We start from the raw sequence: 72,089 nt of genomic DNA on the forward strand, positions 1-72,089 counted from the left end.
TGCCAGTTGCTCTATCATCAGAGTTAAGAGAGTGGAAAGCGTACTTGGAAAGCACACGGTGCGCCCTGAGACTATCATGGGATGCTTTGTTTCAGCTGATATTGATGTCTACCCGAACACCAGACAGCTATTGAGAGTTGCTGCAACACTGCCAGTCACGAGTGTTGAGGCAGAGAGAACATTTTCCTCTTTAAGGCAGGTCAAGTCACACCTGCGATCTACTATAGGTCAAGAAAGACTAACTGGACTCACACTGATGAAAATGCAAACATGTGATGTTGATCTTAAAAGTGTTGTTCAGATGTACATTCAGAAACACAGACGGCGTCTGTTCCAAGGGTGCATCCTATATCAGTAGATTCAAAGACTGTCCATGGGTTATGTAGACAAGTCACATTCACTGAATACTGTTCATTCATGCTTTGTTTGAAAACCCTAGGATCGTATATGGTCTAAGCTCAACAAGTAACCTTAAAGTTTGGATTTGAACACATAATTCTAAGGTCATTTCTAACTTTAAATCCAGTTATAACCAAACGTGTTTTGTATACAACTTTGAAAATAAAACTGAAGTATTTAAAATTAATCAGTTCCTTTCTGAGTAGATAAATGTTCTCCATGTAACGATATCACGCATGGTCCACATGTTACCCGCTGACTGCTTGAACGCTTCTGTACAAACGTTCCCCAATCCAAAGTTACCATTTCAGTACATATTAAACGAGATTTAAAACACATAAGTTTAGTGCACCATCCTCAGAACCGATGGTGTTGTATATATTTCCGCTGCCTCCGATAATGTGTAATGGCATAGGTATAGTCTATAATATATGTCCTGGGTTCCGAGGATTGGGGTGCACACCACCACCCCACCCCCCAACGAAAATCCTGTATCCGTCCCTGTTGGTGATATAATATTATGCCAGTATTGTTGTGTGTAGGCAGACAATCATATTATATACAAATTATCTTTTTGAGAAACACGTGTGTCATAACGATCCGCGGTCATTTTATGCAACAAAAAACATTTATTATTTTCCCACTCAGTCTGTAATCGTAATTCGTTTTAGTGCACACTTTTACATTAGTCAAGATGGCGACCCTAGTGAAATGCATCTTTGGACCGAGGCTGTACCGTATTCACCAGGCGAGCGTAGCAGAGGTAATACTGTGTGATTTGAGAAGCAGGTTTATGTTTTCGTATTGGTGTTTTGTTTCTTTTAAAAAAGTAGCCTGTTTCTTTTGCCGTAAGTTCGAAAACAAGACGTTTCCTTGTCGCGATTCCTTTGCCTCAGTTTTCGCGCATTGCTAGTTTTGCTTTAGGTTATTTATAACTGGTTTATTTTGACAACGCGTTTTTTGACTGCTTCAGTTGTTTTTCCACGACCGCAAGATCTTGTATCGTTATATTTATGTCAACTTCGTATTACTGTTAAATGACGCAATCTCGTACGAATGTATAAATGATAAGAGAGACATGCAGAGTCTTAGGTTTTTTTAATTCATTTAGCACTGGAAACTTACGTAATATTGTGATATGATTTTTATGACACGGTTAAAGCAGTTACTGATTTGATTTAAGACAAATATTTATTCGTTTGCTTTCATGATACCTTTGATGGACATGGACATGATTGAACAGGTCAAAAGGGCCAAAGGACAAAAGGGCCAAAATTCAAATTTCTAATCCTATTTTAGAAAATAGTAAGATTAAAGAAATTCATTACATGTTGTTGCAGTAGTTCTAATCCTATTTTAGAAAATAGTAAGATTAAAAGAAATTAATTACATGTTGTTGCAGTAGTTCTAATCCTAAACATCCTAAATACATCAGAGTGCCCCAGTGTTGTTTATTAAAAAAATCTCAGAGTGGTTAGGTGTTTACTTTATACCATTCAACTGTTTGTGTAAATTGTGTAATGATTACAGGTAGTCAGTAATCTAAACCAGATTAACATTAGCGGTTAAGTGTTTATGTTGTGAGTATAGTCAACCATACATCTGTTTCTGTAATGATTACAACAGGTTTAAACAGAGTCATGGGTGTCAGACACTATTCAGTAATCTAAACAAGATTAATGTTTTAATTTGTCGTGAGGTTTAAACAGAGTCATGGGTGTCTCATGATTGACAATGCTATATAAGACCAACATTTCAACTACCAATTCATACTGACAACCATGCCTGTAAAGTGTGTTGCCTGTGACAACACTGTCAGGAAAAAACAACATGCCCTTGAGTGTGACCGTTGCCAGCGATGGACCCATCTCAGCTGTAACACAGACATGACCCGAGAGGAATACCTCCGTCTTTGTGCAAGTGGGGAGGACTTTCACTTTCTCTGCCATGTCTGCTCTGATCCTAAGTCTCAGTCAAGTAATTTTAGACACTGATGCCTAAATATCGGTATATCCCTCGCTCTCACTCGGGAAATACCAACATTCACTGATTCAGGCACTCGTGTCGTAAACATAGTATGACATGGGCACTCATATAATATCCTCTATATAGTTTTTTAATACAATAAGTTTGCATCATTAAACAGAAATAGATTTTATTTAGTATATTTTTCAAAGTTGTAAGAATGTATTACACAAGACATGTCAGTCATTTTCTTGCTGCTTTGGTCAATGAATTCTATTTATTAGGATTATGTTGGGGGGTTTCAGGATTATTAACAGATTCTCACAAAACTGGGTGCTTCTCTTAGAGTCATGTGAGTCACAAAGACTGTCCACACAAGAAGTTGTGATGCTGTATTCTAAAGGTGCTCCCTCTGTTTTGTAGCCTGCACCATTCATATGTACCAGCATACACCAGATGACATTTTGTTGTCCGCGACCCAACAAACTGGGCATCAGATCAGCTAGAAAAGACCATAGTGATAATGAGGTTGACTCATCCCTTGAATTCTCACATTTATTGGATGCTGACTAAAACTTTTTAATATTTCAAATTGTCTGTGTGCGTAATTGTGTTTGTGTATGTGCAATCATGCGACTTGTGGAGATCTGGGTAAGAATTGGTCTTTAGCAACTCATCCTTGTCGTAAGACGCAACTAACAGGATTGGTTGGTCATCGTATCTCAAGTGGATAGATAGACAGAGATGATGTTGATCACTGGATTGTCTGGACCAGACTCCATTATTTACAGATTGCCGCCATATAGCTGGAATATTGCTGAGTGCAGCATTAAACATCAAACAAAACAAACAATGATATTTTAGCTGACTATGTTAAACTGTCCAATGTTGTCATTAGATACAGAGCATAAAATGCATGGGATTCACAAAACAGTAATGGTGCAAAGTTGAGAAATACATAAGTTGAAGGAGGATTCATCATGTAATGGTGCACAGTGGATTTATGAAAAGTAAGCCTTGTATATTACGGTTTACTAAGGCAGAGGAACATCTTGATGTTAGGTGCCAATATGGAATTAACATATTTTGTTCAAAGGACATGAAGGATAAGCCAATATTACATTGATTGATTGTCCATTGTTGTGACGTCCAGTGGATATTTTTAAAGACTTGTTGTGCTGTCTCAACTGACCACAGTGAGACACGACACAAATATACAACACCTGAAACAAACTGACATCAGTTGAGAGACAAACACTGGCTAAGATGTCCTAGTACGCTGTATATGTTATATAAAATAGATTGTTACAAAGACATGGGACACTGAACATGATTCTTTGACTTGAGTCAGATGTATGGGAGGATATTGTTCCTCTATGTAGATGAAGCCCATTTCTGGTGTCCCGTGCCATGATATTGTTGTAATATTGCTCAAAGCGGCGTAAAACCAAACACACTCACTTGATGTAGATGTTGACAGATAGATTCCTGGAACAAGGCAACCGCCTGATACTGTATATAGTTTGTATAACAGGGCTCGATTTAAGAGATATTAACCAACATGCACAAAGTGCAACCTAAGGTGAAAACCTAGTAGCACCAGATAAATTCCAGGTGCACTGCTTTTATTGCAATATGTAGTGAAAGAAATATGCTAGTGAATTATTTAGATGTTTTGTTCAGAAGTTTGCCAACTCAAATATTATTCTGCGCCCGGTGCAAGTTAGAATAATAACTAGGTTGCACTTTGTAATATTGGGTTGCACCAGTGCAAGTAACAAAGCACTCAATCGAGTCCTGTATAAATTTGTCACATTCCTCAGTTGCATGTGGACTAAGCAAGTGGACATACTGCTAAATTATTGCATGAATGTTTTTACCTTTCAGCCTGGGCGGCTTTATCGGCCTGGCTTCATCGAGGCTGGCGGGGACAAGTTTATTAAAGTGGTGGGTACCATTATGCCTGGATCATGAGTACATCATCTATGTAATACTATTCTTGTATATTTGTTGGCGGTGTGTGGTCCTGTGCGTAGAGCTCAGGTCACGAATCAGTTGAAGTTAAGCAACGTCAAGCTCGGACAGTCCTTGGATGGGTGGCCGTGTTTGGCAGCTTGACTCCTGAAAGTTTCTAGGACTTCAGTCCTGCCCCACAACGAAGCGCATGTGATGCATGTGGTCTCACCTTAGGCAAGTGAGTTTGTTCAAAATTGCCTCTGTCCACCCAGCAGTAAAATTGGGTACCTGGTATGATACGATGGTAGTCTGAATTTGAACCTTGAGCGCCTGACAGGCGACCGGTTGTATTCTCCACATGGAGTGTTCTGTACTCGTTGACCAGGGGTAATATGTCAGCGCTTTGAGCATGCAATGTGCAATATAAATGGACTATTATTATTATTATTATATTTATGGCTACATGTAGATGAAAAAATCATTATGTTGTCATTCAGTATAAATAACGTTTTATGATGGTTTGTTTATAACATACAGGTCACAAATCTGACTGACTTAGGCAGCATTGGCTGCCCTTGCAGAGAGAAATACTTGACTCTTGAGAGTTTCTATGGCTTCTTACCCCACACTGAGTCATGTGGGTTCTTGCAGAGTGAAAGAGTGTTCAACTACTTGACTCTTGAGAGTTTCTAGGGCTTCATGTGGTTGCTACTTTAGTGACTTTGATCAGAACTGAACTCTGAGAAAAGATCCCTCAATTTTCATGCTCAGGTTTAATACTGATTGTCTAAAATCAGTGTGCTTTCAACCAATCATTGAATTATATACATGATTTAATTCTTGATAATCCATTATAATTTTTCTTCAAAATTCATTAAAATTATGTACTTTTGAGTTACTATTTTGCATATTAGACATGACAAAGGAAAAGTGAAAAAGTTTACATAGGCAATTTGCATGATATCATTTTCTAACAATGATTGATTTTTTCCGTCGCCAAGTGGATAGAGCATCTGCCAGAAGAGTGGTTGGTCATGGGTTCACCAGTGTTATCATTAAGATAGTCAGGAAGTGGTTGACACATGTGTATGTCCTCAACATTAGAATGTCATACGTTTCGGATGTCATTACTCTTGCTATAAGTGGCAGGTTGTGATAAGCAGATATTGTTTACAAATACTTTGATGATGGCTTGTGTCTCATATAAAGATTGCTGTAATAGTTAGTGACATGTTTTACAATTGGTTTTGTGCTAATAAACTTTATCTTTGAGATAACAATGAATGTGCTTAGAAATCTGAAAACCTATGATACTAGGATACTAGTATTGTTGGTAATGAATTCAAAACCCGTGAAGATCCGGGTTAGAATTGATCTTCAGTAACCCGTGTTTGACATAAGAGCTGACTAACATGATCGGGTGGTAAGGCTTGCTGACTTTGTCGGGTTAGTTTTTTTTGCATGCTGACTTGGTTGACACATGTCATCATTTTCCAATTGCGTAGATTGATGCTCATGCTGTTGATCACTGGATTGTCTGGTCCAGACTCTATTATTTACAGACCGCTGCCATATAGCTGGAATACTGCTGAGTGTGGATTAACACTAAACTCACTCACTCACTTGAGGAGAACAAGCAAATGATTTAATTAGTAGGCTACCCAACCACCCCTTAAACAATGTTGTACTTACAGTTTAGTTAATCCACTTGTGTAGCAGGACCTCCACTGTTTCAGATCCACTTCTGCTGGTCCCTCTCCTACTGGACGTCCCCCGTGCTGCTGACTGTACTCTACAGAAGAGGTTGGTCACGTTGGCGTCAGATTATGTTGCTTGTGTAGAGTTGCTTCCCTTAGCACCATCCAGGAAGCATTGTATTGACAGAGCTGACTTGGTTGACACATGTTATCGTATCCCAGTTGCATAGATTGATGCTCATGATGTGGATTTCTGGATTGTCTGGTCCAGACTCGATTATTTACAGACCGCCGCCATATTGCTGTAATATTGCTGAATGTGGCGTAAAACTAAACTCAATCAATCAAAGTATCGACAGAAGTCTCCAGGCAATTGCAGCTGTTTGCTGGAAAATTACATACGGAAACTTAACCCCTATTCAAATCCAAGATGCTTGGAAACCCATAAGATAATTTGCAATCATGTGACTAGGTATGATATTTCAGAGGACGAGCATAAATGTCAAATTATATAAACTGGGAAATCTTTGTAAAAAAATGTAGGAACAAATTCAGACTTCAAATCCTTTTTCAAAGACCCTGTTCTTTCTTATGCATGCATGTCTCCGACTTCTGAAATGTTCAAGTACTAGTATATGAGTATGGTCTAAATGTTGGATGATTTTCCAGCCCCAAAATACATCTAAGGACAAATGTGTTACCCAGAGTGGTATTTTCTACGACATTTGTTACTGTTTTTATCTGCGTTTGCTAAGAAAATCAGCATAGGTTAAACACATGCTCATGTCAAAATGCTCTTAAAATGCTTCTCTAGAACACTAAACATGCTAAAATGTGATTTTTCAACACATGAACATATCTGATAACTATTATAACAAGTTTGAAGGGATTTGCTTCTTCCTCATATACAATGCAGATCCTGTCAGCCTTTGAAAACTGGACTGATGCATTTGGACATGTTTCGTGGCCATCTTCTGGTAGCTGTTGTTTGACATGTTCATTTTCTCACTGATTTTTGTCCATGTTCTTCAGGGTACTTCAGCACGGAGGGGTTGACGACCATCGCCAAGTTCCTCATCTCTATCGGGATCATCTACGCTGTGTCCTTCTTCACCAGAGGTACACGTTGTTGTCATTCATTCATCACCCGGCAGTATTGGTGCCACAATATACTCAGGTGCTGCAATCCATTGGCGTAATGTACCCATGAAGATCTGGGTTAGAATTGGTCTTCAGCAACCAATGCTTGTCGTAAGAGGCAGCTGGATTGGGTGCTCTGGCTTGCTGAATCGGTTGACACATGTCATTTTATCCCAGTTGTTGCTCAGCTGTTGATCACTGGATTGTCTGAGGCAGACTTGATTACTTGCAAACTGCTGCCAGATGAATATTGCTGCGTGCAGCTTTAAACAACAACCAAACAAACACTGGTATAATAGATTGATTATAGTAGTCTGAAAGATTCGGGTTATGCTTAACCTCTTTGTGTATTTGTGAGTCTTTGGTAGTTGGAGTAATTTGGAAATATTTTAGAAAGTACGATTGCATTTGATTCATGATTGATATCAGAAATTGGTGTTAGGTTGAGTAGCGTTGAGTATGGTTTTACACTGCTTTTAGCAATATTCCAGCCATATCACGGAGGGGGACTCCAGAAATGGGCTTCACACATTGTACCCATGTGGGGAATTGAACCCGGGTGTTTGGCATGAAGGGCGGACACCTTAACCAGTCGACTACCCCACCGTCCCTGGTGTTAGGGTACAGATGTAAAGCTCATCAGATTTTCTTTTCTTTCACATTGCAGTACATCTGTGAGAATGAAAATAATGAGATCTTTAAACAACACACAAACTTCTTGTCATAAATCAAAGGTTTAATTTGTTATTTGTTAAATATCATCATCACAGTCAGCATCAAGTACGAATGGTTCAATGGTAGCTGTGGAAAGAGCATGTGCTGATCCCAATAAAGTTTTACATTGACTTGTGGATGCAAGATGACTACATGTTGGTGGTAACTGTAGCAACTAAATAGCAGCAAAGCTTGAGTTTGATCTTTATGAAATGATTTTGAAAGATTGTTGGTTTTGAAACTATTTCAGTGATGTGTTTAAAAGTTTCTGCAATTTTGTCATTCTTTGTCCAGGTATTGGCCGTTTTTCTAACCCAGACTATGTGACCTTCATTTCAACGTTGATGACATGTGAGAGATCTCTCACAGAGGCCAACAGGGTGAGTTCTCTGAATTCAGCCTTATGGAGGTAATAAAGAATACTACTTTTTGGATCCTTTTTTCGATCTTCCCAATTATGGCTTTCTATGCTCTTGCAACTGAGGAACAAAAGTGTTTGTAGATTTCCTGCCATTATGTTCCCTGTGAACCTGGTGTGGCAAGTCAATCTCAGGACATAAACATAAATGATTTGACAGGTTGTTAGCCTTTGACAGGAAACTTTTGTATTGAGAATCACCATGCCACTATTACAAGGGTTAACCATGTTTTAATTTCTACATGGAAATACATTTAACAAACCTTAACATCAGTCAACATCCATTGGCGGATCGTCCATGGTGGACGAGCTGGCTAAGACGCCAGGCTACTGATCCAGCGAGGTTGGGGTGCCGTGATCGATTTAATAATAAAATAATAATAATAATAATAAGAAGAAGGATCATGTCTGATAACAGAACCCACCACCCTCGTTCCTCTCTTAACCGTTTATACATCCCAAACAATTTCTGGAGGTCGGGGTTTGATTAATGTGGAGGCTCTTCATGATAGAATTTTATTGTGTACTTTTGCACATATTTATTTATCGGATGATCCTCAGGTGATGCATGTCAAGACTCATGATGAAAGCAAGGAATTCCACAGCTATTTTAAGCTTGCTAAGGTTGTTGGACAGAATCTGAATTTGAGGTTGATTTTCCTGATGGCGTTGTACTGCTGGACGGTACAGCGATGGGAGTAAACCAGGTGAAGTTATTCACCAGGTCTGCCCAGAGTCGGTCTTTTGTGGAGAAGCTTTCTGAGAAGCCTTTGCATCGTATGTACATGCAGTGTATGGAACAGAATAGCAATCTCACCGACTCCTTCGCCTGGATGAAGTCGGCTGGTCTTAAATGTGAAACTGCGGGCTCCTTTTTTCTGCAGTCACTTCCCACTCGTAATCGCCAAAATGTGATTCTTAAAGAAAATATCAATATTCAATGTCGACTATGTAATGAATTTACAGAGACTGGCCAACGTCTTGTCAGTCGATGCCCTTCTTTGGCATAAACAGCATATCTTAAACGACATGACGGCATGGCTCGTTGCTTTTACTACCGTCTCCGCCATGTCTGTGGCTTTGACTCCGAGGTCCATCCATGGTACGACCCTGAACATGTCCAGGGCGTCATGGAAAATGATGCTTTCAAACTTCTGTGGAATAGGCCCATATACAGCCTGAGAAGAATTTCTGCCAACAAACCTGATCTTGTCCTTTTTGATAAAACCAATGAATTTATTTATATCATTGAATTTTCGAAACACCCCAGCCCCTTTTGAAAATTCCTGGATCCGCCTATGACATCATCTAATCACTGCTGCCTGATTTCTCAATGTAGGTTCAATATTCTCTGCAGAAGCTATTGAACAAAGTCTTTATCAATAAAGGCATAAGACAGTAACATTTTTCGTATGTACTTCATGATCACATGATTTACAGTGTTGTTTAAATATGGCTGCTATTTGTGTTTCTCAGCGAGCTTTGTGACGTTATGACTATGAGTTCTGGGCGTGACCGGTGGATTTCCGCTGGGCTGATGTCAATCAAGGGTAAGTATCTCTAATAAATGAATGACAATCTGTCAATATGTCCTTAGTAATTCAGCATCACCCAGTTTGCTTTGAATTCAAAGGCACTGAGTCAAAAATGTTGAGAAAGTGTACAGTTATGGCTCTTGCTTGACCTTATGGACAATGTGCAGAGGTAACAATCATCCCATCCCTACGGTGGGAACATGAGGGCATTCTAAACTGCTACATATTCAGGCGCTTTTGTACATTAGTAAGGCCAAATTACATATAAAGTTTTGAAAATTCACCATCGCAAAATCAGAATTTAAAATGCACATAATAGATGGCTTTTCACAACAAAGCATTTTTGAATTTTAAATAATGCCAATAGACTATATCCAAGTGATTAAGATGTGACACTTAAAAGGAAGTTAAAATCACATAAATCTTTAATATAGTTTATCTGTCAGGCATCAGACTTCACTGACAAGAGACTTGAAGCTGGTATAATGTGGAATATGTCCCAGCCATCTGAGCTTGTAGTTCGAGATGACGTTATAGACTGGGTGGTTACACCAGGTGAAATGATGGCATTCCATCATATGTTATCATAACCCAGTGGCAGGGGTTTTCATTCATTACTCGGATTTGAACTCCATTATTTACTTGCCGATGTCAGAGGCAGAAATGTTGCTGACAGCAATATTAAACAACAAACACAATGTAAGCGAGCTAAAGCAACATCTGTTTTCTTGTTGTTTATTCACAGAGATGTAAAGAAGGCCAAGGTTCAGATTCCACGGTCATCCCGCGGCCAGCCTGCTAGCGCCATCTCCACACTGCCATGCAACGTCATCAGGTAGGTACATCCATAGTCAACAGGTTTTGTGTTCAGTTAGGATGGGCACTGTTGTGTAGAACCCAGTGTATTTGGTGATGAAACATACATCCATGCTGGTTATTTTGTCATTTGATTAATTGACACAATATTGACTTAGAGTCTGTCAATTACGTGCACCTTACGTAGTGGTCATCACTACGACACAAGTGATTATTCCTCAATCATCACATTGACACAAGTAACCAGTAATCAATTATACTGTATCACCCTCGGAAGAGATTTAACAGCAGTTAACCGATTAGAATTTTCTTGACTTTATTCTTCTCATCAACATCAAGTATGCTAACAACGGGTGAAAGACTGCAAAATAACATGAACTTATTACATCGACAGCATGTATGTGTTTGACGTGGACAATATAAAGCCATTTTACAGACGCTTCAGTAAATATACTTTGAATGAGTGAAATGCTTACTGAATAACCTAACAAACATTTATGGCTAGGGGGTTGGTGTTGATTTCTATGGAGAAGCATGTACAATGCGAATGGGACCCCCCCCGCCCTTCTTTTTCAGAAGAAGTCCTACTTGGGGTACATATAAGCCTTAAAATGTCCATTTTAAAATACCTACAACAGTTGTAATAATATTTCAGTGAAATAGTTTACCAAACAAAACCTCGTTTTGTTTAGTGAGACCACTCCTATAGGGCCCCTCACAGGGCCCCCTACAGCCCAGAGCAGGTAACTCTGGCTGCTTACCTAGTACCTCACTTTTCATGCTGTCGTTGACTAGAACGGTCTTGCATGGTACAGAGAAGACATGTCTTCGCCTGATACTACGATAGAGAAAATGAGTGAGAAAGAGTCAAATCCTGTATGTATGGTTCCTTCTTTTTCACATGGGCGTTAGCTGGAATCTTCGTACGACTTTTTTCATTCATGATTTGTTGTAACTTTGCCAGCGTGTTCGCTGTCTCCAGCCATGTGGCAGGCAAGATGGCAGACCGTGGGGTCCTTTTGTTATCCCTTCTGCTGGCTTTGAAAGCCTTGTAGTCTGGATGTAAGGGTTTGATATATCATTATGTAGATTATGCTTGCCTAAATTCCTCTTTTTCAGTGGATTTTTGGTAAGTTTTGCTTGAGTGATTTTGTAGCGTGTTCGTTTCGTATCGCTCACAAATGTTGCTCTTTGTTAGTTATGTACACAATAAGGCTTCGCTATTGTGGTTTTATGCTAGCATTTAGTAGCTTTTCTGTAGCAGTTAAATATCTCCCGTGCGTTGTATTTTTTCTGTATTATTGTGTCAAACAGTCCTTGCTATTCGTCATAACACGTTTCTGTTATTTGCATTGTGTGTGTTATCTGTAGCGCTACCTTAGCGCATTTGGGTGCAGGAGTCTCCCTCTAAGGATAAGGATAAAAAAGGCTAAGAAAAAGAAGGGTTCTTCTATACGGGTGAAGGGTGCGGGAACTTCGGTCCCTTCACCAGCAATTCCTTCAACATCACAGGCACCTTCACCTCCACATGTCCCTGTTTCAAATCCATTAACATTTGAACTAATCTCCGATCTTTTACAGCAGCAAATGGCATCGGTTCACTCGCTCATATCTGACGAGATGTCCGGTCTCCGTCAGGAGATTGGCGTCCGGCCAGGTACTGGGGGGAGTTCCATTTCTGTGGCGGGTAGTGTCCCCAACCTTAGCTCAGGCTCTAGTGTGGGGATTTCTGTCGGGAGTGTGTCTGCACCAAAATCGTCGTCTCGGCTGGCACCCAACCCTCCACAAAGGTGGCTACCGCCAGTCCGAACTTCAGTTCTGGGTCTGTCCCTGTAGCTAACCCCCTCGCATTTGGTCCCACCGCTTGTGCCGGCTTTGCCGGGCCATTCAGTGTTGGCGCTGTTATGTTTGCCATTGAGGAATCCTTGTCAGGCTCTTCCTTGTCTCGCCACCATGACTCAGTGTCGAGTCTTGGGTCGGGCATACCGGGCACCTTGGCTCTGCTCGAGCCTCTATCACTCTCCTTAGACCCCTCGGACGAACCTCGGAGCTTTCTCTAGATACCGAGACTTTGCTCCAGGAGGATCGGTTCGAGGAGGCTATGGAGGAGGATGAGGGTCGGGGAGGGTTGGGTACACCTTCTGTATCGCTCGGTGCATTCCTGACAAGTGCGGGAGCGTGTTGCCTCCGTCCTGCCTCAGGTAGTTGTCAGTACTGGCGCACCCGACCCTAACGAAGTTTCGCCTCCCTGGGGAGGCATTCCCTCCTACTAAGGTGGCGGGCACACGGCTACGCATTTTGCCTTCAGCCTTAACTGAAGTTATTAACCCACTCCTCTGTGGTACCAGGTCCAGGTTCGACTTGCCCGAGCTGGACCGTCGGTACCTCATGGGTGAGGCTGGCCTATATAACCCTAATTCCTCATTTACGCTGGTGGACAATGGCAGGGAATTTATCCAGGGGGATACCCTTGGCAACCCGTTGCCAGATCTCTTGATTTAGACATACGCCTCCCTCACAGGGTGGAGGGACGTGCTGGGCGCAACTGCACATCAATGTGCTAGAATTGAGAGCAGTCAGGTTAGTGTTCGAACGACTTCGGGAGCAGGTTCGAGGCCGTGTGGTTCGTCAAGAGATGGACAACCAGACGGCGATGACCTATATCCTGAAGTGGGGTGGCATTCCCCGTCTCTCCTGCAGGAGACGTGGCAGTTTCTGCTCTGGTGCGACTAGTTCGACATACGGGTGATGCCTGTTTATCTCCCCGGGGCAGACAACGTTCGAGCAGACACGCTCTCTCGACGTATCCCGGCCCCGCAGGAGTGGATGCACAATCGGGAGATTCAGGATTATTGCCTCGGATGATTTCCAGCTCAATTGGACAGGGCAGGGTTCTGTGGGCGTTCATGCCACTACCCCTGATTCCCAAAGTCCTCTCACAGCTTGCCACCCAACCAGCTCGACTTCTTGTGCTCCTTGCACCTCTTTGGTCGGCTCAAAGCTGGTTTCCGGTACTACTCAGGTTTCTGGCTCAGCCTCCTGTACTATTACCCTTTCTACCGGACTTACTATCCCAGAACAAAGCGCCGCACCCAAATCTCAGGATTTAGTTGGTGGCCTGGCCACTGTCAGGAATCGCCTCCAAGCAAGCAGAATTTCTGCACCAGTTGCAGACACAATTCTGGCTTCGCGGAATTCCTGCACTAGTTGCAGACACAATTCTGGCTTCGCGGAGGGATTCGACAATATGAGGATAGATGGGCCAGTTATACGTGCTTGTGTGTCAGCAGAGAGATTCTCGATCCCTTTTTTTCAACTGTAGTTGAAGTACTAGAGTTAGAGGGCGGCTTAGCCGCGTCTACTATCCAGGGCTTCTCCACGGCAATCTCTGTCTATCATGTACCTGCCGACGGTGCTCTCTTGGGGCAGCACCCTCTTGTGCTGTGCTTTTTAGCAGGCGTGGACAGAATCCGTCCGACTGTCCGGCGGATTAGTCACCCGTAGGACTTTTCAATTGTTCTTGATTGGATGTCCGGTCCTCTCTTTCACGATCTGTCGTCTCTTTCACTCCAGCTGTGAAGTTAGAAGGCTGCCTTTCTTGTGGAGATAACGTCTGGCCGGCGGGTAGGCGATATCCATGTGATGTCAGCGGATGCGGATCCTGCTCTGACTTTCGGTATTCGGTTGCCAGACTCTTACCATCCTAAGATCGCAGGCGCCTTTCGCATAACGGCGCCTATTGAACTGCCAGCTTTCACTCAGCCTCCATCCTCCGGTACCTCTCTTCAACATGCTCACGTCTTAGATGTCCGTAAGACTCTCAAGGCTTATATCAAACAAACGGCTGCTATCAGGAAAGATAAGCAACTGTTCTGCTGTTATGGCGGTGGTAAGGCTGGTCATCCGGCGAACAAGTAGACCATATCTAGGTGGCTTGTCTCTGCCATTTGTATGAGTTACTCTCACAAAGGGTTAACTATCCCTGATGGGTTAAAGGCTCATTCAGTTAGGGCAGTGGAGACATCTAAGGCATATGCCGCGGCACTGCCCATTGAGGAGATCTGCTCAGCAGCCATTTGGAGCCGACCGAGTACGTTCATCTGCCATTATCAACTGGACAAACACTCACGGGAACGTGCTCGGTTTGGGCAGACAGTTCTCACCAGTGAGCAGTGTCGTGACTCTCTAGCTGAATGAGCTTTCAAAGTCATGATTGTTTTTCTTCCCTGCACCACGCTTTTCTGGTTTGGGATTATGAATGGTATGTTTAGGACTTGTGTATACATTCCTTCCCATTTTGATGGTTGGGGGGTGGGACTTACGTCAGTCATTAAAATTTCTGCCAATAGTGTATAAGCTAGGCTCTTTTTATCCCCGCCTTGCCACATCCCCGCCTGATGGACATCAGTGGTCAGGTGACTCGATAAGTGTTTTTTCTCTCTCTCTCTCTCTCTCTCTCTCTATCTCTCTCTCTCTCTCTATATATATATATATATATATATATCTCGGCTTCGGGCTGTGCCTTTGATTGAACTAGGGGATATGTTAGCCAGACAGAATACCACTCCCGACTCACCATCGTTGGGAGTCTGTCTGATGCTTATATGTACCCCACAGAGGACTTCTTCTGAAAAAGAATTGTACAAACCTGTAGAGGTTATGAAATCTTTGAAGAAAAGTCCTCCTTGGGGTACGGCCTCCCACCTCCCTTTATTCTGTCTGACACGTTCAGCATGAAAAGTGAGGTACGAGGTAAGCAGCCAGAGTTACCTGCTCTTGGCTGATGGGGGCCATGTGAGGGGCCCTATAGGGGTGGTCTCACTTAACAAAACAAGTTTTTGTTTGGTAAAATATTTTATTGAAATATTGTTACAACTGTCGTAGGTATTTTAAAATGGGAATTTTCAGGCTTATATGTACCCCAGGGAGGACTTTTCTTCAAAGAATTCATAACCTCTACAGGTTTGTACAAATTTATGTACAAAATAAGTGATCCCCCCTTGCATGTCATGTACAAAATCAATGACCCCCATCCCCTTCCCATAATTTCTTAGCATAATTTTTAAAAATTGAGGACCCCCTTTATTATGTGTGTAATGGGTGACCCCCCCTTTAAATCATCATCACCCCCTAGCCATAAATTATGAACGGTCCCTAAGCATCAGTGATAACATTGCTACTATACTTATTCTATTGCCTCACTTTTGTGGCTCCGTCTGCTAAATGTGACTCCAGTTTGTAAACAATAATGGTTTCTAAATATGGCCTTCTACATGTTCAGGTTTTGGGAACTTAATTATGCTGCAGTGAAAGTGCCAGTGTCACTCAACTACGAAGCATTTCCACTGTTTTCTAAGTGGATGCTCTGTTTCTGGTTTCAGTTACATTGCCATTCACACCTTCGGGCGCAGGATGGTCTACCCTGGCACAACCTCCATCATGAAGACGTTGATCAGTAAGTTCTGAAGGGTCATCCTCCGGTATCAGGGCAGTTTATCTGGATTCCATGGGGTTAAATACCCTGGACAGTTTGTCCAGCATCCAGTTGGGACACAGAGGCACATCTTGAACCATGTAACACAGTATTACCACTTTATACTCACAAGCTCGGGCACAGGTGTCCGAGTCATCTCAGGTGATGCAATTTGCTTCACAGAGTTGTATCCCTTGGTAATGCGAGAAATAATAATAATAATAAGGGTACTTATATTGTGCAATACTCCATACCACAAAGGGGCATGCTCAAAGCGTGCACAAATGTTTAAAAACAAACACATCAAAAATTCATATGAATCAGTATTGTAGAACATAGTCGTAAATATGAGCTTGGAGAGAGTTACTGTTTGTATCGACTGAAAAGGGTGTGATCCCTGATCATGTGTTCAAATCCCGGATGGCATTTATCATGTTTCCTGAGTTTGCAACACTGGGTTACACCTAAATGGAAGACTTCCAGGATGTGCTGGCAGTGTGAGTGTTTGTTCATTGCGTCTAACAGGCAGCATGACTGTATGATCCCCAGGGAGTTGAAGAAGTATGGGAAAATACAATAGAGTCCTATTACCGGGGACAGTAACGTACATAGCACCGTGAGCAGGCAATGTACCTGGATATGAGAGCCATATAACCCGGACTTTTACCATTATTACTTAATTATGTACAGGTCGCTGTCATGTAGCTTGAACATTGCTGAATGCAACCTGCACCTTTGAAAATTCCTGGATCCGCCTATGCATGTTGCAGGGATGGATACAGCTTTTTGATAAATTGGGGATGCACAGTTCATTTTCACGCATTTTCACAAGAGGTTCAATGGTCATTTAATAAACTTTCAGGAGAAAAGGTGGGATGCGCACCTTGCACCCCCCTCTGGATCCGCCTATGTGTTGGAACACTGAACATTACTGATATTTGTTGTAGGTGACACTCTAATACAGAACAGAGCCAAGCTGGTAGAAGAGGTAGGGATTCTATAACTGCGTCGCCATCTGTATATGACTTGTTTTACTCAGGTGGCCACAAACTACTGGAGTTGCGTCCCTTAGAAATCATTGATTGTAGTTTGAATCCCAGAATTGTGTCTCTAAAATGGTCCAAGTAATGTGTCTTAGACCTGCATCAGTTCATACCAAGACACTGTGATACAACTGAAATACTTTTCAGATGCAACCCAAGTTGCACACTCTTAAGTGAGTGAGTGAGTCTAGTTTTAAGCCGCTTTTAGCAATATTCCAGCAATATCACGGCGGGGGACACCTGAAATGGGCTTCACAAATTGTACCCTTGTGGGGAATCCAACCCGGGTCTTCGGCGTGACGAGCGAACGCTTTAACCACTAGACTACCCCGCCATCCCCACTTTCTTAAAGAATGAGTGAGTGGGTGAGTTGGGTTTTACACCGCTTTTTGCAATATTCCAACAATATCATGATGGGGGACACGAGAAATGGGCTTCACACATTGTATTCATGTGGTGACTCAAACCCGGGTGTTTGCCATGACGGGTGAACGCTTTAACCACTACCCCACCCCACTGCCCTGCATGATTAAGTGAGCTCTTTTCTTCATCTGTTACTACATGGAGAAAGTCAGTGAGTGAGTTTAGATTTATGCCGCACTCAGCAATATTCCAGCTATATGGCAATGGTGGGGACAGTAAGATAATGTCTGGTTGAATGTGTTATGGTAAGGCAGGAGGTTAATATAATTACTTTAATTATGGCTTCATGATGTGTATTTGACCTGACACCGAAATTACAACTTTGCTCTGGTGGAAATCTAGGGATCCATAGGTTCAAATACTTCAGGGTTAAACACTAAGCATGCCTTGAAAAACTTGTACATCTGTACTTACAGAAAAAGGGTGTGCGAGCGAAGGTGATAACAGAGGATGGCAATGACATTGACACCATGTTCTTGGACCGACGCAGCGTCAAGTCAGGAAACGGCAACACACTGGTAGGTTGAGGGCTGACACTTAACAGCCATTCTGCATGGACAATTCTAAATTTTTCCTTATCCTGACTCATGCTTAATTGCATGTCTCTTTCTTCTTGCGATTGATAGTGGAACACTTGAATCCCCTTTTGAAGCTCCCTTATAAAAAACGGACGTAAAATCACTCACCCAGTGTTATCTCCCTTGTGACTCTTTAGGCGGGAAAACCACATCACGTGTCTGAACATGTCCCTCACTCTCTCCTTCTTCGCCCTTGAGGACGGTTGTGAGAGCGCCTGGGTCCCCTATACGGCGTTATATCCTTTAAACTTTTAGGCCTTGCTACTAAATTAGCTGTTTACAGTTTTAAGATTGATATACCAACAATATGGTTTGAAATTTGATCAAAATTATCTGTATTGTTCACGTTGTTGACATGTGTTTTCATGCAATTAAGCATGAGTCAGGATAAGTATAAAATATCAATTTTAATCAACAATTACATTATTAGTTAGCCCCCGCAAAGCGTTTTGCGGGGGGTATTAAAATGGACTCCGTCCGTGCGTGCGTCCGTCCGTCCGTGCACATTTGTCTTTTCCGGAGCATAACTCTAGAACCGTTCAATGTTTCTTCACCAAACTTGGCACATAGATAGATCTGGTGGTGAACTGGTGCCTTTTGGTAGTTTTGGAATTCTGAATAAAATATTTTTGGCGTTTCCATGGCAACAAGTTTGACCTAGCCTGAAATTGGTGGTAGGACTCTTTTCCGGAGCAGTACTCTAAAACCGTTGAATGTTTCTTCACCAAACTTGGCACATAAATAGATCTGGTGGTGAACTGGTGCCTTTTGGTAGTTTTTAAATTCTGAATAAAATATTTTTGGCGTTTCCATGGCAACAAGTTTGACTTAGCCTGAAATTGGTGGTAGGACTCTTTTCCGGAGCAGTACTCTAAAACCGTTGAATGTTTCTTCACCAAACTTGGCACAAAGATAGATCTGGTGGTGAACTGGTGCCTTTTGGTAGTTTTTAAATTCTGAATAAAATATTTTTGGCGTTTCCATGGCAACAAGTTTGACTTAGCCTGAAATTGGTGGTAGGACTCTTTTCCGGAGCTGAACTCTAAAACCGTTGAATGTTTCTTCTCCAGACTTGGCACATAGATAGATCTGGTGGTGTACTGGTGCCTTTTGGTAGTTTTGAAATTCTGAATAAAATATTTTTGGCATTTCCATGGCAACAAGTTTGACTTAGCCTGAAATTGGTAGTAGTAGAGGGAATGATTGTCCGGGACCAGGTTCAACAAAAACCTCTGCAAAGCCTTATTCCCCAAATAAGGCTTTGGTCGGACCCTTAGCTCTTGCTACCATTACCCCTACTATAAAAAAGTTTGGGACGCTAGCGGGATACGAACTACCACGGCTGAAGTGTGTATAACGTGCCGCTATGACATAGAAAGATAGAAAGGTTCTAAAAAGTAGTAAAATGTCCTGGCAGCCACAATTCCCCAAGGGTGAAATCGAAAGATGATGTTGCGCTTCCTCCCCTTGGGAATTGTGCCGGCTGCCTTTCTCTCACCATGAGAGTGCCCGCCAGCTAAGTGCTTTTCAGCCGACCCAACTGATATGATCTTGATTCCTTACCAAACACCTCACATCACACAAAGTTGCAAGGAATCTCCTGAGGCAACGGCGGGATAACGAACCCACATGTATAGCTCGCGCAAACTATACATAATGGGCGCACCACTCAACCCGATTGAGCTACCGGGGACATAGCTGAATCATCTCGGGTTTAACGGGTCTATCCTGAACTAGCACTTTCCTGATCACGTGACACTATGCGGTAACACTGTGCCGCACGGTAACGATCAATAATTCTTCTCTTACAAACCCTCTGCCCGCCCATCCCTCAAGTAGTACAAGTTAGGCTCGCCTGCTTTAATGTCCACTTTATCTATGTTGTAAGTTTTGACTGACCATATAGGATCGGTGGCTCGCTTACGGCTATCACCCTCGTGTTCCCCCGGCTGGTATAGATACCTCACTAGGGCCCTGTCTGGTATCTGTTTCTCCTTCCCACGCAAAGGAGCGGCCGACTGTGCAACTATTGATTTTAGTTTGATAGCGTCTGCCGGTTTCTTGCCGGTGAGACGGGTGACCTCATGGTTTATTGCCGACACCACCTTAGGTAACCTCGTGACCCATTCAGTCGATCGTTTTTCCGGGTTGGCCATTTCTCTCGCATACTGATGACCGAATAAACGCTCGGCCAAAGTCCTATTAAATCTCTCTACTATGGCTTGGCTGCGATGGGCTCCGGCCGTGCCACGCCTGACCTTTGTATCGTGTTTGGCTAGCAGTTGTGACACGGCACCCATGAACTCCCGTCCGGGGTCAACTTGCAGCTCTGTTGGCCACGCCAGCGGACTGCGTTTGTATATGCGTTCCAATCCTCTGGCTACCTGGGAAGAATCTTTCGTGGTCAAGGGCTCGGCTTCCTTGTAGCGACTGGCCACATCCACGACTGTTAAGGCATACTTGTACCTTTTATCGTGGGGTAGGAACAGTAGGTCTGCCTGGTGAACGCTATTAGGTATGTTAATACCGAACTTCCTTCTAGGCACGTAGCGTGGTGGTGGCAAATAGATCTGCCACAAGGCTTGTTTTTCAAGCCACGCTTTGGCTCGTCCGGCGGTACTTTCAGCGCCATTTTAGCCAGCTTATCTACAGCGCCTAGCTCCTTTCCAGTACCCACGCCGGGCTATAGTAAATAGCCTCAAACTTTTCTGGTTCCGTGACATGTCTTGGTTCAATTTTCTCATGCCCATACGCTGCACGTGTTTATCCCATCAATAGCTATCCAACGCTTAGTGTCCATAGGCGACAGAGACGTCTTGTTTATAGTCAGCCCGCATATATCCTATGGCCATCACTTCTAAGTGTGTTCATTTTATGCCTAAAGGTACGGGTCTTGAACAGGGCTTCCTTTGAATCTGGCGTGTTTGATGTGTTGTTTCACCACGCATTTCTTAACACCCTTAGCCTTCCGGATCTCACTATTGTCGGCTTTCAGTATGGAGTACATCTTAGGCCTCAACCCTATGTACTCGGCTATGGGCGTGCCAGCACACTCGTCCTTCATCTTACCTAGGACCTTTTATTTACCGTACTGTGTATGGCATGGTCCTTTGGGGTAGTCGCTGGTGTCGCATAAATCGAGGTGTTTTTTTCATGTCCTCGCATTACACGCCCCTCGGTTTGAATCTCCATCAGCAGGGAATCCGTGTCAGTGTACAGCACTTCACACCTGTCGTCGTGACTGTTTCTTAAGCTCGTTGTAGTAAAAGTCGTACATCAGGTGTTTGGATAAATCGAGGATGCTCATCCCCACGTAAACAGGCCGGTTGAATTTTATGTGGCTTTTCTTCATGTGTAGGGCAACTAGGTCATCGGTGAATATCTTGCTACAGTTGAATGCCGGACTGGCTATCAGTCTCCTGAGCTTGTCTTCCTCATTCGACCGAACCAGCTTCACGGTCACGCGTTTCCTCAGGTTCTCCATAGTCTTACCGAACACCGAGTTGTTCATGAGCTTGTAGAGATTTTTCTCAAAGTCACTGGTGGCAAGCTTTCGGAGGTTTGTGTTCATTCTGATGTAGGGCTCCATCCATGGGCTCTGGTGAACACGAAAGCACCCTGTGTATTTTGGTCAGCCTCATACCCAACGCATACAGGTACAGCTGTAGGTTGCGATAGTGAACGATGTACTTGGTCTTATTCATTAAGTTAGGCACGAAGTTTTCAACGTCTGTCACCCGCCCACCTAACAAGTTATGTTGGTACTCAGACATCCAGTCTGGGTTAACCCTCATACGCTCGGGGCCAGGGGGTAGCTGTTGTGTGATGTGTGTAATGCCTTGGGGTATTCTAAGTCAACCTCGAGGATATAACCTTTGTTCGAATCCGCGCGATGCTCATAACATCGACCTCATGTGACTTCATTGAATCCCCCTGTGGGTAGATACTGGCTCATGGCCCATCCGTACAGGTTGTTGGCATCGAGGTAGAGAATGTGATTGGTTGGCTTGCTAGGGTCGTAGCCCTTCACGTATTGATTATTTGCTTTACGTATCGCTTGGTTGCCATGGAGATCCCACCGCAAGCCTTTCTCAATGAATAGGTGCATGGCCGTAATCAGTAAGCAATTCCAACTTAACTCCGGTCTTTTTAAGCAAGGCATCCCACGACAGACCTGGGCTGGTGTAATACCATGCTGGGTCGAAGTTTATACTGCTTGAAACATGTCCGCCTAAAGCGCCTCAAACACGCCGGCTAACAGCAGTACATCTGTCCTCAAGTACAGGTCGTATTGATAATCCCCCAGGTTCTTACAACCCAGTTTATTCCATACGTTAATGCGCGTCGACAGTAATCGTCTTGGGATATTTCGAAGTCTGTCAGATTGCTGTAAAATTCTCTGATGGGGGTAGTCTGGTCTCGCGAACTTGGCCCAACTATCCATGTACTCATAGGGGTACACCCCTTCCTCATAAGCAGGGGTCTAGTCTCGTGTCTGTGTATCGGTCAGTGATAGGGAAGGTATCATTGGCCTTGACCAGACTGTCTAATGAAGACAATAGAAATTGTACTGAATCTATGAACCTAAGGCAGTTTAAGCTGAAGGAGATGTATCTCTCCATGTTGTTGGGGATGCATCGCTATATTACCATCGATTTTCAAGCGATGGCCTGCATGATCAAATGAGAGTCGCACTCTCAAGTTGTGAAAGACAACGGGATGTTTATTATCTTAGGGTTGATTCTAAGCTTGAGGTTACACGCTGTGAGCGGCTCTCTATACTTACCGGTTACGTTGGCAGTGATCTCACAATCACCATTCAGTGGTGAGTCACACACGTGACAGTTATTGCTACAGCGTGAGCTAGCCTGTCGGCTCGGGTCATCGCGCATGGGAGACTCTTTATACAGTGCATTCCTAATAATTTTTCTTCCTCCTGCAAACACTTTAGAAACCTTTCAGCCAGGACCCCTATACACTACGGAGCTTTCGCTTCCCACTTACGTCGAAGCGACAATGTATCCAAACCCACAGGCTTCATGCTCTTGTGTTTTCTGTGTAGTTGGGGTCCCACCTGTAACAGGTTTGACCAAGGCTTCAAAGTCGGCGATATATGATATAAGGCACGGACATTTGGTTCTTGTGGTTTGTCGAATTTTAGGATATTGTCACCTTCCTTTGGCATGTAATAGAGCCATGGTGGCTCTGCCCCACACCTTGGCAATCCTCCCGGTGGATTCTAATAAATCAGCTCGGCTGAAAACCGTGTAGGCATCGCGACACAAAAAGTGTTTTCCCAACGTGTTTCGACTGGTCGTGCAACAACCCGGCTGAGATGTTTTATCCACGTGTAGTGATACTTTTCACCTCGTTGGATCATGAATATATTGATAACTTGACCCCAACACTGGGCTGACCCTGTGTACTATTGTTGTGTTACCTTCGGTGTCCAAAGACATATATAGCTAGATTATTCTGTTTTTCTACTTTAGTGATCTGGGATATGGGGGTTGGTTCATCTATACCATCCCAGTTGAGCCCATTGTCTTGGGGATAGCTAGAAAGCCTGTCTGAATGAGTGTCAGCTGGAAACAAGGCTGACCTGATAGCTCCCCTCAGGCAATCGCCTCCTCTATTCTTTAACGCTTACCATGGCCTGTTTTTCCTATAGTAGGGGGCAAGTCTAGGTATGACCCGCCTCTGAACGTGCATCGTGTGTAGTTAGCTATGTCTAGATAGACATTATCTATTTTATCTACAGCCCACCCGGACCCCAAGTGTGTGTGTAGCTCTAGGTATTCCCGTGATTCGCTGAAAACTGGTATCGATCGACGCGCCTATGGTCTCTATGGTCACGACCTCTTGCCTACCTCTGAAGTAAGGTTGAACGTACTCAGTGACCCTCCCCAACTTGCTTATCGAGCCGACATTTTAACTGTGATTTGAAATTTGATACTTCCCAGACTGGTTAGTTCCTGATTTTATTTTATCAGCTATCAGTGGTTTAATATCTGTAATGTCTATGTTCCTATCAACATGCATGCGCCAGCCTCTTAAATAATTACCTACAGCACGCTCAGTGGGTATGAACTGTAGGTCAATAGCTCTATTCTGCCGTAACAGTTCTACAAGCTGTGGTTTCGTCATACGGGAATACCCACCTAACCCCAAATCACGAACTTCAGCTTTCAATTGTTTTACAGTGGGAGGTTTTGCTACGGGGGCATGTGATAACAATGCGTTTAACCCGGCTCTCCCCAGGTTTGAATAACCCGTGAGTCCAAGCTGTTTTGCTTGAGCTTTTAATTGTTTTACCGTGGGAGGGGCTTCTAAACCTAGTAATCTCAACAATGCTGGTTTTCGCATGCGAGAATACCCGATAACACCTCTCTGTCTTGCGATATTCTTAAGCTCGCGTATAGTAGCCATAATTGTGTACACACCTAAGAGAATTAATGTCTAATTGAACCACCGTAAGGTAAAAAATCAAGATACACCTTATCGATTATTCCCTCTACCCACCCGGAACATGCGCAGCATAGTAGCGTGTTTTGTATTACTTGCAACGAGTCATCAACAAGTATATCTATATCCCCATGCACATCTACTCGCCCCCCATCAAAGTAATTCCAAGTGTGCCCAGCCCATGGCACATCAAACCCTACTTTTACCATGATTGTAAACGAGCACCCCTTATATACTTCACTAATAATCATGGGTTTGAGGACACTTATATCTATACTTTTCCCCACATCCATCTGCCAGCTACTCAGGCAACCTTCCCTGGGCTCAATTTTCACAAACATAGCTATACGTATGTGTGTATAATCTCTAATTGGGTCACTGGCAAAGGGAGGTAACTCCTCCCGCCTTACACTGTTATCTTGAGAAGCCGCCTCACGCTCTTTTATGTAGGCCTTTTATTCTCGTAGAGATGAGGTGGTGTCTGACTACGTCAGCTCTGTGAGCTTTACATAAACAGTAGTGCCCTTTGACCCCTATGCCACACACAGAACACGTGTAGTTCGGGCTTCCCATGTGGAAACAACAGTACCCCTGAGTCCTGCATCTCTTATCACAGGCTTCTTTCTTCCCCATAAGTATGTATTCAAGATCGGTATGGAGCAGGTCTCATGTTTAGCATACTTATATGAGTATTTAGTCTAATTGTTTCGCAGAACCAACGCAGTCGCTGCAATACCCAGCTATGAATACCAGTTCACGGTCCATTTGCCCTTTGGATGGTGTGTAGTACTGAGCGGTGTGGGTTTATTCAGTGGTTCCAATTGTTTACCAGTTAATAAGTAGTATTCTTTTCGCTGCATCGTCGACATCGTGGAATGTTTGAACGGCATGGTTTTCACGCCTGAGTTGTTCGTTAATGTAATCGATCCTCTGGAGGCGTTTTTAGCGCGCTCAGTCTGTGCTGTTTGTAATTTCTCAATAGCGAGATCGCCGCGTTTTCTTCTTCCTGTATTTCAGCTGCGCGTGTGACTCGTGAGTTTCGAAGAGGAAATTACTCCCCGAAAATGCCAGGGCATTCACTAACTCCACCAACCATCATGGCAATCGTGAGCCATCCTATATTTACTTCATAATATTTTCAGGTAGTATCCCCTTTGTTTTACTAGGATGTCTTTTGTAGCCATCGCCATACCAAGGTTCATTATGAGCATACCCATATCCTGCAGGTTGAAATCTAGCTTGATAGTCGGTTGTTTAAGCACCATTTTAGTCAACCGAAAGCCGCATCTTACTGGCTAGACTGGCGACCACTGTGGCGTGGTATGCGTCGCTGACTTAACGCTTTCCCCTCAGACATTATGTATATGATATAAAAATATTAAATTATAACATGATATGTGGGTTGACCTCTAATTGTGGGTCCCTGTGATCCCCCTGTGTCGTATATAACCACGGTGAGCCACGGCAGCAGTTGGGCGATACAACTAACAAGAGTCGCTCCGGGTGAGTCACCCTGATAATTTTATGTTGGTTACACCACCGTTTTTTACCGGCAGCTACTCTCTTAGGATTCTTCTGCCTGGTTACTGTGGGAGGGTTCACTTCCAGTTGGGGTGGGGTCTCCTCTGAAGGGGTCTCCGCCAGTTGTGGGGTCTCCTGTGCAGCATCCATCTATACTATTATTATTATTTTTCCTCTCAAATTGACGATGCTTTGTCGTAATAATCGCCACCGGGCTAACAACATACCGTGATTTGTGGTACAGCTCGCAGCTAATAGAGCTCAAGGCGTGTTCGATAAAAGGGTCTTTCTCGAGGTCTTCCCACAGGTAAAGTCGGCGCTCCGGGGGGATAGGAAGGAAGTACGACGCAATACCAGTGTATATCTGGGTCATAGCCGATCCTATTGTTTTTGTCATTTCTGAACCTAGTGTAGCCTCGTATCTAGCGTACAGTTTATCGATTTCTTCAGCTGACATTTTGTGAATTTTATCAGGAGTGTAGTCCCCAAAGTAATGTTTGGCTTTGCCGCCAACAGCCAACGCCACCAGTTTCTCTCGCTTGTCATCGTCTACCTGTGGTGATTGGGGTACCAACAATTGTTCGAGCAGTTCATCACACTCCATCTTATAATGTAACAAGTAAGTTTTAGTTTTAACAATATAATATACGGCATAACGGAAACACAGAGAGAAATGAAGGTTAAGTTGCACACGATAATTTAACACTTCAAATATCATAGCTATAACTAAATGCTAAGCATTATACTAAGCATTGCTAAGCATTGCTAAGCATTTGCTAAGCTTTGCTAAGCATTGCTAAGCTCAAAACACCCTATAGGCTACTGGTTGGTCGGTCTTGAGCACGAAGCTTAGCGTGTTTAGTTTCAGCGAAAGCTGTTTCTTCACACGTCCCTATCATGTTTGCTCATCACATCGCTCTCTCAAACACTCTTCAACTAATCCCTGTCCTTGCAGTGAAATAAGGCCACCCATTGCGCTCTGCTTCCTGAGGTCTTTCAACACCGAAGTTGAACTTCTGCGCCAGTACCCAGACGCTGTGATTTGGCGTGGTCGGCCAGAGAAGGCCAGGTACGATAGCATGTCTCTCTTTTTGTTATCTCAATGATAGCGCTGCAGTCATCCAGTATGAACAACGCCGACTCCCTTTAAATTTCATATGGTAAGCTTTCAACCAGTCCTGCAGGCGTGGTCCCGGTCGACTCTGTGTAACGTCCGGTCCGCCATCACCCAAGGTCTTTCCGTGTACGCTTTATTCATGCTCAGAGTAGGGCACATGATAACGATGTTATCAAACACATCCTTGTAGTAACCCTCCAACATATCCAACACGAAAAACGGTCTTCCCACAGCCAGTCTGCCCACACACTATGGCGCAGTGTGGGTCGTGGGGCAAATCAGTAGATGGCTTGCACGTAATCTCCCATTGTCTATATTAAGTTGCGCCATTCATAATCACGCATACAGATATAATTTCAACTTGCCAGCGGGTTGAGCCTTCTTGGTAATCTGGATAGTAATCCCTTCGCTGCCATTGTCTATGCGCGGCGTCCGCTACCATGCAGTTTATCGTCATCCGTGGATCGCATGTCCAACCACAGCTGCAGCACTTGGTGGCCAGGTATTCACCGATTTGCACGGAGGATAGGTCCAGGTCCTTGGTTATGTATGGGTGTTGTTTGATGACCGTAGCTTTTTATCTCATCCCACTGCTGGTATGCCCTCATACCATGACTGAACAGCTGGTTGGGCACGCCCCGATGGTCACTTCCACCTTTCAATCTCGGGTTGAAAACTTCGCCGTCCCTCCGGAACGGCTTGTAATCCTCCACTGGGACGACCAGGATACCTTTCATCGATCGTGCCGCACGCTCAGGTTGATATTCCACACAGTGTCGCTTTATCTCGCACGACTGATCTATGCCTCAGTATGCGGTCGCGACAGGATGGCCATCTTCCCCGAAAGTACTGGCTTCGAACCTGCCTGGCCAGCTCTGGGCTAGTGACCATGTCGAACTCCAGAGAGATGTTGTCTATGGCGTAACTGGCCTCATCACCGCTCGGGCGACGCAGACTACTTTGCTGTAGTCGCTAAACGTTAGCTCGTGATTCAAGCCTATCACCCAGCTGCCTGGTAAACGGGCGCTGCGGTCCCGCGGAGCAACTCGAAGTCGAAAGGCACGCAGAACCTGTTCCCGTGACGCTTGAGAGCGATGGCCTTTTCACCGTCCGATAGCTTGTCTAGCTGGTCTTGTGTGAACTCCATACCCTGGCGCGCAACCGGTCGATTTGTTGATACCCTGGTACACGCCATTGACACGCTCTCCCTCGCTTCCAGAGATCCCCGTAGCAGTGAAACACGCCGCTGTCGCCGATGCTCAGCACCTCATTACCGCTGATCTTGATGGTGGTTTTCTTGATAATGGCTCCACCTACGCTCCGCACTAGCTCACGCTTGTCGCTGGTGGAGGTCAACGGAGGTTGAACGCCAGTCGAACCGCGTGCTCGGTACAATGAGGTCATTCTCGCCAAGGTTTGGGAATCTAACCAGCAGCGCTTTGGTTCTGGTCTATCTTGCTGGGATTGTTGGTGATGGTCACCGACTGGCACACGCTCTGGCACCTAGAGGCTCTCTTGATCTTCTGAAAGGATCTAGTTTTCTACCGCATATTGTTATATAAATGAAATATATAAGTTTTAATACTAAATAATGGCTGAAGGCTGTTATGAGGAAATACCTATGGAGGATATGTGGGATAATAGTGCCGTGGATGATGAAACCTCATTCTCACAAAGTAACTTAACTCCTACAGCAGGCCGTCACAACGGTTTTACGATGGTTTAAAAGAGGATAGAAATTACATTGAGAGCCGCTTGGGGTGAGACTATTCCAAGTTTTTGTTGATGACAATGGCACGCATGCACTGAGGGGTCAGCCCGAGATCGATCTCATGAATAAGCGCGACTAGAGAACCGCTTTGCCTTATCAACACTCGGCAGTCGCCATGGGAGTGACTTTATCCGGCGATGAACTAGGGTTTCATAGATTACGTGGCGATCGCACCCAAAGCCCTTCCCCTTCAAGATCTGGCAAGACATCAGGGGCCTACATCGGATCAAGATATGACTGATAACATTGAAAAGCTGTTGGCCATACATACCATAACAAACCCTTACCCGGTTCGAATTTACCGCCGGAACTACGAGGGCTGGACAAGGCCATGCAAAACCATTCTGCATGACATCTCGTGAACAACACGCCAAACTGGATAGCGATAGACGCACCACACGCCCATGAAAAGGCCAAACTCAGTGAAACTGAGGACGAAGTCCCTGAAAGCCACCATCGAGGAACCAATACGTAATTTGGAAGATGAAAGAAAGACCGGCTGGAAACAGCATCCTCCTTCCGAGACCAGCTTCGATCCCAGGTCAGCCGGTAGCGGGAAACCATTGATCGAGTCCTCTACCAGGACACCACGCTTAGCTGACAGGATTCGATCCTGTTCCGGAGCAAGGGATCACCATCGCCAGCATTCTGACCGCATTGGGGTTCATCATATCAACCCTGGTAGTGTCATTGAGTGGGGATACCCCCACACCCCCCAAGTATGCACACCACCAAGTGGTGGGGTGTCAAAGCCTGGATAAAACTCGGGAGGCCCTGGCTAAACTGGCTGGTAAGGTCGCCGAAGCCCCGCCAGGCATCCTGGGTAGCATAGTCTCGCGGCTGCTGAGCTCTGGCTAAAACTGCCACATGGCTCAGTCAAAACCTGTGGGCAGCCATCGCCGGTGTGGTGGGTCTGGTGTACGAGCGGCTAAGGAATTTTAACCAAATAAGTCCTAAAGCTACCCCACCAACCACCAGGGCTGTTTTAATGATCGATGTGCTGCTGATTGATTAGGGTCACCCCCACAGGGGTGTATGTTGAACCCTAGGCTCGGGGTGGTGCCACTATACCCGCTTTCACCGGTCGTCGGGTGGTGGGACGGGGACGCTGACATCGAGGTTGACGCCAACTTTTGACCCACCGTGGCTATGACTATTTCGCTGTTGTAGCCCACCACTTTTTTACTCTCAGTTGCATATCGCTAGGAGCCATGTACAACCCCATCGCCGAACACGAGTCGACTTTTCGACTCCAGCATATTCCAACACGCCTTGGTAGCGCTTTTATGGCACTCGAGATCAACTGGAGCATTGATAGCATCCTCAACGCTGACAATAAACTGCTTCTGAGCCGCCGTAGCAGTCCCCTTTGCCTAGATATTGAACGCTTATGCCTGGCGCACTCCAACAGCTTTCACACGCATCGCTCAATCGAAGCCGCTTAACCTGATTACCCCGCACGAGTAAACCCTTCGATGTGTCCAGCATGAACTTTTTCCAGTCATCCGCTGCCCCCGCTCAAACCTCCAGACTCTGTAATCCTTACTGTTGTCGAAAGCCATGTAACGGTCATCCCACTCGCTGGTTGTGAGGTGATGATACCACTCGTAATCCCATTCTTTCAACTCTCGCTGGCTTCCACTAGGGCATATTGTGAACGATGGGGATACCCAACCCGTGGTTTGGTCCCGCAAACGCCAATCCGCCTTCGTTTAGTTCGATTGCTGCAAACACGCTCAGAGGCCCGCCTATCGTATTGGTTGTTTACTGCATTCCACGCTTTTCCTGTGGGAGCGGGGCTGATCTCTTTGAGGATACGCCTGACCTGGTAGTACACGGAAACGCGTGAACACAGACTGACTCAGCGTCCACGCCGAAAGTGTCGGTCAATGTCACACCACACCCTGTTGTAGCATCACACGCTAAGTTGAGTTGATTCTGCCAGAACTGCATCGGTTTGTTGAACTGCCGCTGAACTACCTTAGCGCTAGTCACCAAAACTTATACTTATCAAACACATCTATGAACTGGCCAAATACAACCCGCAGCGACCACAATCTTCATGTGGGGAAATCTACGCCCAGTTTAGGGTAAAACACTCCAGGGGAGTACATTTTAAAACTATTATATAATGAGTTTATATACTCTAACATGTACATAACACTTCCAGGAATAACAAGCGGTGAGGCCGTTCAGCTGACGACGCCGATCGATAATACGCCGGGCAACTCGAAGTAGCACTGTGCGATATAACCTACCTACCGCGATGGACTAACATCAACGCTTAGCAACAATAAACTGTTCGTAGGTGGTGCTCGCAACCAGATAAGTGCCGCTACTACAGCGCAGGTTCTCTAAATGCAGGTCTTCAAAACCCCTAGGAGCCTAACTCAAGATGAACGACTCAAACGGCACAGTGGTGTTAACCAACAACGGAAGAAACTCCCTTGAGACTTGGCCCATTCATTGGCGAGGACACTCGGTACGCAGCCTGATGAGATAAAACCAACGACTACCACCACAGGCACTAAGTTACCCGACCTAGTACCGTGATCGAGCTGTGCATTCATCTCAGCCAGGTTAGCAATAACTGACAACATTCAAGGGGTCACCCTTCCACTATACAGAGAGCCGCATCGTGAAAACGGAGAAATACAACGACGTAGAACTGAATCGCTTTCACCTCGCAGTATAAGAGGTTAACCAAGGGCAACATCCCTGAGCTGATAATATCGGTGTTAGATATAAATCATAATCCCGTGAATATAGGATACCTTAGCATAACGCTGCACATAAAATGACCAGCGACAAGGCCCCGGAATGAAGTTGAAAAATGCATCAATGTGGGATCTCCGACCTCGGGACACACGCTGATTCGACGACTCCGAGTAGATGGTAAATTGTATGCCTTGCAACTGAAAAACAGCATTTACAAACGAAGTTGAAGTCCTCCGTGGTACTAGCAACCTAAGTGATATAGTAGATACCACAAGAGCGCAGTCAACACTAAGTACACCCTTGTCAACACCGGTGATAATTGATAATATACCCATCGCTCGGAGGCAAACTGTTCGACTTAACCGATGTTGAGAGCAACGCGGACGGCTATCACCAAAAATAAGCCATATACACTCCGCCTTCACCGATGATGATAAGTGGGTGTTGTTATACCCGATAAAGCCGACTGGTTTCTCAATATTAAGCTCGGCTCCCCCACGGTTCACGGATAATAAAGACAACCACCTAAACAAAGTCGCGGAACAACGGAACCCTGCTCGCGGGCTTTACGCCCGACTCCAGAGATGTAGCGAAGTCATCAGCCCACTCGCCAGTATGGCAGCCCATTATGCTATCGGTAAACCCGGATGCAAAACGTGGTATTGCAGTTGGTGTCTGAATTGGGCGTGGTCAAGATCCTGAGAGTCTCACCGCTTAACTCAACACTGGTCATCCAAGTCTACCTAGGGGAACCATTAGGAATGATGTCGAAATCGTAAAAGGGGTCAAACTCCGTGGGGAAACAACAACAGTATCACGCTTGGTAACGCTTACGCGCGCTAGGGTGTCGACTCCAAAACCAGTCTGCAGGGTTTCACCGTGATCGTGGAAGACACGATATCACTAACCAAGATATTCCTAACCGACAACATACACTTCATGGGGGTGCACTTCACCCCTGAACTATTATCAGAAAACCAGTTGGAAATTATATCGTAATAGTATTATAACAATGTCTTGGCTTCGGCCCAACACTACACTTAACGATCTAGGGGACACGGAGGGATTCGACCAGCCTGGTGAGGAAGACACCTTATACATCCTGCACTTGAAAGACAACGTGTATAGGCGGGTGTCGTTATCAGATTTTAAAGAGCCTGAATGGATAGTCAACTTAACCCTCACCTCACCTTATATCACATTAAAGGAACAAAGTTATATCTCTGAAATTAAAACAGCGTATCTTACCCGCTGTTTCGCTCCGGCCCTAATACAAGGATGATACTAAGGTCGGTTTTACCCAATATGTTACAGGCATTCCAAGGGCGAAGTTAAGGTATGACTGCTACGGGCACATAGGGATTCCATCTATGGTACCAGGCTCCACACTTATCATAGACGCCTATATCGACAGAGTTAATAGTAATAAGGAATTACAACAACTTTTACCTGGAGTCAGAGTACTCTGGTATCCCCGAACCCATAGAAAACGCTACGTGATCATCATACAACTGGACCCCTCAATGGATTCTATAACCCAATCAATAAACCCCGAGGAGGGGCTGTTGTGGATGCAGAGTTACCTATTAAATTCTCACCTATTTTCCTACATGAGGATTTATACCTTATAAGCCCTCAAGCACGCTGATCGACTGTTAACTGAAGCCCAATTAAAAAATATCTCATAAGATATATTATAGGCACACAGGATGGGGCTGTACCCAGTCGAGAGGAAGTAGCTTAAGACCCTGGAAACCGTGACGGTTCCGCTTTGAGGCAGTTATGTGATGTAAAACGCTAACTAGAACAAGACATGCGACAAGCCGGAAAGCACTATATAAGAAGTACCATAGAGCTTTCAATGCCGTGGGACGGGCTGATACTACCCTTATGGTAGCCAGCATGGGCCTAGGGGTGGCAGGTGTTGGGTTGTTAGCTACCATCGTGGTACGCACCTATAGTGATGGGGCTCGAAATAACAGCTGGGGTGACAGGGTGTTGGGGTGGTGCTTAAGCTTGTATCCCGCAGACTGCATCGTGAAAGCATTGAAGCATAATGAGATCGGGTTCTAGCTGAAGCAAAGCTTAACACCATAAGTTTATCTTATTTCCACCGCACTCACTGACAGTAAGATCTCAGAGGAGGAGTTTCGCTTAGTCCTCTCTGAACTCGCAAAATATCATAGAATGAAACAAGAGATTCGATCCAAGTCTCGTAAGTCTGCTATCAGTGAGGATGAGAAAAAAAAATACATAGAACAAGGGGTGAAAAAAGCCCAGCAAGCCTTTATTACAAACACCAAAGAGATCATAGGCGATTCACATTAAACTGTTTCATCGAGGTAAACATGGCATAGTGTCATAGCGGCACGTTAGACGCAGCCCAGTATTGGATGATACAATCCCAGGATAGACCCGTTAAACCAACACACTTCAGTGGCTCAGTCGGTTAAGTGGTGCGGCTAAGAGGTGCGTTCGCATCCCGCTAGCATCCCAAACTTTTTTATAGTAGGGGTAATGGTAGCAAGAGCTAAGGGTCCGACCAAAGCCTTATTTGGGGAATAAGGCTTTGCAGAGGCTTTTGTTGGACCTGGTCCCGTACAATCATTCCCTCTACTACTTTGGTGATAGTGCTGCTTTCTGGAGCAGAACTTTCAAAACCTTTCAATACTCTCCTTCCACCTTTCTATATACACACCTAAATATTTGACAAAATCATAACTCGTAGACATAATCATGAAGCGTATTTTGCCATTGCGGGGGATATTGATGACTTTGTCTTCTTGTTTTAATTACTACAGTCTCCAACTTGCTCTTAAATGTACTATCTGGAAAAGTTGAGAGAGAGAGAGTTGTGATGTTGCATCAATGTTATTTCAGCTTCATAGCATCTCTGGAAATGTTGGTGAACAACAACAGCAAATTCACTTAAGAGTGAAAGTGAATATGACAAGTGAATATCCATGTTAGACTTGTTTTTCAGCACCCGTACTTGCTGTAACAGGCTTGGGTGGTCAGGCTCGCTGCCTTGGTTGACCCATGTCATTGTATCCCATATTGCAGATGGATGATCATGCTGTTGTCTAGTCCAGACTCGATTATTTACAGATTGCTGTAATATAGCTGTAATATTGCTGAGTGCAGCATTAGATAAACAAGACCCAGATTAATTCTGTGATGTAAACAAACACTGCTCTGAAGCCTTACAAATGTGAGGCCAGTCTGACCACTGTCGTCATGGTAACACAGGGTAGGGAGTCGGTGTAATACATTTGTACAACAATATTGCAACGTCATGGTTAATAATAGGGACGGGTGGTGAAGTGAACAATGTTCTGAAACAAAAAGATACAAAATATGTTTGATTTCACTGTGCTTATTTGGTGGGGGGATTCTAACTTTTAAGGCAGGCTGCATGTTTTTCAAGACCACTGACAGATTCTAGATACGTTATCAGATGATGTTATTGTGGCGAGGTAGAGGCGTTCACAAGCACTTGCCCCTGAAACCAAGGTGCTCACTACCCTAATATTTTTCTCGAGGTTTACACTTGGTTCCAAAACTACTTCCTCGCAAATCTCTATCTCTCGCACGAGAGCGTCTCGATATAAGCTTAGATCGGATCGTAAGATCGGAACAGGCCACGATCAGCCTAAGATCGGTTAGTGGAACGGGTGTAACTTTTAGCTAAGACGATTGTAAAATTGGTGTATTTTGCTAAGATTGATCTTAGATAAGATCGGTTGGTGGAACGGTCCCCAAAGTTGATTCCTTCATTAGCTCAATTTTCTTCTGAAAACAAGATTGTTCAAGTTTCATACCTTTTGAGCTGTTGTTCAGGGGGAGCCTTTGGCATATGCTACAAGTTTAAACCTTAATGAGGAAAGCCTGTGGTTGTAAGGGTTGACGACGACAACCCACTGACAGGTTGCTCATACACACTGACATGTTCCCCAGGTAATCTGCTGCGAGGGCAATGCTGGCTTCTACGAGATTGGCTGCTGTGGGACCCCCATGGACCTCAACTACTCCATTCTGGGCTGGAACCACCCTGGATTTGGTGGAAGCTCTGTAAGTGCTGACATAGTCTCAACGGTGTTTGAAAAATCATTTGTTTGCTCCTTGTCAGCTCCGTACCCATGCTTTCACCATTATTTTAGTTCTACCTTGCCGGAAATGAATTGAATGTGTTGTAGCTGTTGGGGGAGTGTTTCAAACAAACACCCCGAGGCCCCAGTATATTAAATAGTCTGTCTATGACAAAGTAGTGGCAATCATTATCTTGTGTTATTCACTGCTCAGAGTAATGTCAATCACCAGCCTGTGTCACTGGCGTTATAAAATATTTTCCTCATTGTATTGAAACATACGGTTTTATATTTACAGTCACAATAGGCAGTAGAATTGGTCAAATAGGAGAAGGCAGCAATATGATCAATGTTAGTGTATTGTTGTATGGTACAACCTTGAGACTTGTATGGTACGACCTTGAGACTTGTATGGTACATCCTTGAGACTTGTATGATACAACCTTGAGATTTTTATGGTACAACCTTGAGACTTGTATGGTACAACCTTGAGACTTGTATGGTACAACCTTGAGACTTGCATGATACAACCTTGAGACTTGTATGGTACAACCTTGAGACTTTTTGGTACAACCTTGAGACTTGTATGGTACAACCTTGAGACTTGTATGGTACGACCTTGAGACTTTGTATGATCTGTTTGTGTCTTGTGTTCACAGGGAGTTCCATTCCCTGACCAGGAGCAGAACGCCATTGATGCCGTAATGCAGTATGCCATTCACAAGTTGGGATTTCAGCCACAGAACATCGTCATATTTGCCTGGTCCATCGGCGGGTACTCTGCTAGTTGGGCCGCCATGAACTATCCCGACATTAAATACATGGTAGGTTTCTCCTGAAAGGTGTTGTCATGATACATTGCTATGGATACACCATTTGTTGACATAGTGATGATAGTGGACTGCTGTTCTGAAATGGACAGTATTTTTATGCAACCATGACAACCCACTGTACATTCTCGGGCACAAAAGGGCCCCAGTACTTGAGAAAGAGTTGACAAGTGGTTCTCAGAATGCAGTGCCTAGTTTTGGGGTAAATGGTGTGCTGACCAGGGTTTTACTTAAGTTTGTGAAACAGGAGTGATTAGTTTTAGTTTCATATTTTTAGTTTCATATCACTGGGCTGTGCTTATAACAGAGCTGTCAACCCCTGGAGTGAGACTGAAAAAAATAAGCCGGGGTCCAGCCGGGGTCATGTCGCCCCCCGCCACCGAAAATGAAGTTTAGTGATTTTCAGGAGCATTTGGAGCCTTCTGGTTGCATTATTTTGACACTAAAAGATGCATGCTAATTAATAATAATAAGCCGAATCATTCGTATAAACATCGTTTCAGTACTTCGTTCATTCAGGCGTTCTTTCAATATTCAACTTTACGCAAAAACAAACGAAAATGCGTATTAATTTTGAAATTATTTTTGGCTACCAGATATGCCTGAGATTATTATTTGGAGGCGTGAGAGCATGACATTTGTCAATAAAGCGTGAGACTCACGCCAAATGCGTGAGGGTTGACAGGTATGTTATAACTATTGATTGGCTCGATTCAAACTTATCTATATTTATGACATGTGTTTTCCAAAGTTCACTTGATTCAGAGACAGTAAATATTTCATTACTATTTCAGGTGTTAGATGCTACATTTGATGACATCGTCCCTCTTGCCGTTTCTAAGATGCCAGAAGTATTAAGTAAGAAACCTTGAGCTGTGCACAATGTAGCCATTCGTTAATAGTTAAATTTGTGTGTGAAAAAAGGGATCTCATTACCTTAATGCAGACTTGATGCAAGCTAAAGAAGTGTTTCAATTTGCACAACACGTGTCTATATTAACCTCTATATTAGCCACCTGTTGTTGAAGACCTCAACTGTGTCCTCAAGCTTTCAACTTCAGCATCATATCATCTGAACTGCCATATAGCTGGAATATCGCTGAGGACGGTGTAAAACTAAACTCACTCACTCACTCGCATCAACGGAGTCGTTAAGGTGCAATGACGACATGGCATGACACAAGGTTTCAATTGAAGGAAATGAAACCTTATTGCACCTGGTGCAACATTAAGTAATCCGGGTTAGATTTGGTCTTCAGTAACCCATGCTTATTGTAAGAGGCGACCAACGGGATCGGGTGGTCAGGCTGGTTGACTTGGTTGACACATATCATTGCATCCAAATTGCGTAGATTTATGCTCATGCTGTTGATCACTGGATTGTCTGGTCTAGACTCGATTATGTACAGACTGCCGCCATATAGCTGGAATATTGCTGAGTGCGGCTTCAAACTAAACTCACTCACTCACTCATCATCAGACTGCTCTCTTAGCTGAAGTCTGCATTCTTTGAACAGCAAAATATTGCAGCTGCATTTTGCAGCTTCAATTCGCACTAGTGCATGTTCTAAGTGCTAAATCCAGCACTGTGACATGACAGTTCTGTAGAGAGCGTGAAACCATCATTTCATGTGTGTTTCACATGTTTTCACATGATAAGTTTAAAGCATATGGGTAATAAATCTGAATAATGTTATTTTCAGAGAGCATTGTAACATTTGCTCTACGGAACTACATGAACCTGAACATAGCGGAGCAGGTTGTCAAGTAAGTAGACTGGTCCCACCGAAGTCATTTCTACTGTCAGTATTGTGATTGTGTAAGAGCCAACTTAACAGATCTGCCAGTCAGTCTCAGGATCTTAGTGGAGTGCATATCATCACATTCATTTTATGGATCGATGATCATGGTGACCATCACAGGATTGTGTGGTCCATATTTGATATTTACAACCTGTTCTCATAGCTGAAGTATTGCCAAGTGCAGCATTAAACAAAAAACATATATTGCTGCTGTTTGTGGGAAGATAGGTAATGCAACTGTCCACTTTGTCTGTCCTCATCTTTTCTGTATTTATCATGACTGGCTGATCACCTCTCTCTTCAAGCAGTTATTTTTATTGTTAGTATATTATTATTATAATCTATTCATATAGCGCCGAGTTCCAGCTAGGCTGCTCACAGTCACAGGTGCTTTGTTATTCCCTTGAAGGATGTCAATCTCAACGGCACTTCATATTATCAATCTCAACTCCCTGGGGAGCATACAACTCTTGCAGCCACTAGTTAAAACCTATAAAACCAGAAAGTTAATGATAGCCGTATCAATGCTATCAATGATCTATGTGTCTTACAGTGGGGCATCAATGCTTATACATTAATTAAGTTGATGAAATGACATTGGGTAATTGTGATACGTCGATAGTTCAATAATTCGACCCCTAGTCTCCAGAGCACTAAAGGTACATAAACCGACATGATGACAGGCCACTATCAATTCTTGTATTTATGGTAGTTCAGTAAAATCAGAATGCATCTACACAATCAAAGTTGTGACGCAAGTTTCAGTGAAACATCATTGGCTCTCCAGCTATTCAGCCGTGAAGGTCCGGGTTAGAATGAATCTTCAGTAACCCATGGTTGTCGTGAGAGGCGCAAACGGGATCGGGTGGTCAGGCTCGCTGGCTTGGTTGACACATGTCATCGTTTCCCAGTTGCGCAGGTTGATGCTCATGCTGTTGATCACTGGATTGTCTGGTCCAGACTCAATTATTTACAGATCGCTGCCATATAGCTGGAATATTGTTGAGTGTGGCGTAAAACTAAACTCACTCACTCACTCAAGCTACTCATGTTTTAGTCCAGTCTGTCATTCTTGTAGTGTTTGGTTCACACAGATTTTAGCCCAACACAAGATGATTTCTCTGTCTCATTTTTTGATAATCATTACACTCACAGTGTCAGATGAACCCATTCACATTTCATGTGAATATTGGTTGTTTCTGGAGAAACCCTGAGATGTTTTGTTTATGTTTGCAGGTACCATGGACAAGTCCTGTTGATACGAAGATCTAAGGATGAAATAATCACCACAGAGTAATGCAATATTCGGAATTCGAATCAGTTTTGTTTGTGTATAGAATCTGTTTTGTTTGCACATCGGTTAAGTTTTGTTTGCACATATTTACAGTTGTAAACCCCAGAATTATTGTTACATTTATGTGTAATAATCTACAGTTTCATTTGTATTTCTGTAATAATAGGTATTTATTATATGCAGAGAATTATATTATCACATTAAATCCTCTCAGAAACTAGCAGGAAATTCTGAATATATGTGGCTATTGAGACCTACCAGTGGTTCTGTTACAAAATTACCCAGAAAATGAGAACTAAAATGGAATTATAGGAAGAATATATATTAATTTGACATTAACATGTCGCTACTACTGTATGTACAGTTACCTTCTTAGTTGTGTTAGGATCTTCGCTGATAATTGGTTTGAATCCCATAATCCACCTATAAAGTATCCATGGTCTGTCAGAACCCATTGGTTTAACCACTTTGGTGAATGTCTGCTACTTGTGTCATGTTGCACGTCTTCTTGTGTTTTTCTGGCAAGTACTTTTGCGTGTGAAAATACTGTTCAAAGCAGTGTCAAACCCAACACAATTGAAGGTTCAAAACTGCATTGAAAGATTACATATGGCAGTTTGTCACAAGCAGTTTGTTGTTTTCTTACAGGGTAAATCCTGGTCTTCCTCCACAAGTTCGAAGTAACCGTGGGAACATGCTTCTTGCTAAACTATTGCAGTATAGGTAAGTCAGTAATTAACAGTTGAGACATTTTTTCATATATAAGTACAGGTATACATTGATACAAAGGGGCATAACTCTTTATTTGTAAATCTAGATTTGTCAGTCCTGATGACATCAACCAGAAGGCTAGAGTCCATGTTCATTTCTGTGTGGTACATATTATTTCCTTTTGCAAATTGAAATATTCACCAGGATGGATTCTTTACGTACATGACAGCAGTCTCTGTTAAGTATTTTATGGGAGACCAGGTTAGAATATGGTGGTTAAATGGACCAGGTTGAGAGTAGGTGAGGTGAGGTGAAATTGGGTTTATCGTCGCGGCTTGAGAATATTTCGCCATATGACGACGATGCATGCATGTGTATGTGTACGCGGGCTGCTTGTACTAGCCCACACTTAAGCTGGTTTTATAGTGCTAGCCCACTGAGATACCATGCCGCGAGTGAAGCATGAATACCCCACTCAGACACATTATACTGAGTCCGAGCCGACCAGTCCTTGTTGTACCCATTAATGCCGAAAGCCAGGCAGGGACCAACAAGTACCATATTTTAACGCTCTTTTGGTATGACGCGGTCGGGATTGAACTCGCAACCTTCCGCTCGCCTCCGGCAGACGCTTCTAACCACTACACCACAGAGGCGCTTTTGAGAGTAGGAGACCTCAGTGGCACTGAATACTGAATCCTTGGTTGCTGATTATTTAAAGGCCACTCTGGTAGGCTGGGATATTGCTGACTGTAGCTGTAGAACAAACCAAATGTCTTCCAGCTGTTGGGTATTGTTGATCATTGTCCTGGTCAGTTGTGAGAGATGATCTGTGAAAGTAGCAGAGATTGCTGACCTCGAACCTGAAAATATTTCCAACCGCATAACTGACACATTATTGATTATACAACAACACAGTACTGTCATGACTCTCAACAGCACATGGAGAGACTAACAGTCTTACAGTCTTTAAGCTCCATTTGCTCACTCAAAGTGCTAACTTGCTCCTTGAAACTATTTTCCAGATATCCCAAAATACTTGATCCTAGTACAGCTGCTGTGCTTGACATGTGGCTGTCAAAAGAGAGAGCTGAGCAGGGTAAGTCAACACTGTCACACATCGAACTGCACTCAGATAGGGCTGCGTAATATAACCGGTTTACCTGTATTTACCGGTTCAAACATGAAAACGATATGTATTGCAATACACTGATCGAAAACCGGTATTTTGACATGCATTCGGAAAACGTCGTAACACTCGGAAATCTTTCCTTGTTTCATTTGTGCCAAATATTATTCACATTTTTATTTTATCATAATTAAAATTTGTTATTAAAGCTTAATCAAGCATAGTGAATTTGTTGTGTTTTTGCTCTATAAATCAAGCAGTAACTCGATTATAAGTAGTTTTTTGTTTAAAAATACTTCATGCAATATATTGCAATGCATATCGCAATACATGCTTTCGCATCGCAATATATCGCAATATGAATATTCTCTGCAATACCCACCCCTACACTCAGAACACACATGGATCCACACAAGATCGCAATTAGTATTGTTTTTCAGCAACCCATGCTTGTCGTAAGAGGCGACTCATGGGATCGGGTTATCAGTCTCACTGACTTGGTTGACACACGTCATTATATCCCAATTGCATAGATTGATGCTCATGCCTTGATCACTGGATTGTCTGGTCCAGATTTGATTATTTACAGACTGCTGCCATATAGCTGGAATATTGCTGAGTGCAATATAACGTTAAGCAACAAACAAATAATGTTAAACAACAAAACACATGGAACCACACATGGAATCAAACATGGAATCAAACATGGAACCACACATGGAACCACACATGGAACCATACATGGAACCACACATGGAATCACACATGGAACCATACATGGAATCAAACATGGAATCAAACATGGAATCACACATGGAATCAAACATGGAACCACACATGGAATCAAACATGGAATCAAACATGGAATCACACATGGAATCACACATGGAATCACACATGGAACCACACGACACATGGAACCACACATGGAACCACACATGGAATCAAACATGGAATCACACATGGAATCAAACATGGAACCACACATGGAACACATGGAACCACACATGGAACCACACATGGAACCACACATGGAATCACACATGGAATCAAACATGGAATCAAACATGGAACCACACATGGAATCAAACATGGAATCAAACATGGAACCACACATGGAATCAAACATGGAATCAAACATGGAACCACACATGGAATCAAACATGGAACCACACATGGAACCACACATGGAATCAAACATGGAATCAAACATGGAATCAAACATGGAACCACACATGGAATCAAACATGGAACCACACATGCACCCACACATGCACCCACACATGGAACCACACATGGAACCACACATGGAATCACATGGAAACATGGAAACCAAACATGGAACCACACATGGAATCATACATGGAATCAAACATGGAATCACACATGGAATCAAACATGGAATCAAACATGGAACCACACATGGAACCACATGGAATGGAACATGGAATCAAACATGGAATCAAACATGGAATCACACATGGAATCACACATGGAACCACACATGGAATCAAACATGGAACCACACATGGAATCAAACATGGAATCAACATGCAACACACACATGGAACCACACATGGAATCAAACATGGAACCACACATGGAACCACACATGGAACCACACATGGAATCAAACATGGAATCAAACATGGAACCAAACATGGAACCACACATGGAATCAAACATGGAACCACACATGGAATCAAACATGGAATCAAACATGGAACCACACATGGAATCAAACATGGAACCAAACATGGAACCACACATGGAATCAAACATGGAATCAAACATGGAATCACACATGGAATCAAACATGGAATCACACATGGAATCAAACATGGAACCACACATGGAATCACACATGGAACCACACATGGAATCAAACATGGAACCACACATGGAATCAAACATGGAATCACACATGCACCCACACATGCATCCACCACACATGGAATCACACATGGAACCACACATGGAACACACATGGAATCAAACATGGAATCAAACATGGAACCACACATGGAACCAAAACATGGAATCAAACATGGAATCAAACATGGAACCACACATGGAATCAAACATGGAATCAAACATGGAACCAAACATGGAATCACACACATGGGAATCAAACATGGAATCAAACATGGAATCAAACATGGAACCACACACATGGAACCACACATGGAATCAAACATGGAACCAAACATGGAATCACACATGGAATCAAACATGGAATCAAACATGGAACCACACATGGAATCAAACATGGAATCAAACATGGAACCACACATGGAATCAAACATGGAATCAAACATGGAATCACACATGGAATCAAACATGGAACCACACATGGAATCAAACATGGAATCAAACATGGAATCACACATGGAATCACACATGGAACCACACATGGAACCACATGGAACCACACATGGAATCAAACATGGAACCAAACATGGACCTCCACACATGCACCCACACATGGAACCACACATGGAACCACACATGGAATCGAACATGGAATCAAACATGGAACCACACATGGAACCACACATGGAACCACACATGGGAATCAAACATGGAACCACACATGGAATCAAACATGGAACACAAACATGGAACCAAACATGGAATCACACATGGAATCAAACATGGAACCACACATGGAATCAAACATGGAATCACACATGGAACCACACATGGAATCAAACATGGAATCAAACATGGAACCACACATGGAATCAAACATGGAATCAAACATGGAACCACACATGGAATCAAACATGGAACCACACATGGAATCACACATGGAATCACACATGGAACCACACATGGAACCACACATGGAACCACACATGGAATCAAACATGGAACCACACATGGAACCCACACATGGAACCACACATGGAATCAACACATGGAATGGAAACATGGAATCAAACATGGAACCACACATGGAACCACACATGGGAACATGGAATCAAACATGGAACCACACATGGAATCAAACATGGAATCAAACATGGAACCAAACATGGAACAACACATGGAACCACCACACATGGAATCAAACATGGAACACACATGGAATCAAACATGGAATCACATGGAATCCACATGGAACCACATGGAATCAAACATGGAACCACACATGGAATCAAACATGGAATCACACATGGAACCACACATGGAATCACACATGGAATCAAACATGGAACCACACATGGAATCAAACATGGAATCAAACATGGAACCAAACATGGAATCAAACATGGAACCACACATGGAATCAAACATGGAACCACACATGGAACCACACATGGAACCACACATGCACCCACACATCCACCCACAACCAAGCGCCAACACTAACTTGTGTCCAGCATGTATATGACTTGTGTCGAGCATGTATATGACTGTGTATGTTTTGCTTCAGCTGTGATGTGGTCGGAGTACAATGTTGATGCTGACTGGTGTGTAGCCACAATACGGTCTTACACAGAGGAGAACTCACATTCATTTCCTTGTCATTTAGGTGAGTATGTTTTCCTTACCATTTCGACTGCCTCCGTGGTGTAGTGGTTAGAGCGTCCGCCCGGAGAGCCGGAAGGTCGCGGGTTCGATCCCCGACCGCGTCATACCAAAAGACGTTAAAATATGGTACTTGTTGGTCCCTGCCTGGCGTTCGCATTAATGGGTACAACAAGGACTGGTCGGCGAGAGTCAGTATAATGTGTCTGAGTGGGGTATTCATGCTTCACTGCGGCATGGTATCTCAGTGGGCTAGTACTATAAAACCAGCTTAAGTGTGGGCTAGTACAAGCAGCCGCACATACACATACACACGCATTCACGTCGTCATATGAGCGAAATATTCCCAAGCACGACGTTAAACCCAATTTCACCTCACCTCCTTACCATTCATAACTGCCAGTAACTGATACGGTTAAACACATTCAGGGAAAACTTAAGGACAGTTCCACACACAACAGCCGTTTCTTGTGCAACAAAGTATTCCAACTCTTTTTAAGGATATTTTCTTGACCAAAGTGACCAAGAAACAGGCAGGATTCAGTATCTAATTTGCATGGCTCTTACTTGAATATTGAACACTGAGGAGTAAACATAGGTTAAACAAAGTCAAGGTTGGATAAGGGCACAGTGTAACCCATCAGATGATTTGAGAAATGAACAATACCCAAATCAGATATGTTCATATTAATGAGATCTTGACATTGTTTAATTCAACAACGGTATGGTTTTTACTTACTTTAAAATGCTGAAGTATAGGGTATACTGTGTCAAATCTACTGATTGTAGAGGTTTATAGGTGTTGTAATATTTAAACATGAGCAAGTCCCAGACTGATGAATCTTCAGTAACCCATGCTTGTCGTAAGAAGCGACTAACGGGATCGGGTGGTCAGGCTAGCTGACTTGGTTGACACATGTCATCGGTTCTCAATTGCGTAGATTGATGCTGATACTGATGGTCACTGGATTGTCTGGTCCAGACTCGTTTATTTACAGACCGCCGCCATATAGCTGGAATATTGCTGAGTGCGGCGTAAACCTAAACTCACTCACTCACTCTTTTTGTCCTTTTGAGGATTATAATGATTTATTTTTTATCATTTCAGGAGAAGATTTTGATCAAGTGAAGAAAAATCAATTAGTTATATTCTTGGTAAGTTATTGTTACGTATGTTATGTTTGGGATTGCACTTTCTCAGTAAAGTACAGATTCTAGTACTTTTGTTGGGTTGAGTCCCATCCGGGATTCGAACCCACACCCTCAGAGTCAGGCACCTAATTGCCAGCACACAAAGTTGGCCATCTAACCCACTTAGCCACTGTGGCTTCCACAAAGATGGAAGTCGGGCAACTGGTAGTCTAGACCACGGACTATTTGTACCCCTCTGATAAGTGTGAATTGGTACGGCTCCCACGACCAAAAGCTATGAATGCACAACATTTGATTATGTTTTTTGTTTTGTAAGAAACACTGTTCAGAATCTGTGTTAAATGGTCTTGTTACTCACTCCCTCTTGCTGGAAACAGACTGTTTATTGATTACAGTGGAAGACATAAACGTTTTTATGGGATAGTAAATGTGATGATATCTGCTTTATAGACAATGTTTATAAATTAGCAGTTTGAAGGTTTATATTATTATTATTATAGGATATTTATATAGCGCACATATCCAAGCACTAGCGCTTGTTCAAGGCGATGGTATTTTTTCCCTCAATCATTGGATGTCTATCTCAACGGCACATCGCATTATCAATCTCAACTCCCTGGGGAGTATACAACTCTTGCAGCCACTAGGCGCACCGAGTTATTGTGGCTTTCTCATCATATACAGGGGCTCGCCTTATACGTGGGTTCATTTTATAGACAGCATATGATAGCTGACATCACATGGATACAACCCTACAGATTGGTCGTATGTATTTATGGGGGATGGAAGAAAGATGTGCATCTGAATCGTGGAAGTGTTTGTGATGCTCTTTGGTAACCATTCAACAGACAATTGATCAACTCGAATGACCTGAAGGTCTGTACAGCTGAATAGGCGATGTACAGTAACATTAACTAGAGGCAAAATATGAATTATTTGCGGTGTTTGTCGAGTGACATTTGAATGTAATGATGAAGTGGTAGATATGACAATCAATGAATATGGTATCTAAAATTTCAAGCTTTCTCTAAGCTCAACTTTGTTTATGCTCTCGTTATAATTGCCTCCCCAACTCTACACTCATCTATTCTTTTGTCTACTCAAACTTACGAACATCATGATTATACGCTTACATTGAAATGCACAAAGTAGTGCACAGGCTTTTTTGTGAAATCAGTTACCATTTAGAAGGTGGTTAATGTATAAAATATGACACTCATTCTTATTACATACCAATTTTATGAAACACGTGCACTTCCTGTCCTTTTTTACCTCACTTTCACTTGGTCAGACACAACAGGAGGTTTGCTTGCTTTATAAAACTTATATCTACCGAGAACCTGTGTAGTATTCTCTCTGTATCCTGTCCTACGTATTATCGATGAACCTCTCTGCTGATTATTTATGATTATGTGGAATGTTTCAGGCTTCCAAGTACATGGAGGATTTTGACTCAACCCACTGTACACCGTTGGCACATAATTTCTTCCACAAACCATGGTCCCCTCACGACTGATGACAGGCTCAGACTAGGAGAAAATCAATTGTTGTCATGTGACAATATGTATTTCCTATGTTTTACATAAGACAGTGTGTGCACAAGGGGAGATAACTGTGTTTTTTGTCATCTTTCCTTATCTGTTTTTATAGTGTATATATTGCTGTCATATTTCTCATAATTCATACCTTTTTTCATAAACATTTAGCACTTATAATAAATTTAGAAAATATTTTTCATACTTTTTTTTTTTAATCATATGTGTTTATAGAATACTTTTTCTTATATTTGTTGAATGTGATGATCATTACTTTGCGTCAGGACTGTTCAAGTTGTCAGTGATGTAAGTGGCTGATTGTGATCTGAGAGGGATTAGCATCTTTAGATTTGAATATTCAAATATACCCCTCATTCTGGTAAATTTTATCCCATCTTGACAATGTCTGTCACAAGTGGCCTAATGACCAAGGTTTGACTCCAAGAATGTCTAAACCTGCAACTGTAAACATAACATACTGTGTTAATTGAAATGCTCAGACGATAAGATTTAAAATTAAACTTTTTGTATAGTTAGTCCAAGTGATTGGTCATGGCTTAACATTATTATTGCCTTGATGTTTGGATGACTTTGTACTCATATTTTATCACAGTTCCTGATGGAGTATACAACCCAAGCTGCAGTATGAGGCGTTGCAATATTTATTGTCACATGAAGATCTCATCCTACTGGGTACCCATTCACTGCTTGGTGGAGACGCCACATATGATGTATGTTTCAGTATTTTTAGCAGAAATTATAGAGTCCCCATTCCAAGAAGACACAGTAGAATATTAGTCATAAACCACTCAGCATCGTCCTGTTAGAAAGATAACTGAGACCTGGCTTTAATATATTTTGGCATGTATTGAGAAAAAAGGTAAAAAGTAAAGAGACCATAAATCCAGAATTTATTGTTTAGGTGTGCAAACCACTTCTGACCACAAAAACATATGAAACTAACACATCTACAATAATGGACTTCTTATATCACCATTAACCCAGAAAACTGAAGACCCGTGAAGATCCTGGTTAGAATTGATCTTCAGTAACCCATGCTTGTGGTAAGAAGTGACTAACAGGATCAGGTGGTCAGGCTCACTGAGTTGGTTGACACATGTAATCGTATCTCAATTGATGTTGATTACTGGACTTTCTGGTTCAGATTAGATTATGTACAAACCGCCTCTGTGGTGTAGTGGTTAGAGCGTCTGCCCGGGAGAGCAGAAGGTCGCGGGTTCGATCCCAAACCGCATCATACCAAAAGATGTTAAAATATGGTACTTGTTGGTCCCTGCCTGGCGCTCGGTATTAATGGGTACAACAAGGACTGGTCGGCTCGGAGTCAGTATAATGTGTCTGAGTGGGGTATTCATGTTTCACTGCGGCATGGTATCTCAGTGGGCTAGCACTATAAAACCAGCTTAAGTCCGGGCTAGTACAAGCAACCGCACATACACATACACATGCATGCACGTCGTCATATGAGCGAAATATTCTCAAGCATGACGTTAAACCCAATTTCACCTCACCTCACCTCACCTAGATTATGTACAGGCCGCCGCCATATAGCTGTAATATTGCTGAGTGTGGTGTAAAACTAAACTCAATCAATCAATAAATAACAGAAAACTGTAGAAACACTACCAAATCACTGACATCACAAGCCCTGCACATTGTTTTATCACCTAATCAAGTAATGGTTCATATTAGCACACACCCATTAAGCAGTTTGTTAATGAAAAACATTAGGGTACTGACCATTTGATAACTTTGCCACAGGTTTACACACAAAATGTGCTTGTTTTCTGGACATGATGGGAACGAACCAACCATTTAGCTGTGCAGAGTTATGTCCCTTAGACATGCCAGAAACCTCAACAAAAAGGTTTGAATGCCAGTTCGCCAGTTTCTATAATCTGTTTGCAGTGAAAACGTACTGATGAATTTCACTTTAAGCGAAAAAGGTACATCGAATAAATGATCTACCCTCCTACATGAAACACCGAACAAGTAGGTTTGGTTTAAGTTAACGCTCATCATGATGGCACGTGCATTTGTTTCACTGTTCCAACTACTGCTCTTACGCCCCTGTAATACAAACCAATAATAGCGAATCGAATCTATGATTGTTTGTTAAACAACTTTTATCCTAAGTTGAATAAAATTCTGAGATTTAAATGTTCAATTGGCAAGGTAAAATAATGAGGATTCACAATCTTAATTTCACTTTATTCGATTAGCTTTTTTTTTTTAAGTGAAATTCATCGGTACCTTTTCACTTCAAACAGACTATAGGTTTGTTACAGAGTTATTTTCCTCTTTTAAGTCTTCAAACGTTGATAGAAGAAATAAGAATATTGCCTCTCCAAAAAGTATCCAAGACTGTGGAGTTACATTGAATAATAGGTGGTTTTGTATCACAAACTTGACATGCCTTCTAAATCCATGAAAAGTGCAGGTAGGTCAGCCCACAGTGGTTAATGGTTCCAAGTGTTGTACCTGTCTGGTTGTCTGAATGTAAATAAAAAGTTGTGTGTAAATTTTTGGAGATGAGAAGTGTCTTGCTCATGACTGTAAGATTATTTGACAAATTTGAACCTTTCATGAACTTGACACAACAATAAACAGTGTGTCTAGATAAAAATGTGTTGCTTTGTTATTGGGGATGAACGCTCCCAGCTTCGCAATATCTTCATGCTTTCATTCATTTCAGAAGTGTGTTTGCGTTTGCGTGCGAGTGTGTGCATGTTGATTTTGTTTATCTGTCCAGCAATAATCCAGCTACATGACAGTGTTCTGTTCATGATCGAATCTGGACCAGACAATCCAGTGATCATGACCATGAATCCAAGTACAAAATGATATCCTGACTCATACGAAGTCTGGAACCTGAACACCCAGTCTAGTTAACAGAAGTTCACATCACCCTACAGCGGGGATATGATGTTTCTTTAGTTTAAATACATTTTTCATAACTGAGCTGTAATGACATTAAGGCGAATTATTTCACAATGGCCCGGAGAGCGGAAGGTCGTGGATTCGATCCCCGACCGCGTCATACCAAAAGACGTTAAAATTGGTACTTGTTGGTCCCTGCCTGGCGCTCGGCATTAATGGGTACAACAAGGACTGGTTGGCTCGGAGTCAGTATAATGTGTCTGAGTGGGGTATTCATGCTTCACTGCGGCATGGTATCTCAGTGGGCTAGCACTATAAAACCAGCTTAAGTGTGGGCTAGTACAAGCAGCCGGACATACACATACACACGCATGCACGTCATCATATGAGCGAAATATTCTCAAGCATGACGTTAAACCCAATTTCACCTCACCTCACCTCACCTCACCTCACCTCACCTATTTCAGAATGTTGATTGCTCAAGAACCAAGGCATCCTTCTTTCAAAGTGAGGGTTGCTCAAAACGGAAGAATATGTCCAATGGCTTGAAACAGTAGGTTACATATATACTGAACCGCAAAAAAACCGCCACATTTCAAAACAAGATGCAAAAGTTTGTTCTAATAAGATGTTTTTTTATTATGATTGTATCGTTTTGTTAGCATGTTTTTCAATCCAAATTGACAGTTATTACCAACATTAGTGTGTTTTCTGATGAAAAAGCATGTTGACCGAAAAAGCTCACCTAAAGGCAGACGTTGTAAAAGATTCCGTATGACATTCATGAAAATGAAACACCACGTGCATATCGTGACAACTCTACCAATGAAAGCGAGTCAAAACTCATCTGAATCATTCTTGTTTTGACACAGTCGCCATGCTACGACTTACGAGAGATCAGAGGAACCAAGCCTTAGGACGATTGCAAGTTGGCCAGACTCCACGGAGGGTAGTCAATTATTTTAATGTTTATATTAAGACAATCTACCAACTGCAGGAGAGGTATCAGGCCACTAACAGCATCCAAGACCGTCCACGATGGTGCTTACCTTCAGTAACAACCCAACGTCAAGACCGCCAGATTGTTTGCGTGAAAGAAACCCCAGCTGTCACAGACCATATCGTGGTCGTGTACTCACCGCTCGTCACCGCATGAACAACTGCGACTGCAATGGGCAACTCAGCATCGAAATTGGAGTTATCGACAATGAAGAACTGTGCTTTTTTCTTATGAAAGCTGATATTGTGTTTCGACAGCCCATTGGCAGAGTGAGAGTATGGTGAAGGCGTGGGGAACGGTTTTCCAATCAGTATAATGTTGAAAGAGAACTGTGGGGTGGTCCAAGCATCATGGTGTGGGGTGCAATCGGTCTGAACCAGAGAGTTGTCCCCGTAGAGTTCAAGAATCTCGGCCCAGATTGAGGAAACGACGTCACAGCTGCTCGCTATATTGACCAAGTCATAAGACCCTACGTTGTACCCCATTTTGGATGTCACAGAAACCACATCTTCCAGCAAGGCAACACTCGTGCCCACACTGCCAGAGCAGCATTGGACTTCCTAAGACAACATGGCATTTAAGATTTTAAGTCCAATAGACATTTCGCAGAGTATGGACCCAAGTGCCTATGACCTTCATCAATTCATTCCATGAACAGACGATGCAACGCTGTCATCGATGTCTATGGAGGCCACACACGATACTGACTTTGAGGTATCCTAATGGTACCATTTTTGTGATTTATTTTGTGTGTGAACTCTAAATGTGATTCCCGAAAATATGTTAACCATAATTGTTAAGTTTGAACTCAATCCTCCGTTTTGATTGCTAATTAGAGCGTGTGTGTGCTTAACGAACCTCCATCGGTGTGGCGTTTCATTTGCAGTTCAGTATACATCCTTCAGACGCTAGAACCACACAATTATATACGTTATCTGAAACAGGTCTAAGAGGTCCAGTGACGTCATATTGCAAGTGACATAAGCCATGGTAAGTTTATTATGAAAAAAGAACTCTCGAAAAAACACACATGAATATATAAATATATTTAATGCAGAAATTAAATTAGGTACTTGTGCCTGTAATTTTGGTCTATAAAACGGCTAGTTAAATACTTTTTACTATGGTCTGTATTGAGTTAGTAGGAAGTGCAAGACAGATGACGTTTCAAATTTGAACCAAATATTGGTCAATCTGAACTTGCGTCACCGGCTGATTCTGGTCCTGTCGTAAGCGTCGTACATCATACCCAAGACATGTTCCAAGGGGTTAGCTCTAGGACACGAGAGGCAGTCGGCCATATCAGTACAGGGATGTCTGAACACGTCTAATACAACAACTGAAACCATTGAGGGAGCATTATCCAAGCTGTATCAACTTAAAGTTAGCCCCAGTATTTGTATAAAGGTACAACGTGAGTTCGTACTATGTCGCACTGGTAGCGGGCGTCATTCAAAAGTGCTATATAACAGAGATTAGTTCTGTCCCGTCACGAGTTGCTATTTCACAAGAATATAATCATTATTTGCTTGACATAGACGGATCCATAGTGTGTGTGTCTGTGTGTGTGTGCGTGCGTGCGTGCGTGCGTGCGCGCGCGCTTGCGCAGGGGTTCGCATCCCCCTTTTGTCCTGAAAGTATCAAATGACCATTGAAACTCTCGTGGAAACGGTTGAAATGAACTGTGCATCCACCCACCCTTTCTCAAAAAGCTGCGGGCGGTGGGGTAGCCTAGTGGTTAAAGCGTTGGCTCGTCACGCCGAAGACCCGGGTTCGATTCCCCACATGGGCACAATGTGTTAAGCCTATTTCTGGTGTCCCCCGCCGTGATATTGCTGGAATATTGCTAAAAGCGGCGTAAAACTAAACTCAGTCAGTCAGTCAGTCAAAAGGCTGCATCCGCTCCTACGTGAGATGTCACTCAATACTTCTGTGAGGTGTCAACCATTACTTCCATGGAACGGTTTTAAAGATGTCAATCACAGCTAAATTGACACGAATCATGGCACCTGTAAACATTCGTACACCTGGCTACACCAGTACTCCTAAATAAGTCAGTTCAATACAACTTAGCTTCAACTATCGGTGTGTTGTCATAGGCGGATCCAGAGGGTGCGCACCTTTGTCCTGAAAGTTTGTTAAATGACCATTGAAACTCTGGTGAAAAGGAAGTGTGCACCCTCCCTTTTCCCAATAGTGTGCACCCCCCTCTTTCTCAAAAAGCTGTATCCGCCCCTGGTTGTGTTAAAGTTGAATTTGCCCCTCAAAATAATACCTGTTTTACTGTTTTCATAACTGATATGAATGTATAACAAAACAAATATATGTTAAATTCTGTAACATCTGGCATAGCTATTCATCATTTCTGGTTTGGGCTCATCTAATTTACAAACATAATGTTTATATTTAAGCGAATAAAGCCTCATAAATAATACGCTGTAGAGTAACTTTTATTATTAAAACCAGACAAATTTCAGATAAATAGAAAAATCAATGAGGAATTATCATTGCATCATGCATACCTCTGTATGCGCTGGGGCGGTGGAGTAGCCTAGTGGTTACAGCGTTGGCTCGTCTCGCCGAAGACCCAGGTTAATCCTACATGAGTATTCAGCATGTGAAGCCCTTTTCTGGTGTCCCCCGCTGTGACATTGTTGGAATATTGCTCAAGCGGCGTAAAGAACCATACTCACTCACTCTGTATGCGCTGGTAAATAAGACCATCTCAGATGTCTAGTAGTGAGACAACCTCTATTAGGAAAGCGGAACAGTGTGGAAGGTGGTGGTTCGAATCCTGGCCTCGTTACGTCAAGGAACGTTAGACACGTGAAGATCGGGTTGGACTGGGTGTTCAGGAACCAATGCCTGTTGTGGCGACTGACGGGATCGGCTGGTTGATGCATGTCATCGTATTCCAGTTGCGCAGATCGATGCTGATGATGGCAGTCACTGGATTGTCTGGTCCATGCTTGATTAATCACAGATCGCCGTCATATTGCTGAGTGCGGGGTACGTTAAAAACGCATATAAACAGACAGACAAACAAACAATGATGCTTGTTGTTTCCCTGTCTGACGTTCGGTTTTACAACAAAATAATGCTGGAAGTGTTTGTCCTTAAATCTATTCCTTGACAGAAATAAGTTTATTCAGGATGAAATACTGCACTCAGATTGTTATACCTTCCATATATAAATCCATGACACGTTTTTTATGGATATCAACATATTTTTTTACTACGTTTCAAAGCTAATTCTTGCTCCTTCATCAGGTGAATGCTGAGTCAGTGCACTGAGTGGGTGAATATATATAGATAAAACATGCTTACACTACGCAAGTTGGGATAATGCACAAATATAACAATATATTTACGTTGCGTTGTGTAAACATGTTTTATAAAATTTCGCTCGTTTGATACCAAATCATTAACTCGTTTTAATATAAATTATACTAAACGGAAGGTCGTTTAGTATCTTCTACTTATCTATAAATATTCACTCTGTGCACCGACTCAGCATTTACCTGATGAAGAAGCAAGAATTAGCTCTGAATAAAAATAAAAAGAAGTTGATATCCTTAAAAATGTGTCATGCATTCATGTTTGTCCAACTTCTAAATGCCTTTCAAGAATTGCTGCGATCTTAAATATACCATTACATCACATTTTGTGAAATACACTTAATCTTATCGATATTACAGTCAAGTTTCATGTTTTCTTCTCTCAGAAGCCAATTGCCTTTATCACCTGTAGCAGGGAGACTATATTTTCTAGAGTATCCCTGCCTGTACAGAATGAGAAATTCGTGGATGAAGGGAATTTGTCCATTCATTCGCCAAGTGCAGGTGTCCAGTGTTCTTTGCCGAGTCATTATCATGCGTCTTGAAAGGGCACACTAAGCTCCTCATTGCGATAGCCCATGCTGCATGAAGGGTAAGGAATGTGACAAGCGTTGTAGAGGAACTTGAGTTCGCGCAAGGCTTGGTCATGTGATTGGTCATGTGTTAACTCACGTGATGTTCAACATGGTGGTTCATTGTATTTGGACGTAAGATCAGTAAGTACGTGTTTGATTTCCTCCTTGCTCTCACGGTAAGATAACACGCGGTAACGTCAGCGTGTGAGATAGAGCTTACTTTAGTCTTGGATCTGGTGTCACGAATACTATTAGAAAAAGTTCTTGTTTCAGTTTATGTAAAAAAATGCAAGTGTAGCCGAAGAGGTTATATAACTTTCTATGATAAAGTTTATTAATATTGCTTGGGGATAGATCTAGCTGCAAAGTTCGCAGTGGGATACATTTCTAGATTCTTTAAGTTTGTGAGTGGAGATTAAGCTCAACCAGGGAGACTATATTATTGGATGAATTAATGTTTTCATACGACATCGATCTTTAATAATGCTCTCGTAGAGGTAGGCCTCTCGTGTTTTACAGTGGACTGATAGGGAATGAAACAATAATCACTGTTGTGAACTTGAACTTGAACAAAATACGTTAGGGATATTGGTATTTGATGATTAATATTTTATCAGTGTGTCAATGAATAAATAGGTCATTATTCATAATTTCAAAATTTACATATATCCCTAACTATTTTTGTCCAGTAGATCGTGTGACATTCCACCGACAAAGTTAAAAGAATTTAGAGGGTTCATAACTTTATCTTTAATTATTCCCTTATGTATCTTACCGTGAAGAATTTTCTTTTGCTGCCCTTTAATTGTTGTAGGAAAAAATATCAGAATTGAAATTGTAATTGACCGGAACTGTGCATGCATGAAACTGGCGTATTGGTGATAACTGTTACACAGCGTTAACCCTTCGGCAGCCAGTATAGATCTACACGAATCTGTCCTAGAAAATTGATTATGTAGTAAGTGACGGTGTGTTAGAATTGGTTATTTTTATTATTTCCATTGATTGTAGTTGCATCTATGCTTCAATTACTGAACAATTAACAGATGTTTAATATTTATCTCATTGTGTGTGCAAGTTAGTGTACCTGTATATAGTATTTACATAGCGACATTCTTGTGTCAGTGATAGAAATGGTATTTGACAGGATGCTGATATGTGTAACAATAAGTTACAAGAACTCAACTATTCATGTTCAACGTGACATATATTACACTGTCATTCAGACATAGTTTTACAAAAATACAGTAGTATCATTATTCACATAAATTGTTAATGTTTAGGTTACCAAACAAGTTGGCCAGGCTCAATCAGCACAGACGATGACTGTATAGATACAAAAAAGGACTTGGGGCACAGTGCAGTAGTGTTATGGGATGTTTTTTTCTTTGTGGCATTTAGAAGCTGGCATGGTGAAGAGGATTGTTTTATGGATTGTCAACTTCTTTATTGCAATATATGCACTTGATACCTAGCATTTAATGAGGTGAGGTGAAATTGGGTTTAACGTCGTGCTTGAAAATATTTCGCTCATATGACGACGTGCATGCGTGTGTATCATGTATGTGTATGTGCGGCTGCTTGTACTAACCCACACTTAAGCTGGTTTTATAGTGTTAGCCCACTGAGATACCATGCCGCAGTGAAGCATGAATACCTCACTCAGACACATTATACTGACTCCTAGCCGACCAGTCCTTGTTGTACCCATTAATGCCGAGTGCCAGACAGGGACCAACAAGTACCATATTTTAACGTCTTTTGGTATGACACGGCATCTAATGCACTAAAGAAGTTGTCAATCCATAAAACTTGTTCCTGTGCTTGTGCTTCGTTAATGGTGGTGGGTTAATGATAAAGTGTGGGACAGGTGATTGATATTATGAATATAAAACCAGCAGAGGGCAGTCAAACTATGAAACATGGTCACACTTTAGGGATAGAGATTTAAATTCCAAATTTGTTTGATTCCAAAGAAAATACAATCCCAATGAGGTATGCATAATAATGGTTATATTCACTACATTTTCACTGGAATCAAAAACAGTAAAGATGGTAATCACAAGTTTTGGGGCATATTGACTGGTGTTCCCAATTGCGTAGATCGATGCTCATGCTGTTGCTCACTGGATTGTCTGGTTCTGATTCGATTATTTACAAACTACGGCCATATAGCTGGAATATTGCAGAGTGAGGTGTAAAACTAAACTTACTCTCTTGCTTATTGACATGGTGTAACAATATCTAATATAGTGGAACCAGGGCAGTAAAAATATATGGAATATGAAAAATGTCATTACTACCAATAGAAAATGAAATAGGAACACAGCTCACATCAATCCCTGATGCACTAGCTAGTGGTCAGTGAATCCATATCAGTCCTACTGTTGGTTGAACCATGTGACAATGTTGTCCTCACTACACAACATGTACCTTTGTACCCATTCAAGTCCATGCTGCGTCATGGTAGATCACAAGTAACAATGGTAAGCTATGCTTATCATCAGAGCTGACTCAGATGAGGATCAAGGCCGTGTTCCACAAAATGCTATTGTAAACACAGGCCCAGAGGACCTGCATGATGTGAGAATTGAGTAACCCATTCAGAAATTGATTTGAATGTCATCAGGTATGTTTATGTGGATAAGAATTAAACTTTGTTCATTTTAATAATTGTGTGTAGTTACGTAAGTCTGAAACAATGAAATGACACCATTAGCAAATATGAAATAAAATCCAATAGATAGATATATAGATAGATAGATTTTTTCAGTTATTCATGAATGTATAAAATGTACATATCACTTGCATTATTCAATAAGACTCATCTACATATAAGTGTCTTAACAATAGATCAAGATATACAATAATTATATAGTCATAGTGGTGGGGTGGAAATAACCTTAAAATTGCTTGTGTACTCCAGTACAGTGGCACATGTAAAATCACTTGCCCTGATAATTTTTCCACTATACCGCCCGTTTTCTTGTTGATTTTTTAAAATAAACAACATAATTAACATTGGAAAGTCAACTGGACACCGGTACAGTGTGATATACAAATTTGTTTGCCCGACACCAAAAAACACTGGACTCGGACGTCAGGCAATGGGTTATGTCCACCCCTGATAATTAACATATTGTAAGTAACGTAAGGAATAATTGCAGTTTAAAATACATGTTTAATATGTGATAAGATATTGCATACCGGATTGGTGGATCCTGTGCTAGTAACCTCTGTGATGCACTAGTACGTAAACACTGAACAGCTGTTGCTACTAGTCACATCTGAATGAATAAATATGTATGCAAGAAACTATAATATCTCATCTTTCATCTTTCATCTTGCTTCTCTCACAACTGACTGACTCCACTGTAACTGATGTTACATTACATAACAAAAAACCAATATCCTATCAAGTGATTAGAGAGCACACCTTATGCCAATGGTACAATCTTAGGGCATTATTATTTTTTTTGATGTGTTTCACATAGCCACCAAATTCTGAACATGGGTCGGTCGGTCGGCGAAAAAAAAACCTTTAAAAAGACCAAATTATCCGAATAATTTTCTTGATTCTCATTTATTGTAATTCTTATTACAATTTCTCGCGGTCTTTGGACTTGTGGCAGTGACTGGATAAAACATTTTAGATAGAGAAACATTTTATATGACGAGGCGGTACTTTTTATGTTCGAGTCAGCGGTGTTGGAATGAAAAAATGTTTTTAGGGAAGTCGGCAATAAAATGAGAACGGTCAGTCGAGCGATGAGAAACACAAAAAATAAAAATGCTGCCCTGATCACTGTTTGCACATTGGCAGTGAGTGTCTTATGACTGCCAGATTGAAAAATGAGGAAACCAGCTTAAGATTATGGTTGTAATCTATTATATGAGATAATACTGAAACTATGACGCCAGTCTGGATGGCTACACTGACATTAATGATACAGCTGATTTCCTGGCCACTTCACTCCCAGAAGCTTGGCACCGTTATTTAGGTAAGCCTTGAAACCAAGTGTTGTCACCTGCGTATTCAGTGAATTGAACCTTATACCTTCATGAATTCAATTCATTATTTATGTTTACTAGAATAAAATAATGACACATATGTTTAAGAAAGTCAGGCTACTTGGAACTAGTTTGTTTTTTATCTATTTGTGAGATACTCAAAATTGAATATATTGTGTTGTAATGTTATGGCATTTTTCGCAATATATTGCTCGTTTTGCTTTATTATAGAAAATATCATTTAAATGATTCAACATAAGAACTTACATGACATGTTTGTTATTTGATTTTATTGATATTAAACAGAATATTCATGAATCAATATTTTTAATTGTTACTATATTTTCATAAATATATCGTATTTGCCTCAGAGTGTATTCCGTGCTGCCTAGTCCAGACCAGTCAATAATCTCTCGTAGACGTAGTCGTAGTAACATGTTTGGTTTCTGAATGTTCATGTTGCTGCTTATGTCAAACAATAGATAACTTAAGCAGGACCAGTATAGAGAAAGTGGCTTTAAAGTATATTTTCATATTATTGCAATTTATTATGTAAGCATGTTTTTCTGGCTACCTGATTGGTCTAGAGGCGGTCACATGACCGTTGCAGAAAAGCATATTGACTCCAACCAAGGTCCGACCAGTCTGTAATTGTATAGAGTTCTGTATTAAAATTCAAGCTAAAAGGTAAGCAAGAATTTTAAAAAATCACATTTGTAAACAAAATAATTATTCACCCCTGTTTACCTGACAAAAACACTAAGTTTCAATCAATCAATCTTTATTCCAGACTGAAGAGGTCACAGGCCTATAGTACATAAAAAGCATACATACATTTGTATTCACTTGAGTAGTAACATTTACATTTTTTTCAAATATAATTGTTTCTTTGTACTGTTGCATGGATTATGAACATTGATTAATTCTGAAGCATTGAAACGTTTGTACTTGTTAGTTGTGATGTAAATTTAATAACATTTGGCTTTCTATAAGCGTGATTTGGTAAATATTTTCTTCTAAGATCTGAGTACAGCGGACAAACAAGACAGAAATGGTACTCATCCTTGACGGTATTTAAATCACTTAGTTGGCACAGACACATAAGTTCAGGGACCGTTCATAATTTATGGCTGGTGGTGGGGGGGGGGGGGATGGGGGTCACCCAGTTTGTTTTGGGGAGGTAGCAGGGTCATCAGTTTTGTACACATGTACTAGGGGTGGGGATTAGGGTCAGCAATTTTGTACATGATATCCAGTGTGTGTGTGTTTTTTGGGGGGAAGGGTCACTTACTTTGTACATTAAGTTTAGGGGGTGTCATTCACATTGTACATGCTTCTCCATAAAAATCATCATCCCCCCTAGCCTTAAATTATGTACGTACCCTTAGAATCCTACATACATCCCAGGACTCAAAACAACAAGATTGAATTAGCAGTGATGTATTCACTGTCATAATTATTATTCATTGCTTATTTCCATCTGATACAGTGTAGTCAGTTTAGCCATGCTTTGATAATTAGTGCAGTCTGTTATGCTGACTTTGAGGTTTATTACTTGACAGAATTCACATTATCCGGATCTACCAGCTGTTGCACACACAGGCCACCATCAACCATCACAATGGAAGAAGGTAGGTTCTCCATGCTACTGATAGGGAATGTGTTTAATTAATGGGCTATTGGGTAACTGTGAGTGTGCTGTAGATGGGTGGGTGTGGACTACAGAATTTAAATGTGCCAGTGGGAAGAATACTTTTAAGTAGGGCTGTGTATTGGCCCAAAAATAATATTGCAATTCTTTGCAGAACAGTTTCATCTATTTGTTTGTTTGTCCTGAGTAATTTTCCAGCTATTTGAATGTGGTCTGTAAATAATCGTGGCTGGTCCAGACAATCCAGTGATTTGCATCATTAGCATTGCTCTATACCATCTACCAAGTCAGCGGTCTCACCACCTGATCCCGTTTGTTGCCTCTTGTGGCAAGCATAGGTTGATCATGGGTTGGGAAGATCAGTTTTAACCTTGGTGGAATGATTGTGGTTACCTCCCCTGTTTGTAGGTCAGCGATGGTTGAATAATTGTGGTTGCCTCCCCTGTTTGTAGGTCAGCGATGGTGGAAGGATGTGCGTCCCTACAGTGTGTACGTCCTGGTGTTGGTACTCCTGGCCTACCTCCTCAACCAGCTTGACCGATACATGCTGGCCATCACGGCCAAACCCATGGCCCAGGAGATTCACTATGGCGACCAGGCCTGCATGGTCAACACATCATACTCGACTGCTGAATCTGCAGGGGTCAGCTGCAATGGAACCACATCGGGAGGGTGAGTTTCAGCTCCGTTTGGACAAATGATTTGTTTTTTTGTTTAAAGGTTCTCCGAATGAAACATTAATATACAATATGTTTCATTCTTATCTTGATACTTGCTTCATGAACTGATACTATTATTTGGATGTTGAATAGTCCTTGAGTTATGTTTGTTAATTGATACTGTGTGTACCCTCTCATCTACATCAGAATCCATTGCTTAGCCACTTGCCACTCACCAACAATTCATTCACTTGTCACTCCATTCATTCACCTGTACCGATTCAGCTCACACATATAGCTCAGTATTCACTAACAACATGCCCGCCCACCTGCTCACTCAGGCACCCATCCACTCATCCATTTGCAAACATTCTCCCCCGCTCACCTACCAACACACCTTCCCAATGCCCACCTAACACCCACCATCCTGTCAACACCCACTTGCTCATCCTATAAACCATCCAGTAGCCGATTCCTTCACCCACCCATCTGCTCTCCCATCCGCTCACCCATCTGCTTTCTCCATCCACTCACCCACCTGCTCTCCCATCCGGCCCCATCTGCTTCCCATCTTCACCCATCTGCTCTCTCCCATCCGCTCACCCATCCACTCCACCCATCCACACACACCTATCCACTCCACTCCACACACCCATACACTCTCCAATCCATCCACTCTTCACCCATCCACTTCCACTCACCATACACTCTCTTCCATCCACTCACCCATCCTTCTCACCCTTCCACACACCATCCGGCTACATCACACTCCATCCCTTCCATCCACTCTCCCATCCACTCTCCCATCCACTCTATCCATCCACACACCCATCCACTCACTTCATCCATCCACACTACCCATCCACTCACACCTATCCACACACCATCCACTACTCTCATCCACTCACCTATCCACTACCCATCCACTTCCCATCCACACACCCATCCACTCACCCATCCACTACCCATCCACACCCATCCACTCACCCATCCACTCCACACACTCACCTATCCACACACCCATCCACTCACCCATCCACTCACCCATCCACTCTACCCATCCACTTCACTCCATCCACACACCCATCCACTCACCCATCCACACACCCATCCACACACCCATCCACTCACCCATCCATCCACACCATCCACTGACCCACTCCACTCTCTTCCACACTCATCCACTTCCACCCATCCACTTCTCTCCTTCCACACACCCATCCACTCACCCATCCACTCACCCATCCACTCACCCATCCACACACCCATCCACACACCCATCCACTCTCCCATCCACACACCCATCCACTCACCCATCCACTCACCCATCCACTCACCCATCCACACACCCATCCACTCACCCATCCACTCACCCATCCACTCACCCATCCACTCACCCATCCACACACCCATCCACACACCCATCCACTCCCATCCACTCACCCATCCACTCACCCATCCACTCACCCATCCACTCACCCATCCACTCACCCATCCACACACCCATCCACTCACCCATCCACTCACCCATCCGCTCCCCATCCACTCACCCATCCACACACCCATCCACACACCCATCCACTCACCCATCCACTCACCCATCCACACACCCATCCACACACCCATCCACTCACCCATCCACACACCCATCCACACACCATCCACACACCCCATCCCACTCACCCATCCACACACACCCATCCACACACCCATCCTCTCTCCCATCTGCTCACCCATCCACTCACCCATCCACTCACCCATCCACTCACCCATCCCACACCCATCCCCACCCATCCATGCTCTCACCCATCCACTCACCCATCCACTCACCCATCCACACACCCATCCACACACCCATCCACTCTCACCCATCCACTTCTCGCCCATCCACTCACCCATCCACTCACCCATCTGCTCTCCCATCCACTCACCCATCCACTCGCCCATCTGCTCTCCCATCCACACACCCATCCACTCTCCCATCGACTCACCCATCCACTCACCCATCCACTCTCCCATCCACTCACCCATCCACTGTCCCATCCATCTGCTCACAATGTAATGATGTTCTACCATCTATCTCAGCTGCACGTCGATACACGGTGAGAACGGGTCGGCAGTGTGTAAGTGGGACTACAACGGCCAGGGCTATGAGTACCAGCTAGTGGCGGGCCCATCTTCATCCTCATCTACACCTTCATGGGCATCTTCATCGGCTTCGCCGCTGACTTGTACAACAGGAAAATCCTCCTGGCCATCTGCCTCATCTTCTGGTCCTTGATGACCCTCCTCACTGGCGCCGTCAATGAGTACTGGCAGCTGGCCATTCTGAGATTCGGACTGGGCATGGGGTGAGCTGAACGGTGGGGTAGCCTAGTGGTTAAAGGGTTCGCTCGTCACACTGACGACCGGTTTTGGTGTGTGCCACCATGATATTGCTGGATTATTGCTAAAAGCAGCGTAAAACCATTCTCACTGACTCACTCCATCGCGAAGCTAAACTTTCCCAGTGCACTAATGTATTTAATACATTCCCTCTGATGGTCTGTCCCACATTTGATCAACCTTGTGTGTTATATGTGTTTTTAGGGTTCCATAAAATTGTTGATTGGACCTTGAAAAGCCCCTAAAAAGGCATTTACTTTGATGGCTGATAATCATATGAACCCTGAATATGTAATGAGGAGAGTGTAACCATGGCGATCTGTTGTCTAGGGAGGCTGGGTGTACCCCAATTGCTGCTTCCATCCTTACTGACTACTTCTCGGCATCAGTTCGGGGCCTAGCTCTGGGCGTCTATAACTGGGGCATCTACATGGGCTACAGTCTCTCCTATGCTATTGGCAACTTCATCACACTGGCCAACATCAACGGACAGGTAAACACTGCTCTCATTCTCCGCTTTAATAATAATAATAATAATAATAGTGCATTTATATAGCGCTATTTCCAAACATAAGGATGCTCAAAGCGCACAAACATGGTTTGATATTAAGAGTCAGGGAAAGCTTGGCGGAAGAGGAAAGTTTTTAGTAAGGATTTAAAGGATGACAACGTTTGAGAGTCTTTGAGTTTTTGGGGCAGATTATTCCACTCAGTTGCTGCGGCATATGCAAATGATCTGTGACCGTAGCGGACAGTGTTTGTATTTGGGACAACAATAAGCATTTGCCAATCTGCAAGCGAAGCGGTACTTGCAGTTTTGGGGCAGCAAGCATGTTCACCGCAATGGCAAATGTGCCCGTGTCTGTGTCTGAAAAATTAAATAGACAATGAATAAGCATTTAGAAACTATATTGTGATTGCTTATTTCTGAACTGTAGTCCAGAGGCCCGTAGTACACATAAAAACGGTTACAATGGGTGAGTGGTACAAGCACATTTGCATTTAGACAGTGCATTGTGTATAAATGTTGCAACATTCTGGAGAAGCTGGGCATTAGTATGCTTAATTCTTAAAATATGGGACAGGACGTATACTAAGATGGGATATAATATCCTTTAGAAACTGTACAAATTTTATAAGAATTCTTATAAAAACTGGGTCTTAAAGTCACATGTTTCCAAATTTGGCTGTTATTTTTTTCATTTTAGGTTTATCTTCATATCATCAATGCCGCATATCATTATCAACATTTGTACCTTGTTTTGTTGTATTATTTAGATAAATAACACTTGAAGAGACAACCTGTGAAGATCCGGGTTAGAATTGATCTTCAGCAACTCATGCTTGTCGTAAGAGGCTGACTAACGAGATTGGGTGGTCAGGCTCGCTGACTTGGTTGACACGTGTCATCGGTTCCCGGTAGATCGATGCTCATGCTGTTGATCACTGGATTGTCAGGTCCAGACACGATTATTTTCAGACTAGCACCATATAGCTGGAATATTGCTGAGTGCGGTGTAAAACAAGTAACCAAAGCAAGATGTGTTTGTGCTTCATGCAGAGATCTGTGGTCCATTATGACAGGTTGCCATGCAGAAAAATCGCATATAGTCACTTGAATTTGTTATTAGGATATGTGGGCCTTTATTTCTTTCATGACAGATTGAGATAAACTGTAGTAATATATAAAATATATGTCATAGCAAATCCATGTCTGAAATTGAAGGGAGATAACTCACCTCATTCCTTGTTCACCTGCCCACCCATTTGTTTTCATTCCGCCTTCAATGCATTTTGAGGAAGTGAAAAAGGAAAAGTGTTGAGTTTAATCATTCACTAGATTTGAGGTTTAATCCATAATTCTAAGAAATTTGAAGGTTATTTTCTAAGTATGATCTTCAAATCATATCTTGAAATAAATTGATCTGTGATGTTGATAATATTCCACACAGATTCCGGGTGAGCTTCTAAGCCTTTATGTTTCTACTTGTGTAGGTGATAGGGTTATTTGATCGATGTCTTTATTCCATATAAGGACCCATTGTCTGCAACACATGTCACTGTATCCAAACAATGTTCATGAAGTCAATCACTGGATTGTCTGGTTCATACTCAGTTATTGTCAGATTACCATCACATAGCTGGAATATTGCTGAGTGAAACATTAAACAACAATTATCACTCAGTGTAAGGACACAGAGTAGTGTTATATCAGACCGTGTCGTGTTTCAGGGGTGGCGATGGGCGTTCTACATCTCCGGCATCCCAGGGCTCATTCTAGGAGTGCTCATCATCTTCACCCTCAAGGAACCAGCCCGTCATGCAGTGCAGCCAGCTAATGAACAAGAAGGCTTCATTCAAACAGAGAAAATCACCATTTGTCAGAGGCTTGGAAGAATACTCAGGCCATTCCTCAGTCCTTCTCTCATCATGCTGTGTGTGGCCGGCTCCATTAGGAATGCAGGTAGGGATCCACTCAGTCTGTCCCTTATTGTAGACTCCATTAGGAATGCAGGTAGGGATCCACTCAGTCTGTCCCTTATTGTAGACTCCATTTGGAATGCAGGTAGGGATCCACTCAGTCTTTCCCTTATTGTAGGCTCCATTAGGAATGCAGGTAGGGATCCACTCAGTCTGTCCCCTTATTGTAGACTCCATTAGGAATGCAGGTATGGATCCACTCAGTCTGTCCCTTATTGTAGACTACATTTGGAATGCAGGTATTGATCCACTCAGTCTGTCCCTTATTGTAGGCTCCATTAGGAATGCAGGTATTGATCCACTCAGTCTGTCCTTATTGTAGACTCCATTAGGAATGCAGGTATTGATCCACTCAGTCTGTCCCTTATTGTAGGCTCCATTAGGAATGCAGGTAGGGATCCACTCAGTCTGTCCCTTATTGTAGACTCCATTAGGAATGCAGGTAGGGATCCACTCAGTCTGTCAGGTGATCCCTCTGTATTGTATTGACTCCATTTGGAATGCAGGTATTGATCCATTCAGTCTTTCCCTTATTGTAGACTCCATTAGGAATGCAGGTAGGGATCCACTCAGTCTGTCCCTTATTGTAGGCTCCATTAGGAATGCAGGTAGGAATGCATTGATCCACTCAGTCTTTCCCTTATTGTAGACTACATTTGGAATGCAGGTAGGGATCCACTCAGTCTGTCCCTTATTGTAGGCTCCATTAGGAATGCAGGTATTGATCCACTCAGTCTGTCCCTTATTGTAGACTCCATTTGGAATGCAGGTAGGGATCCACTCAGTCTGTCCCTTATTGTAGGCTCCATTAGGAATGCAGGTATTGATCCACTCAGTCTGTCCCTTATTGTAGACTCCATTAGGAATGCAGGTAGGGATCCACTCAGTCTGTCCCTTATTGTAGACTCCATTTGGAATGCAGGTAGGGATCCACTCAGTCTTTCCCTTATTGTAGGCTCCATTAGGAATGCAGGTAGGGATCCACTCAGTCTTTCCTTATTGTAGATCCACTCACTCCATTAGGAATGCAGGTAGGGATCCACTCAGTCTTTCCCTTATTGTAGACTCCATTTGGAATGCAGGTAGGGATCCCTTATTGTAGACTCCATTAGGAATGCAGGTAGGGATCCACTCAGTCTGCCCCTTATTGTAGACTCCATTAGGAATGCAGGTAGGGATCCACTCAGTCTTTCCCTTATTGTAGACTCCATTTGGAATGCAGGTAGGGATCCACTCAGTCTGTCCCTTATTGTAGGCTCCATTAGGAATGCAGGTAGGGATCCACTCAGTCTGCCCCTTATTGTAGGCTCCATTAGGAATGCAGGTAGGGATCCACTCAGTCTGTCCCTTATTGCAGACTCCATTAGGAATGCAGGTATTGATCCACTCAGTCTGCCCCTTATTGTAGGCTCCATTAGGAATGCAGGTAAGGATCCACATTGTATGCTCCTGATATGGATCCATTAGGAATGCAGGTAGGGATCCACTCAGTCTGCCCCTTATTGTAGGCTCCATTAGGAATGCAGGTAAGGATCCACATTGTATGCTCCTGATATGGATCCATTAGGAATGCAGGTAAGGATCCACTCAGTCTGCCCCTTATTGTAGGCTCCATTAGGAATGCAGGTAGGGATCCACATTGTATGATCCTGATATGGATCCATTAGGAATGCAGGTAGGGATCCACATTGTATGATCCTGATATGGATCCATTAGAAATCCACCCAGTTTGACCGTTATCATTTGGCTTCTTTAGGAATGCAAGTATGGATTCACTCTGTTCAGTCCTCTTATGGAGTGAGTGAGTGAGTTTGGTTTTATGCCGCTTTTAGCAATATTCCAGCAATATCACAGCAGGAGACACAAGAAATGGGCTTCACACATTGTACCCATGTGGGGATTCCATCCAGGGTCTTCATCCTCTTAAGGATCCATTGGAATGGCAAGTAGGGATCCAGCCTGTGTGTCCGTTATCATATGGCGCCATTAGAAGTTCAGGCAGAGATCCACTCGGTCTGTCCTCATCCAGTGGATTCAGTTCACATTCCGGTGAAGACCCACAAATTCCATCTCTCATATGTCTCTTTAGGAATACAGATACAACTAGACTGGACGATCTGCATTGTATTGAGTCTCACCCATGCTGCTAGGTGTGACTGACTGACTGACTGAGTTTGGTTCTACGCCGCTTTTAGCAATATTCCAGCAACATCACGGCGGGGCACACCAGAAATGGGCTTCACTGCTAGGTGTGAAGATACTCAGGAAGAATATGAATGTCAGTTGGCAAGGTCAAGGATTTGCTCTTTGGATTAATATTCACCTGCCCAAATTTGCCACCATGACTGTGTTTCAGTTGAAGCTCAAACTGTTGTCCAGTCAGCGTCTTTGAGAGGCAGTTAGAAGTTGGAGCAGTAAGGAAGGATAACAATATATGGATGAACAACTTCTTTATTACAATGAGAGCGACGTTTCAGTGTATTCCACTATAAACACTTGCTTGAGAACAGTGTTAGAACCTACACTGAAATGTCGCTGTCACTGCATTAAAGAAGTTGTTCATCTGCTGTTGTTATCCTCCTCTTTGTCCAGTCAAAATGCTGTGCTTTTTATGACTTTTACCATGACATACATTGATTTGTCTCATGACATAATGTCTTTAAGATACAACTAGGAATGAATGGTAGCATATGAACTTCTCACTCATTTTTAGGAAAACATATTTCCTGCTTGAATGTTGATATATTATATTCTGATAAATATGTTGTAAGAGGTTGCCATCTATGTCCAACTCATATTCAAGGGAATGGTTGTTGGTTATTGGCTCAAAGGTCAAAGAAATTCTGTGCTAAGGTAGTGTCCTGTTTATCACATTTTATGATGATAATTTAGAGTATATTGCTTTTCGTCAAATGTTTTCATTTTAGAGACTAGACGTTTATCTACATAAAACCATGCTCACTATAAATTTGTGTACAGGAACCAGGATGTGTTGATTCTGTCTGATTGGCTAACTAGTGTCACATAGTTATTTGAAACTTATTTCTGTTTACAGCGGGCTATGTGTGGGCGTACAATACTCAGCCGTACTTTATCATGGTTGGCCAGACGAAGGAGCAGATCGGGACGTACATGTCGTGGATCCCGCTGGTCAGTGGCAGTATCGGCGTTGTCGTTGGCGGCTTCATCTCCGACCGTGTGGTGAAGAAGCGTGGACTGTATGCCAGGGTTCTTATTCTTGTGGCTAGTCAGGTATGTAAGGCGGTTTTTTTTGGTTAACAAAAATTGGTCTCAATTTTAATGTAATGGCTCATAAAACATAATAAATATTTTCCAACTTACAAGATTGTACTGCTACTCAAGAATTGAAAAAACTTCAAGGTCACACAATCATGGAAGTATGACTGCAAAATTGTACGGAAAGATATTATTTTTCCTTATCCTGACTCATGTATTATTGCTTGTCTCCTTCCTTTCGCGAACGTTAGTGGAACACTTGTATCTCCTTTTTGAAGCTCCTTTTCAAAAGAGCAGACGTAAAATCATTACTCACCATGAGTTATGTCCCTCTGGTTTTGGCAGGAAAACAGAGCCACCTGTCTTCCCACGCTTCACTCTCTCCTTCTTCGCCCTAGTGGACGGTTGGGAGAGCACCTGTGTCTCCAATACGGCACTATATCCTTTGATTAATTAGTTATTTTCCCTATAAGTTACCTTATAAGGTTTTAGGGAGTATCCTTCAACAATCATATGGTTTGAAATTTATTCGTAATTTCACTGTTTATTCACGGTTTTGTACGTGGCTGTTCAGTTGTTTACATTTCATGAAAACCTGTTTTCGTTGTAGGTATAGGTTCTCTGCTGCAGACCCGCATTTATTGTGCCTTAGCTGCACAACAACATGTACTTCCAGCTCTCGCTGTAAACTTTGTCAGCATTTAACACAAATTCAAATTAATAATTATTATTTCTCTGTACTTAGGCGACTTTTACAAGTCATGGATAACCGGCTGAGTCCCTCAAGAGCTGTCTATCGTTGTCAGATGACATACTTCCATCCAGTGACCTGCCGGAGGCGTCCTCGGAGGATGGGCGTGGAATGTTGTCCGCCATTACTTCGAAGAAGAGGGCTTCTACATCGGACAACCCTCAACCCAGACGAAGAAGAAGAGGCCATCTTCAACGCAGAAGAAGCCTCACACCCCTAAGACGTCTAGCAGCTCTACGGGGAGTTCTTTCGCAGACTACGAGGACCTTTTCGGCCGAGATCGTCCCGTTTGAAGAGAGAGGACTTTATGATGAACCGCTGCTGATCATCCCAGATTTATGCAGAGATACTGCATAAGAAGAAGACGCAGGCCTCAGCAACGGTAACGTCAGCAGACCTATCTACGCAGTCCGAGTTACCGTCTACACGGGCAGCAGATGAGCGATCCTTGGACCATATCGCTACCAGCGCAGATAGGACATCTCTACAATCGTCACAGACGTTCAACCCCCAGGACCTTTATGCAGAGATACTGCATAAGAAGAAGATGCAGGCCTCAGCAACGGTAACGTCAGCAACATTATCAACGCAGTCTGAGTTACCTTCAACACTGGCAGCAGGGACCCATGAGGCACAGCGATCCCTGGACCTTATCGCTACCCTCTCTCAGATGCGTCATCACTACTGTCGTCGCAGACGTTCAACCCCGGGACCTTCATGCAGCTATTCTCCCAGCAGATGATGGACTGATGGAAGCGCTTCGCGCAGGGCCTTGCATGATGGACAGCCAGATGGCTCTCATGTTCAAGTCATCAACCTATGGGAGGGACCATTGCTGCACGAAGGACCCCGCACCGGTGGTGCATCTGAGATGTCTACGAGAGGATCTAGCTCTAGGACTAAGAGCAGACCCGCCCTGCACGACGCCAACAAGCCTACATGAAGGAAATGGACGTTCACCGGGCCGAAGTAGATCGTCATCTGATCATGAGACTATGAAGGACCTTCACGCAGGCTACCTGCAACGCAGAGGAAGAAACTTACACCTCCAAGAAGGTACAGAGAAACGTCTCAGGACCCAGACCCTCAACAGAACCTCTCACTTGAGCGCAGGTCTTCAGGAAGATCATCTAGAACGTCAATATCTCCACACAGGTCTTCACGAAAGTCACCAATGAAGGACCTGGAATGCAGAAGGACCTGCAAAATGCACACGACTCGGACGAGCCTTCATGAAGGAGAAATAGACGTTCCCCGGACCTAATTAGACGTCATA

The 72,089-nt window shown here is 42.9% G+C and overlaps 2 protein-coding genes across 2 annotated transcripts in view; both read left to right on the forward strand.

The window, feature by feature from the left end:
* The first annotated feature begins 1,087 nt into the window (after window positions 1-1,087).
* Window positions 1,088-48,021, forward strand: LOC124284198 (phosphatidylserine lipase ABHD16A-like). The gene is given in 20 exon segments (XM_046720264.1): window positions 1,088-1,162; window positions 4,252-4,311; window positions 6,057-6,123; window positions 7,050-7,136; window positions 8,166-8,251; window positions 9,766-9,839; window positions 10,570-10,659; window positions 16,022-16,095; window positions 17,061-17,101; window positions 17,996-18,097; window positions 35,707-35,820; window positions 36,497-36,661; window positions 37,462-37,525; window positions 38,371-38,434; window positions 39,706-39,762; window positions 40,412-40,486; window positions 41,500-41,573; window positions 45,043-45,141; window positions 46,246-46,292; window positions 47,716-48,021. Coding segments are annotated over 20 exon segments (1,599 nt in total). The 5' UTR covers window positions 1,088-1,093; the 3' UTR covers window positions 47,806-48,021.
* Window positions 48,022-55,697: 7,676 nt separating this feature from the next.
* The window catches only part of LOC124284212 (MFS-type efflux pump MSMEG_3705-like), a 26,518-nt gene continuing 10,126 nt past the window's right edge, over window positions 55,698-72,089 (forward strand). Inside the window, 8 exon segments of the mRNA XM_046720275.1 lie at window positions 55,698-55,779; window positions 61,212-61,280; window positions 61,753-61,972; window positions 64,045-64,133; window positions 64,136-64,310; window positions 64,675-64,837; window positions 66,577-66,808; window positions 69,881-70,077. Of these exon segments, the coding sequence (XP_046576231.1) occupies window positions 61,271-61,280; window positions 61,753-61,972; window positions 64,045-64,133; window positions 64,136-64,310; window positions 64,675-64,837; window positions 66,577-66,808; window positions 69,881-70,077 (1,086 nt within the window). The 5' untranslated portion in view covers window positions 55,698-55,779; window positions 61,212-61,270.

Source organism: Haliotis rubra, unplaced genomic scaffold (assembly GCF_003918875.1).
Source record: "Haliotis rubra isolate DU_JTF1 unplaced genomic scaffold, ASM391887v1 Scf330, whole genome shotgun sequence".
Lineage (NCBI taxonomy): Eukaryota > Metazoa > Mollusca > Gastropoda > Lepetellida > Haliotidae > Haliotis > Haliotis rubra.